At 37.8% G+C, this 72,089-nt stretch overlaps 1 long non-coding RNA gene across 2 annotated transcripts; it reads right to left on the bottom strand.

The window, feature by feature from the left end:
- Positions 1–27,241: 27,241 nt before the first annotated feature.
- LOC130438346 (uncharacterized) lies at positions 27,242–71,621 on the bottom strand. 2 transcript variants are annotated; one of them, XR_008909312.1, is made up of 6 exons: positions 51,893–52,009; positions 49,530–49,582; positions 47,118–47,292; positions 46,860–46,985; positions 45,996–46,071; positions 27,242–27,889 (listed from the first exon to the last, which is right to left on the bottom strand). It is a non-coding gene; the product is annotated as an uncharacterized LOC130438346 (long non-coding RNA). The 2 variants fall into 2 exon arrangements; XR_008909313.1 differs by lacking the exons at positions 49,530–49,582; positions 51,893–52,009 and adding an exon at positions 71,545–71,621.
- Between the last annotated feature and the right edge of the window lie 468 nt (positions 71,622–72,089).

Raw genomic sequence — 72,089 nt, 5'->3', positions numbered from 1 at the left:
TCATTGTTAATTAGTCTCATTGGAATGTCCTGAAAGCAGATCAGGAAATCTCTCTCCGCAGGGCACCGTGGGTGGGGATTGTTAATATCCTGTCATGAGGTTTCGGGAGTCACAGAGCATAACACAAAAAAATCCTCAACATCTTCTTCGGTTATAGAAGATGCTGTGTGCCGAGTATGCAGAGACAACTGTATAAGCATGCTGGAACCTGAATTCCATTTACCGGATGCGGCGCGACACAACACGACATACAGTTTGTTCTAATGGGATTGTCGATTTTTTAAACGAAATTAAAGATAACGTGTTCTAATGCATTCTATTTTCTTTGTCGCGGCATGCATACGGTATAGACACAACTTTTAGATTTACATTGAAATGTATTAAAAACATGTTCAAATATGGTGGTAACTTCAAATCACATTCTTGTGCATCTCTGTGAAAGTGCTTGCGACTACTAACTGTAGTGTGAGACGTGACAGAATCAAGATTTAAATATGCCATTATTTTGAGTCCCATGTAGCATGAAAGCATTGGTGACACTTTACTTGAAGCATGTTTGAATAATGCATTATAAAAGAAGTTGAAAAGCACCTTTTAATGCATTGTAATGTCTTATAAATAATTGTTATTAAAGTTAATACATTATAAGACTTAGCAATTCATTGTTACACTACACATTTAATTGGTTATAATTCTTTACAACTACATATAACGCATTACAACACACATTATGAAGAATTATAATGCATTTTACACTTTAATAACTCTTTATAATGCATTATACATGCATGCTTCAAGTGATAGAAGGTAGTCATATACTGTACATCTGGAATGGCATGAAGATGGGTGGGACTTCTTGATCGTCTGACCAATGCCAGATTGAGGGAGTATTTGAGAAACCGGTGTTTAAAAAAAATGAATGTGGGCAAAACATAAAAAAATATTACCTTAATGTCAACAATTGACATTCTTTAAAAAAAAACACTTTAAAGAAAAAAACTAAGATAGAATTGATATTGATCTATGTTGATCAAACACCCATATGATGTTGACTCCAAACAGACACCTCACTCTCCCAGGAATCACAGCAGAGGGTCCCAGCTGGACATGATTGCCTGTGTCAGGTTCACAATCTCAGTCAGACAGAAAGAGAAAACATCCAGCTGCGATTGGAGAGTCTGCGCGGTTTGGGGTGCGAGGAGAACCACAGGACTCTTCGTAGACCTCACCCCTGGAAGAAAGATTTGCCACATGGGCTCAGAGCTGTGATCTGAATGGTTGAATCCACAACACAATCTCGAGCTTTGTGTCTCAAGAGTTTTTCGGCAAATATTAAAATAGAGGAAATCAAACATGTTCTCTTTGCACATCTACAAGTAAAAGCTACCCTGGTGTCTTGCTGCTGATCCTAAAATGCCTGATGGGGGAAATAAAAAACTAAACAAAACAGGGTGATAAGGATCCGAAGGACAAAAGTTCTGCGAAAGACTAGCTGACTACAGGTGATCTAAGTTAACACTGCATACATCCTAAATTTATAGATGAAATATTGGTTTAAACTAGAATGCTGTTTAGTTATGTGAGAAAAATGTATAGTAACGGCAAAACTATTTACAATCTTTGCTCCCTCAGGATAAATGAAACCATGAAAATATGAGGTGTATGGTACTGGACAAAGCAATAAACAATGTTTCATTCTTCCTATTTATATGTATTTAGTGGACAAAATTATTTGGCAAACCACAGCATATTAGGGAATATGGGTTTTTATTCAAAAATACAAAAATAATGTGTATAAAAACTTAGAACCTCACGGGAAATAAAGCATACTGTCCCATGGCTATAATTTAATCTGCTATTATTATTTGTTGATCCTCTTTTGTGGTTATATTATCTCTTTATTCAAACTTTGCACATGTGTTGTGTGGTATTTTTTGTCAAGCCTACTTACATTCTTGACCTCTCCTTAAATACAGCTACGTATTTATAGTTGTTTCACAGGTACAATTGATCACATTATACAATTTAGCTCATATATACTTCTGACTAATCAGAAGTATTTCAGAGATAAACCAAGAATGCGCAATTTGTCACTTTTGGGGACCACTGTACATAAAACTAGAATGTAAAGCAGAAAGTCAAATACATGAGACCATTTATCTCATTAACAAAATTATATACATTCTTAAGAGTGAATTTTTCAAAATTGAAATTTGGCATCACATGAAAGCTGAACAAATAAGCTTCTCATTGATCAATGTTGTGTTATGATAGAAAGATATTTGGCCGAGGGACAACTTTTTGAAAATCTGGAATCTGAGGGTGCAAAAAATCTAAATATTGAGAAAGTTGCCTTTTTAAAGTTGTCCAAATGAATTCCTTAGTATAGCATATTCCTCACAAAAAAAGGTTTTTATATATTTACGGCAGGAAATTTACAAAATATCTTCCTGGAACATGATCCGTACTTAATATCCTAATGATTTCTGGCATAAAAGAAAAATCAATCATTTTGACCCATACAATGTATCTAAAATGTTCCCGTGCTACTTAAGACTGGTTTTTGGTCCAGGGTCCCCATTGTGCAGAGAAACCCACAACTAGCCAATCAGAATCAAGTGATCCAGAGATAAACCAAAAATGAGCAATCTGCCATAACCACACGAAAGACTAGTGGCATGACACGAAAAACCCCAAGTTATGCTTACATCACAAAAAAAGGATCATTTTCAAGAGGTCTTCTTGAATCTGAGCATCTAGTCAGAATCCATCATTGTCACTCTGGGCTTGCAACACAAGCCACACTTATCCGCAAAATCCACTCTTGAGTGCAAACCAAGCACTCTGGTCCTCTAAATGCTAATGAACTGCCTGGAAAATCTGCATACCTTTGAGCGTGTACATGTACGTGTATGTTACTCACCCCATGAGACCACAACGGGTTGCTACTGTTGCTACCCCTCAATACCCCGAACCCACAGAAGATTAGATAATGCCGTAGAACAGCTGCCACATCTATAATGTGTGCGAGGCCACCGACGCGGATGTTTAATTAGCTTTTAGCAATAACCGTGCAAAGCATCAAACAGTCTTTCAAGGTTAAAACGGTATAAATTGGGAGCAACTCTCGTAAGTAGATAAACGCTACGGTGCTCGCGGGGTGATAAAGCCTCAATTGCAAATGATCTGCACGAAGCAAATTGCAATCTGTTTGGGGTCCCGCGTTCGACTGAGTATGTTTTCAGTTAGTCATGCTATGTTTTCTTTTAAACACAGAGATGTTGTCTAGGAACATCTGCCGTCGAGTGTGATCGCGTCCTTTGAGGCCTAAATTATTTGATGGATTCATAACAAGGTTTCTTAATTCGGTTATCATTCACTTCTGTCCTCCGGTATACCAGCATAAAGCTGTTTCCTTGACAGTTTTTACTTGTTATACACAGCTGCTGCATTCGTCCAAAGCCTGAAGATCTCTCATTTTCTTGCGTTTTACCCATGGCACGGGTCCCAGCAGGTAAACACAATGCTTCCAGTGACATGCAACTCATTTCTCCAAATGCTGTGACAACATCAAAGCAAAGCCGCCTTTGTTTGCTCTGTTCTCGGCTGTTTTGCTTGCCCAGATGCACAGAGGGCCATATATCTCTTAGACTCAATACACACAAGTTATTATCCCCTTCTTATCGCAAAGCTTTAACTCTCTCCGCTGTGCAGGAAGCGGTTTGCTCTCGACACTCACCCACATGGTGCTGGAATCACTTAACCCGTCCCGCGTGGTTGAACCCGGTACCACTGTTGGCCTCGAGAGCTGTTGGAAAAGACATGCAGTTGGTTATGCAGTGTATTTATTTTACGTTTGAGAGTCAATGGGATCATTTTTAATTCATGACTGCTTGCCCAATTTATACGGACACTGGTATTTTTAGATGTCTTTCAAGTATTTGTCATATAAATGATTTCCTTTTTATTAATGAGACTTGAAAAGGATGATTCATTTTATTGAACAATTTAGACAAACTAATGTCGCCGAGTATTTGTACACGACCTTATGTAATTGCAATTCATCACAGTGAACGGACATTCTTTTTCTGTTGTTTGTAAGATCAATCTTTGGCACGGTCAAACGCACATTTAATTCACTTTTGTCAGCAATCATAAACCTTTGATGATAAATTATCGCCCGGTGAAGAGTTGTGGAGGGAGAGCTTAAGAAGTGCTTCCTTGTGAAAACACATTTCCATGTAAATACGTTTAGATTTGCTCTGAAGGAATTTATATCGTGATGCCAAGAGTCACCCTGAATCATTATTCACTAAAACGGAGCTGAATTACCATCCTCCAAAAGATTGACCTGCCCTATAGAGGAAGCTAAAGTTATGTGTGAAACCTTTGAAAGTAGACATTTCAAACCAAGTCACCGTCACTCTCCTGTCAACCCTAAAACCTGTAACCTGTCCCACAGGAAACCAAAGTTACCCGTGAAACCTGCAAACGCCCACAGAGCCTGAACCATAAAACGCCACCGAACGAATCCGCTTGTCATTCATTCTGAGCTCCATTATTAAAAGCGTTCTGAGGGCAATGCCCCAGTTTTGAGGAAAATATTTATTCCCTCTGACAGAAGATCTCATTACAGCTTGATTAGGAATGAAACCCATCCCTGAGGGAACGTTCAGAGGAAGATATTCGAGGTCTCTCGCACTTCAAAAGCAGTTTTGATTTGACCTTGAGAGGTTTGAAAGAGAATGGCACTCATCCGTGCCGGGAGAAATGGCTTGTGAGAGGATTCAGGCTTTCAGAATGTGTGTATTAGCATCTCTCTCTCTCTTTCTCTCTTTCTCTATTTCCCTCTTTCTCTCTGTATAATGAAGCACCTTCACATCTCCTATGTGAGAGATAAATGAAACCTGTCTGCGCATGTGGGCATTCACTATCCTCTCAAGTGCATGTAGGCTTCCAACCGGTGAACTCTGACTGAAATTAAAATGTATGAGGGAAGTTTTAATAAGGGGAGAGGTAATTTGAAAAGTCTTTGGAAGTGTTTGGAAATTTATCAATAAGAGCCAGCTAGGATTTCATGCATGAAGGCGTTTGTTGTAATTGCCTGTACCTCTCTGATAGAGGTTCGACTTGAAGTAACAAAAAAACACAACAGTTCTAAACCAGAGCAACTACTGTCCGTAATACTCGCTAAACAATCTGACCTATTGTGTGTATTCAGACTACTCATATGTTTTCTGTTATCAGGACATCTTAAATGATTCAGGGACAACAATGCTATCTGACATTTAAAGGTTCAGTTTAAAACACTGAAAGTGAAAGGTTTTTAGAAAGATAATACGTGCATTAATGTGGGTTTCAAATAGGGGACACAATATAACGTGATATTAACCATATAGTACTTATTTCATACAAATATGATAAATAATTTAGCACCCGTTTTTGCCATAAGAGACGCACTGTTGGAAACTCCTCCTTCCTATACTTGTATTTTGACTTGTTGAAAAAAAAGAAAAAAAAAAACGTTTTACTGATTTTTTCTGAATAGATGTTGCAGTAATCTTGTTATCACAATTTTTGGCCATGATAACCGTGTAGAAAAAGTGTAATTTTGTGACAGCCATAGTAAATAAACTGTAAATGAATTATAATTAACAATATTATTTATTAATTTATTTTTATATTTTTCATTTATTTCTATATTTTAATCTTTAAATAGCTCAAAGAGTCAAAACTACCAAAAGACCAAAATATTTGTCAAGGTATAAAAACTTTCTGTAGTGAATATCAAGCTTTTTGGGGTTTACTCCATTTATCCTGACATAAATAAATATAAAAAAATAAGCAAAAGGATTCTCTGATTGATGATTTTCAAGTCAAATGGCTACAACATGTCTACCTGCATATTGCTGACAACTCACTTGCCAGCATTTTAAAAAATTATTAAACATTATTAACTTCTACAGTCAGTTACAACAAGTAGATTTATTTCTGGCTTCAAACTTCACAAAAATAAAGAATTGTTAAATCCCATCATTGTCCCCTATGCAAAATGCCTTTAAGTCTGCACGGCTAGTCGCATGCGAGTGGGAACAGAAATAAACCAGATTACATACACGCTGTAATTGGCTAGCTGAGCCATGAAGTATAGTGCAAAGCATCTTATACAAAAAAGGTGTGACATTTAGAGGAGACACCATTATTTGCCATGCAACATTTTCAGCTGGAAAATGGACTCTGTGAAGTGGGAACAACAGATGTAATATTGAATCCAGACGGTAATGTGATGCCTCAGTCGTGAGAGGTCTTTAATGCGGCAGAGAACAGGAGTAATGCCAGCACGCAACACAACGCTGATTAAAGTCAAAGTGTCCATCCATGACTTCAAAGACAGAGGGAAAAAGAGAACAAGAGAAACACTGGGAGACACAGATAAAGGTTGGGTAGAGAATGATGGGCATGCAACTTCTTACAGCTACCGTACGTCAGTCACGTTTACACTAATGGCTCCAAGACTCCCAGTCATTTGGCGTCAAGAAAAAAACACAGTCTGGATTTTTATACAATTAATGCATAGCAGAGCTTTATATAGAATCTTAACGGGGCCAGCGTGGCTGCGAACGAGACAACCAGAGTGAAAGATGTAGGGATGGCGAAATGGAAAGCCTGTTGAAAGCCTCTCACGCTGGGGTGAATAAACACTCTCCCCTGTGCTCAGAGCTCTAAAGAGTCTGGCCCTATGAATAACCCATCTTGCTTCTTAGCTGCTCTGAAATTGCCTGAGATGAGCTGGTAGCATGTGTCTGTTTGTCCCGGCTCAGGTTTTTCTATTTTGTCTTCTCCCAAAGGCAACGCGATGATCACGGCCGAAGAGACACATCAAAAGTTCCACCGTCTCACACAGGGCTGAAGGCGGCAGGAGTCTTTTCCCCTTAGAAATCCCTCGACCTGCAGCACACTTATAAGTGCAGGAGATGAAATGAAACGGACCCGCCCGAGAAACATTGTGTGGATGATGTTCAGGTAATATTCATAGACCTGCTGCGCATTGAGCATAGAGCACTTTAATGAAAAGGTTGGCTGTTTTCCAAAACCTAGTGAGCTGCCCACATAAGCAGTATTTAAAGTCATTGTTCAAAAGGTTAGCGGTGTGATTATTTGAGGACGAATTGTATAGGAGCATTAAAGGGATAGTTCACTCAAAAACGAACATTTGTTCATTGATTCTTTCTAATGAAAACACAAAAGAAGATATTTTTAACAATGTTGTGAACCGAACAACATTTGCCCTCATTGACTTTAATTGCATGGACACAAAACCACTTAGACGTTTCGCAAAATATCGTCTTTTGATGACTACATTTTGGGGTGAACTATCCCTTTAACACATTATTTTGGATCATGGATACCATACGAACTAAGCAGAAAATGGAATCCCACAATGCACGGCGACAAGCTCATTGCTCAAGCATTAATCGTCCTAAAATAAAATCATAAAAATCTATTTTACCCAATTACATTAATTCATTCTTATTATATCATAATGTCATTGGCTTATCTACAACATACTCCCCAAACCAATTTTGTCATCAATATTTGAGTTGTTGCCTAAGTAGAGCACTCAAAATCACTTCAAAGGTTTAATGATGGTTGGGATACATCCACCTTCTTTGGCTCCCCGTTTAGCCAGCAGAAACCTCGCCAGCACACTAGGATTTGGAAAAACTCAATGTAATATCTTAGCTTGCAGCCATTTTGATTTTCCCATCAGTAACAGCTTCCTCTTCCTCTGCGGACCTGACTTCATCCCTCTGTCTCACTCTACAGCCTGACAGCAAACCGATAACCCCCCTGTGAGACATGTCCCGGTAATTTGGCTCCGAGATAAATTTGCGCCTCTCCTAGAGAGGGCAAATATTGGACGAATACTTAAACTAACGAAATTAAGGTCTGGACCAGAGCGCACTTTAATGAATACAGTCCAACCTGCTTTCATTAACCCCATGCCCCGTTTCATCTTATCCAGACGGCCAATGGACATCCGGCAAATCTGACTGTCGAGAAAAGCAGATCCCAGGAATAATTTGTAGCTGTGAGCTTCAATGACACAGAGCTTGTCTCAAAATGAAGAGATAAGCTTTGTCACTGTGCATCTTGCCAACAGGCCCTGCCAAGGACACCCTTGCCGAGAAAAGACAGCTGCCAACATCGCATTTCTGTTGACCTTCCGTACACAATTTTTATTTGTTTTCGTGCCTCAGCAAAAGGGGCGTACAAACTCCCCCGGACAGGCCCCTCGGTGCGTGTTACAACCGCGATTCGGGTGGTTTAGGTGAACAGAGAAAATCATTTATAGGACATGACATGACATCTAAAATGCAGATTGAAATTCATACCGTGCCACAGACGCCACCAACAAAGGGGCCAGCAGCCCGACACACCTCACCATCTCAAAATTCATGCCCTGGGCTGATATTTACTCCGAAGAAGAAAGGCTGTGCACGGCTGCTTTAAAAACCTCAAGTCACTAAACAGATTACAGTATATAGCCTAAATCATTCAAAGTGAATGCTATACTGCCAAAAGGTTCTCACGGTAAGTCGCTGCTGGGAATAGGGATGTCCTGTTCTCGGGTTAACTTTGAATGAGTAATGTTATGTAGTGCCGACTGCATTGATTATTAAATCCTCACGTCTAGACTACTGGAGGGAGTGTATTATTTAATAAGGAGCACTGGTGCGCTGAGGTCCACAAACAGGATCATGTTCGTTAAAAGTTCCCAAAGCTTTTTGTTTGCAAGTTCAAGCACTCAAAGTGCTGTTAAGGTTATGACACATTGGGAACTTTAAGGGTAAGCAGACGACCAATTTTTCCCATCTGCCAGACGGGAGTGCTATATTGATGGGTACTTCTGTATACGAGTACTTTCAGCCTCAAAAGGATACCAAAGACATGAATGCCATTTTCACACATGGCAACATACACAAGTGCTCCATGTCATACTTGGGAGCCTGATGCTATTTTAAAATAAAACTAATTATAATCTCCACACCTGATCCTGACCCCTACATAGAGCAAATTCTACTTTTAAAATCTCATCTAGGCCCACTTATGAAGTCGACACAGACCAATAGCTAGGTCTGCACGACGTATTCACACATACCGAAATAAATGTTTCCTGTTGAGCTTAACAGAACTGTATATATTTTTATAGCATAACCTGATCACACATACTGTATGTAATTGACTTATCTGCAGGTGCATTTGAAATGATGGAATGCAGCACGCACACTGACATTAATGATGAATAACAGGGTCATGTAATCGTCTTCCTGATGAAAACTGACAAGAGCTTTATGAAATGACACAGACGGTGTGCTGTGAAAATAGTATGTCTTTCTTTAAATGATAGAACCACACTAAACGATTTGAGATCACAACACTCATAAGAGTATGACAATAGATACAATAATTGTTGCTTTCTGCCATAATGTTGTATGTATATAAATGTATATAAATACTTAGTGTGATATAAAGTACACTATATATACATATATGTGTGTGTGTGTGGACCTGGTAAAACATATAGTGTGGGGACATTTTGATAGTAACACCAGTCATTTTTTCCCTCAAAGGGACATTTTTGGAAAGATTTTGGGTTAGGTATATGGGTCGGGCAGGGGCATACTGGCCCCGTGGCGTTACGCAGCATTGGGGAAAAAAATCAATCGATGGGTTATATTAACCCAGATTTTTTTTTATTTAACCCGATAATGGATTATAAAAACACAGCATTTTGAGTTTAAACAACCCAGCATGGGTTAATTTACAAAACAACAGGTCCCTTTTGTTAACAAATGCTCAGTTGATATTAACCCAGGATTTATTCGAGTGTGGGATGTAACCATAATCTCGTCTCAAAATTTGACAAAATGCACAATACTTTGTTCTTAATATGTTAGTGTCACAATATTTTGACCAACATTAAAGCGAATCTCTGAATGCATGCATGATGTACTGTAGGTCATATGTTGGCAGATCAACCAGCAAGATTAAAGAGATGTCATACTGTAAAAATAAAATCGCTGTTCTAAAATACATACTGTATCATATTATGTTTTTGCATTGCGTTATATAATATATTACGCTATCAGGTGCATGTGTCTTGCCCGAAGTTCCGAACATCTGGTCAGTGTTTGTTTATTGATCTATATAATATAACAATTTATATGATACTTAATGTGTAAAGATATTTAATTTTACATTAATAATAATTAAATAATCTATTATACAGGGAGTTTTACTGATTCTTTACGGCGGTCTTCCGGAAATTAAGTTCTGGTCACACAACGTTTGTTGGCGCTGAAACCATCAAAATGGTCAAACCTCTAATATATACATTTACACTCATACATATCGACAGACTGGCAAAAAGAGAGATTTTGTTAGTTCCAAGACTGTACAGCATGTGTCCACAATTGCATCATCTTTAAAAAAAGTCATGGAAACGAAGGTCACACAGAATGAATCAAGTGCTGCCTGTTTAAATGTGAAATAATATTTCAGTGGACAGATCTGGAAAGATCAGAGGATATTCTGCGGCACAGTTCGCTCTACCTGTCTGATTATATACTGTCAGTGTGCGGGCCATTACCTCAGTATCAGATCACCTGTAGGAACACACTCTGAATTGTTCATAATTACGGTTTTGCCTACCGAGACGCTAATGCAAAATAAGGGTTTGAGATGGTAAGGTTTCATCTGCAAGAAAATTGTTGGCATGATAACATTTTGTCATCAGAAGGCCTGCTGCAATTCGCTGGGATAACAATTTGAAAGAACGTGATTTAACAATTGTTACATATATAGATATTTTTAATTCCGAGCACAAACGTATGTAATCCATACAGGATCTAATCAGCATCCAACCTCACCGTGACGTCTTCCTCAAACACATTTTTGAGAATTTAAATCACACAGACGAATTATCAGGCGATTTAAAGAAGTCCCTTCACGTGAACATTATCTGGAAAAAAATCAAAAACGATGAGACAGAAAGAAAGCAATGCCTTTAGAAAACAAATTCAACACCGAGTTAATTTTAATCTTCATAGTGACCTTGCAGTGAAAAGAAGCGAACCTGCACCAATTGCCACTATAGTCAGAACTTCACCTCAAAGCCGGACTGTCATTGATAGAGAACATTCATTTTCAAATGTCAGCCCTCTAAAAGTGTTCACAAAGATCACCCTGAATGAGAGACGCCATTCAAAAGCCAAACCCCTACGCCATTAGATTAGCATAGGAGATTTAAAAGCCCCATGTCTTCCCTCAGTGCCATATGTTACTGGACATTCTGCTCTTCCCACAATGTGCCAAGCATTTGAACTAAGGACGGACTATTTTTCAGGCAATAAAGAATCCCACCTCTCTTTAAAAACCTTTAAAACCTTGCACCAGAGCTTGATAGATTTAAATCACACAGCCCGTGATTTATAATCAAACCCTATCTGAACTTGAAATTTATGACCCATTAATGTTGTCACTGAGCTGGTATTACATTACATTTCACTATTCATCTGGACAGGGTTTGAATGGCCACTACTGATGTGCTGTAAGAAATATGTGTTTTGAGGTCACATTACAAAGAAGAGTGAACAGAGGTAAACAATGATCATGTCACTGGGTGATCTGAAGTTCAGGGCTATTGTGTGCTACTGAGATTTTCAAGTCACGGCTGACTCTCACATCGCTTTCCCTTAGGATTCGCTTCAGTTACCTCAAAGGTCTGAATACATGTTCAAAACCTTGATTCAGAACTTAAACGTTTGTTTAAGGATTTGGGTAAAACACATGATGTTAAATGAAACACAAAGGAACAGTATGATGCTAAATGAAATGGAAATATTAAAGATTCTGGAGGATATTGTCCCAGAAAATTGTACTCACCCTCTTGTCATTTCAATCCTGTATGGCTTTCTTTCTCCTGCAGAACACAAAAGAAGATATTTTGAATGGACACAAATCAAATGCAAGTGAATGCCTGCCATCCCTGTTCAGTCAACAAAATTTTCAAAATATCATCTTTTGAGTTCTGCGGAAGAAAGAAACTCATACAGGTTTGACATGACAATCTTTGGGTGTACTATCACTTAAATAAACTAAAAAAGTAGTTTTAGTACTTCTGTTCATAGTGTCTCAAAATAACACAGCTGAGTACACTTAGAAATCCAAAAAAGGTTAAAATACTGTACACATTTTTTGTAAATTGAAGTGGTAGTTCACCACAAAATAAAACTTATGTCATCATTAACTCACCCTCATGTAATTTCAAACCTGTTTGACTTTATTTTGCAAAAAACAAAAGAGGATACTTTGAAGAATGTTTTCGACTGGCATCTATTGACTTGCATTGGTTTTGTGTAAATGGGAAGAAGTTAAGGGGTACCACTGTTGATCGGTTACCAACTTTCTTCAAAATAGATATGTTTTCTGTGTTCTGCAGAAGAAAGAAAGTCACACAGGTTTGAAATGACAGGAGGATAAGTATATGATGAAATACTTTTTGGGTAAACTATCACGTTTAGCACAAAAGGAGTGTGTGAAAATCAAGCACTTCAAATTCATTTAATTGTATTTTAGTCACTTTTTCACCTGGGGTACTTCGCTATCTAAAGAAGTCTGTGGTATTGAACAAACTCTTTTGTGAAAAATGTATGATGTTCCTGTATTCACTGAAGTATACAATATGCACTTTGGAACATTCTCAAAAGCATGCTGGGATAACAATGGGTCTGTGCCAGCTTGCCAGTCTTTAAAGCAAAAGAAGTGAACTGCAAGTATACTTCAATATCTTGCATTCAAATTATGCAATCCTTATCAAAAGTGACATTTAAACACATGTTAGGAATAATATTAGGGAATGCACAAGCTGTACTCCAAATGAAGTATCAGTCTAAAGTCTTTAGCGATGTGTCAGTAAATATGTTAATACTTTTTGAAACTATACTTAGTATGAAAGCAATATATTTTAAATTTATTGCTTTTAGGGAATATCTCATAACAAAAAATATAATAAATTAATAAAATGCAAAACACGAGCACTTTTACAAGGGTAACATACAGAACAACTTTTTTCACGTAAGTACACCTATTCCTTCAATCCCTGTTTATTTATATTCGAAGTTCAAGTGCAATAAAACATATTAAACAAGCTTTATACAAGTTTGCTCCATGTGATCTTTGTCCCTTGAGACCGAGATCTCCGTGCGCTTACAGATGCTAAAAAAAACTCATTAGTTCCCTGAGAATAACGGTGGAAATTTTCAGATGTAGTCATGAAGTCGGCCGTGGGTGAACAGAAAAGTGAAGCATCAGCCGGAATACTTTGAGCCGTGGAATAAGAATACGGTGTGATTTGTTCATGCGCTCCATGATTAGAAGGTCATCAGACACATCCAAGCTGCTGCAACTCAACACGGAGATCACGGCCGTCGCTTCAAAGCTTCAGTTTGATGAAGGCCATGCCAGGCTGTGGATGCATCCGAGTTCCTGTCTCTTTTCTTTTGTTTTCGATAAAACATGCATGACGTCTCGGCTTTAAAGTCAGACTGATGTGCGTGTGTAACACACATAATAAAAGAATCCCAGATTCACTTTACCCACTAGAGTAAACTCGGCACCATTGATGTCGGCGTTGACAATCCTCCAACTCCAATTTAAAAGGGTTTCAAAGCTAACAAAGGAAGCCTTTTTTGCGTTGCGAAATTGCGGAAGTAACAATGATAATTGTAATCATCACTTTTCAATGCTAATATACTGCTTAGCTTGCCTGGGGCAGCTCTTTTCATTAGACTGCTTTTGTATAAGCTTACGTCGCTGAGAGATTTGTTGACATGCTGTATTATTAAAATAATTTGTGTATGGCGGTTCGTTTCATAAGGCAATTTCAGACCGGTTTCTTTTATATTTTAGTGACAATAATTGAAGTGACTCATTTTAACGCTGCGATGGTTTTGCTCAACATCAGCAGCGCCGTTGTGTTTGAAGACTGAAAGATAAGGTAAATGAGATGAAATTCACACTATGATTCACAATAAAGAGCTGCTTTCTGACATCTGGAATAGTTCCACTCCCGAAAGTTCAAATACTGGTTACAATTTTTGGATCATTTGAATAAAAAGTTTCTCATGATCTTAAAAATCTGATCATCTGAAGGCGTATGCTTCAGTGTTTGAAATTACTTTGACAAAATATAACTGCGCCAACATATTTCATTTCTTTAATTAGAAACTAGATCTTAATTCAAAAAATTCTTTTGAAATGGATTTCTTAGACCCAAAATGAATAAAAAGCAATAATTCAGCACAGATGCAAATTCTTTCAATACTCTTTCCCAGTTGAGACCTCAAGAAGCTGGATTATAAAATGCCAAGTGTAAGACTTCGCAAATTCTAGGCAAGAGGAGACTGCTTTAAAGATGCTAAAATATAAAAGAGAATTCATTTTATTTGTATGCTTTTAGTAACAGTTACAATTGTGTTACTTAATGGTTCTGAAGGGTTTACTATTATTCTAAAATGTGGGAAAAATATAAATAAAGAATGAAAAAGTGATCCTAAATGAATTTACAATAATGTACTGACATTATGCTGTTTTAAACAAATTTCATATTTTATGTAAATTGTCTCAACGAATCCCCATTTTACTCAAATCCAGATTCAACATCCTTTTTGTCATCAAAACATTGGTTCTTGTTCTATTCAGTAATATAATCTATTTATTTTGGCTGCCGTCACTACTGTATGAACTATTAAAATAACATTGTGTGTTATATGAAATGATAACATTTTAATTTCAGGGGAATCTTTAAAACCAACAATATGAACATTGGCATGAGACAGATTCTGCAAGTTCACTCCAGGTTTTGGAACGAAATGACTTCTGCTCAGGACCACTGCACAGATGCATCACTTCCTCCCCAGACATTATGATGAACAACATGGAAGGCTCTTCACAGAAATTCAGAACGGCCTCACAAACCTCTTTCTCTCTCTTCCGTCCTCTCTCTATTACTTCTGACGCTCCCTCTCCCCACTCTCTCTCTCTCCCCAATGGCGGTCCTTCCAGGGTGAACTTATTTATGAACCTGTGTTTCTGTGCGTGAACGACAGGCAGACACAGCAAGAAATTATTATCTGAGGAAAGTATTACTGGATTGCTGTGGGTGGACAGGGCTCTCAAAAGGTCGTACTCCAGCCTCAGACTGAAAAGACATCCGGTGAGTCACATACCAATCTGACAGCCTCCTTTCTCGTTTTTTTCCACACCTCCCAGCCGGCCTTGACAAAGAACCATTTGGCTCAGCTGTCCACGAGCCAAGCTCAGCTCCACATCCCCCTGCTGATGACTTTGCATAATTAGTCGACAGAAAATCACATCGTGCAGTAAAATGGCAGATCCAGCCCTACTTGTTTTTAAGGGAAGCAAAGGGGAAAAAAGAAGCGTACCGATTTATATGATAGGACCGTGTCCCTAGTACCAACTAAATGTTCTTCTGATCAGTAATGCAAGTTGTGATTTTTGTGTCTCTTTTCATTTTTAACAAAAATAACATTATTTTCCCTAAACACGTATTACATTTACTATGGATGCTGTTTAAAAACATGTCAATTGTCTACAGATGGTTTCTACAACAACACAAACAAATGTTTTGTGGCTGTAAACCTCTGCAAAGAGTAGTTTGCAATTTAATACGATTAAATACAATTCAATTAATAATTGTTATACTACCACCAAACTTTGTTCATTTCGGGCCGGGCGTATGCGTCGGATGAAACTGTCTATACAGAACATTTTTTTAAATGCTTCTTTACGGCTTCAATTTGTAACGTTTGCCTCAATACTGCCATCTCTGTTCAAAACATAAGACTGCAGTGTACTTTATGTATTTGCGTGGGCTGAAATTTAAATGACGTAAAACTGACACTTCCGTGAAATTACCTGACAGCTAAAATTATAAATCATTCTGAGAAGCTTACCGCTGTGAATGAGGGAAAGGTATACAACCTTGCACACAGTTTTTCCAAGAATCTATCCACAAGTTTCCTACGCCTCATGAACTTGTACGAAAGATGGACGAAACTTCCGATTCAATGTAAACAAACGTGTTTATATAACATCCTCTCAACGTTTTGATAAAATAGACGATAAGTGGAAGAAATACCTACTGTTCACCAAGCATATCAGATGAGAATTGTAGGGCCAAGTCCACATCGCTAGATGTGATATTTTCCAAAAGATTTTGACAACACATCGGTAAAATACAGTAAAGAATCCTTGTAAATCCAGTCTTCAGTTTACAGTCTTGCGTTTTTAGTGAAGACCATACTGTTTTGATAATTAAATTAAATCTACTTGAACTCACTTTTAAAACTATGAACTCTCTTTTTAAACTATATGAGCATATTCAGTATGTGATGAAGTGATGTTTAATGTTCATTATCTATTTGTTTTGAGACAAGTGGTCCACATTTTAAAGTTTGTCTTTTGAAAAATTGTACAGTCCCTCATAGGAGCAGTCCGTCTTAACTTTAGGTCTTAACTTTTGTGTGAAGCGTTCTTTTTTAAGATGTGAAATAACTTCGCCTGGTTGTGAGTGCAGCCGCAAACAGCAGGTGTTGCTCATCAGTTTCGAAATTATTTTTTTAATAGATTCCCACATAAAACAAACAGTATTACAATTCAAAATATGAATCACAGATGCATTTTCTGTCTTTAGAATAAGCTGCAATTCACTTCTTCCGCTGCTGGAAACTTGTGGATATGATTTTCTTCATATTTTCCACTTCAATTCTTATTGAACTCGACTACTCTTTAAATCAGAGAAATGTCACCATATTTCCTAGTTTATGCAAGTAAATGGGTACAAACAGTGCAAATCCTGCATATTTATACACAACAATATGTCAGTATGGTATGTGCATAAAACACTGAATTGGACATATATATCTATAAATACTCCTAAACGAGATCAACCGATCACTTATAATAGGCAATTTCACACCAGTGAAGCTTGATTCATTTTAGAAAGTCCCGACCACAGCTTCCGTACACCCATATTGAAGCCCTTGCAAAGAGACACAGGAGACACGGGGAATGTATATCAGGTAACTCAAGTTCAACATTTCTGCTGATGCTAATCATTTTTCTGCTCAGAAAAATAAAAGTGAATATTAGGCGGCTCTAAATTTAAATTAGCGAAGCCAAACTGTACATTTCCCCTGTTACTAGGGCTCACTCGTTCTGAATAACAATACAGAAACATCAGAATTTATCTGGAACGTGCAGGTGCATAAGTTACATCTCGCTTTTGACGCTCAGGCACACTGTGGCTATAAGCTGTTGACATTTCTTTTTCTGGAGCAATCACAGTTTAATCCATTTATTTGCATAAATACATTTTTGTACCCCAAAGTACTTTTTGCATGTGGATGACATGTAAATTAGCCAAATTTGGACATGCGCTTTTCGCGCACTTTCATCCAAAGGATCGTCGCTGCCCGTGCACGGCCTTCTAGTCATGCTGAAAGGTTACTGTAGCCTTCCAATTGGATTCATGTAGGGAAATTAATTATTTCTGGGAAACAGCTACACTGTAAAATTAGTTTTGGGCAGCTGTGGGCTACGGTTTTTGCCAGAGCCGAATCTCTTCATCATGAGCTGACTGTTAATTAAGGGAACCTTTCAAGGCGTTGGTGAAAGTATCACGCCTCCATCTGTGCATCACTCAACCACTTTTCATTGGACGCCGTCGTAATTTCCCTCCACTACAAAGAGTGATGCGATAATTAATGTGCACTCATACAGCTGTATACCGTGATAGATGTGTCATGAGAGTTTGCCAGCCAACTAGAATGTGACGGCCACACAAAGAGGGCAAATGGTCTCTGTGTGAGTCAATATTGCAGTCAGGAAAGTTAAGAACAACAACAGGGAGCCAAGTAGCTGGAGAGAAGTGTCATACCACAAAAAAGTGTTTTGATCAGTATAATCAAATGTAAAAATGTACGTATTATTCATCTAAAATGTAAACAGATGCAACTTAAACATGTTAAATGAGTGACAGCAATTATGTCAAAATAATGCAATGCAATTATAATTCATGTCTCAATAGTAACATTTTCTTTATAAGGAATTTTGTTCCATAAAACTAATTTAAAGCTTCAATACTGTATATTCATGATACAGTATTGCAAATCCACAGTCAAGCCAGAGAAATAAAATTGGAGATAAAAAGCAAGTTATGTAAGATAGTATCCTGTGAAACCAGACAGAGTCTATTGAATGAAATGTTGAATGAAATGGAATGCAGGCCAAAATAAATTAAATATTGATTATTACCATCACTTTTCGTATTGTCTATTTAATTAAAAGTCTTTAACCTTGCACAAAAGGTTTTGTAACATTTTTATTAATGTTACATTTTCATCATTTATGATCTTCATTAAGGGCATTTTCTTAACAAATATGTATGTAATCCATTGCGATTTTGCAATTAATTGTTTTGATATTATGTAAAGAATTTCATTGACAATTGAGTGATAGTTCTAGCTATCTCAACCACATGAAGGTTGAGGAAAAAAAATGCTTGAATAGCAATAAGTGTCTGAAAAAAAGTTTAAAAGAAAAACTCTCTCAATTTGTCATTTCTTTTAGTTCTTTTTAGTTCAGGAGTTTCTCATGGTCAGTGCACAATTCCAGCCGCAACAAACTATGATTATTTTAAGTCATTACCATGAAAATGCAGGCAGTGCAGTTTATAGAGAATGACAGGATGTAACAAAATTCAATCTGAAAAATGAGGAAAGTCACTTACTTTAGCGAGACGCGACGCACAAATGTTCCCTCTCCAACCCTCTCTTTTGACCTTAATTTGTTTTCTGTCTTGTTGCAAAATGTATTTTACTTCAGACATTATTTAACCTCTTGCTGACATATACTGATGTCATAGCCAAAGTATGAATCATAATTTCGTGTTTGCCTCTATGAACGCCTGTTATGTATGAAGTGAAATGCAAAATGCACATACCTCGTATGTTTCCAGTGGGACAAGTTTCCCCCAAAATCAAAATTCATTATTTAAAGACCTCATTCTGTTTCCAATCTGTGTGCTGTTATTTTTTTGTCAAACACAAAAGTAAAATATTTTTGAATAATTATGCAATTTTACATTCAATAACAGTTAATAGTGGCCAAAAAATGACAAAAATGACAGGAAGCAGATAAGTTATCGCAAGTCTTATATTCTGAACTCTTATGATAGTTTTGAGTGATGGAAAAGTTATTTAGATGCTTATGTACTGATCGTCTGAATTCACATTCCAAAATACAGCCAAACACAGAATGTCAGCTTTAACTGCTATGCAGCACTCTTATAAGGCCTTTTTTAGTTCATAGTAGCCAAAAGTGTTGTCTGGGAGCCATTTAAGAGGCAAAAGAGACATAATGGGTGCTTTAGATGTTTTTTAAATAATATGATAATTACAACTCAAAAATTTGTGCAGAATATATACAGTAAATTAGTTATTTACAATAAAGAAGTCTATTACATTTTTGGTGATGTCTCTTTAAAAATGTAAATGCTTGATATTGTTTACAGCTTGTTTAGTGCATCTAAAGGTAGCATGGGCAAAAAATAAATGCAGTCCCAACTTGGAAATACTCATTTTTGGGGGGTGGTTTTCTGTCTCCCACTATTTCTCTCTCTTTGAACTGTATTTATCCAATTCTATTGTGTGACAACCTGAGAACACATATTTAATAGGGCTGTTCTTATATTTTCTCTATTTCAATCAGATACTGATGGGTGAGTTTGTGTTAATAGCCTCTGCCAACAAGTGTAAATAGACATTCTGATAATATATTCATAATTGTTTTAAACAACATTTTTATGTTTAGAAAACTATTTTAAAATCAATAAAATACAACTATTGTAACATCTGGTCCCCCAGCCCCCCAAAAAAACATCTCATGGTGGGGACCCCCATAAGACATAATTCCATGCTAAAACTGTATATGATTAACCCTTATAAAGTTTTTTTAAGTCACATGCTAAAGGCTTGATGGTTGCATTTAAAACTGTAGTTATTATAGCTCTTATCACGATTATACTTTTTGACATTGACGTGGCATTTTATATACTGTATAGTACAATCCAGGTTTGCTATACAAAAAATGCACAGTTTCATTAAAACGCTTACGGGTCCCAAAGATAAGAGGCCGTTTTCATTTTGTAGATTGTGAAGTGCCATTATTATCTGCTTAATTATTGTGTGTGATTAGTGCTTCTAATGAATGGAGCGTCTGCATAATGTCACTCGTTCGGTGTCATTAAATGATGTGTAAATCCGCTCCGGCTAACAGAACTTCCCATTGCTGTACTTCTAAATAGAAAAGCACAGTGTATTTACACCTCCTGCTGACTAATGAATATTTGATTTCCTTTTTAACAGAAACAGTCAAAATCCACTCTTCCCATCTAAAATGTAATCATATAATAAAAAAAAATGTAAATGTAAAAAGAAATTGGCAAGTTGTGAAAAACACGTCATGAGTTAGATGGGAAAAAATTTGACACTTCAGTTTTTTACCTTTGTTATATAAAACAGAAGGTAATATTTAAAACTTCAAAAATCTAAATAAATAAACACATTTGCCTCCTCAGGCCATCTGGGGGGGGGGGGGCAGGCCAGATGGAGGGCATGATGGGAAATGTGAGAGCATGACCATGAATAAGGATCAAACAAGGTCCTCGCACATAGCCTGTGATCCTCGTGTGATAGATCTCTGTCTGTAAAGAGAACTCAAATGGATTGCGGTCCACACAATTTGGCCACCCAGAGTTCAGGATGCAGAATAACAGCTGAGACTTTATTGAAGTGAAAGCACTTTTCTTTACTGGTTTACATTCTGACCCGATGGAGTATGAAGATCGCAGCCAAAGACAATAATAATAATACCTTAACTTTCCTTTAAAGACAACATGAATCAAAATGTACTCCATCTTAATACGATATTTGAAAGTTAACAATATTTGTAATTTACATTTGGCAAATATTTTTATCCAAAGCAAATTGCAATGCATTACAAGGTGTGATTTATCAACATGTGTTTTCTCTGCAACGGAACTCATGACGCTATTAATATTAGCGCTATACCAATTACGCTACAGGAAATCAACCAAATGCTGGAATATACTATGAGATCAGAACAGTTTTTTTTAGACATCTTAGACTAGCAGAATATTTGAAAGTCTCAGATAGAAACACAATAACTAGTCAAATCTGCAGGCTGGCACAGATTTCTGCAACAAGTCCAGACTAAAAATCTGGGCAAGATCTGAGCCAAAGTCTTGTGGTGTATTATGGCCTTAAAACTAATCTTTATAGAAGAGTATAAACGGCAAATAACAATTTTGAATAAAGCCATATCGATACATACTAAAATATAGACATGACCTTGAGGTCTGTGTCCACAGAGGCTTTACTGCTGGCATGATTTTTCAATTGTTTCCGCATGCTCAGCGCCGACGCTCTGCGTTTTTTCCACGCTTAATGTATCATAGTAACCAATGCACCTAAGCTGAAAAAAGCAACATCCAAGTGTCTGCAGCCGGTGTTTTTAGCAAGCGTCTGCCGTTTTCAGCCACCTAAAATGCCTCGGTGGGTCTGAAGCCTTAAGCGCCAAAAGCAATGTTTTATAAAGAATAGCAGTTCACCAACTACAACAAAGTAGAAACCAAAGGAAACTAAATTGATAGAACATCTCTGCTTGAAAAATTGTCAAATGATGATAGTAAAATGGGTTGCGAATATCACGCTCCCTAAGTACTCAGCTTGAGTAGATTTTCTTTTCAAACCCTACATTTAAAAGCTGTCTTTTCATGCTGCTTCATTTAAGCATTACCTACTAATCCACAGCTCAGATTTTATTACTCCTGAAACACAAATACTCTGAGGAGGCGTACACAGCCTTTCAGCTAACAACATTTATTAATGTTCCATTTATTGACTTACCCTGTTTTCTGCTAATTGTGTAGTTTCGTACTCCTCTCAAGAAACCTATGTACTCATAATTTTACACAGACAAGCACGCTACTATAAACAACTGTGTACTTTCTCTACTCGGCTGTATGCAATAAAATTTTATGATGCATGTGATTTGAGAGGGGGTATTTGGCTTTCGGACATGAAATGGCCGTGCAAACGTTCATGTGTACACGCGTTTGCATTTAGGTTCGGTTGTCGTCAGAATAAAGCCTGAAGAGCGTTAATGACATATGGAGCACAGCTGGATGTGCACTTCGTCAAGGTCATTTCTGGATTAAAGGGTAATTGGATAATAAAATAGCCTACTGGGTTTTCCCTATAATAAAATGAATGTCCACACATTACTGAGAGATATAATTCTTTACAACCCTGGGGTCTTTCCTTACATCGCTCTATATATTAGTCTAGTCTAGGTTACAATTTGTTTGAAGGAATTGTTCTCTTAACAAATTCTTTTTTGTCATTATTTACTCTAGGTTCATGTTTTAAAGCAACAATATAGAACGTTTGCTCACGGGTTCCCACATGTGGTTGCTAAGCGCAATTGTCTGTTACCAGTGATGTAAATAATGTCGCTGTATAAGCTTCCCTGTGGGCAGCGCAATACACATGAATTTGTTGACTAAGCTGATGGAACCGGCAAACGTAGAAGTGTTGATTAGATACCATGTCTCTTGAAGGCAGGGATGGGCGGGGCTATGTATAGCGACCCAAAGACAGAACTTACAGGGTCTGGTTGTCGCTATAGCGGGAGAATTTGTCCGGTTAAGAGTAGTTCTACCACTGAACTAATTCTATAGATATGATTTTGAGGTCTAAACATTACTGACTGTTGCTTTAAAATGTTTGGTTTTAATGCAATAAAAGCAAGGGCTGGATCTAACAAACTTTACTGTTAAAAAAAGTATTTTAAACAACTTTTATTAGGATTTAAATTTTTAACAGACATTTCCGTTAACCCTAAAACACAAAATCAAAAAAAGGGTGGTAAAAATAACAATACTGAAAGTTCCTTATATTAACATACTACATTGTGTCCTATTTTTACAGATAATCCCTGAATTAAAACGGCAGACATGACAGACATGTCACGGTTTCAGTTTCCAGGTTCGGTACAACAGAAGCTTGAGTAAATAATGACATTTTTCATTTTTTGGATGAATTATTCTTTGAAGTCTCTTTTCATATTTCCCTGAACCTATAGCGACCACCTGTCCCCACATCTTCTAAACATGGAAGGAATATGACAGACTCTATTTGTGTGGTGAAAGCTGGGGAAATGATGTGGCAATGTTACCTCGGTTACCACAGCCTGTGCATCTCCGGACAGGGATTCACAGATGCGACAATCTGAGATGTCAGAATATGCTCTGTGAAAAAAACAAACAACACCAGATGCTTCTGATGTTATTACCTATGCTAATCTTTTCACGCAAATCATAGCTTTTAGGCACAAATTGTCTATCACTTAAAGCGGTTAAAAGTATGCGGCCACTGCCGGGGCTCTAACGAGTGGATCAAAGCCAGAAACCCACACACAGACTCTCTCCTCATTTGGCTGGCTGGACGTGGCGAGGGTTACCATGGAGAATGGAGGTGGCACGACTCCCATTTCATATTCAGAGACCTGGATGGCGAACCCTCCACCGAGCTTCACCCTGTTCGCCAGAAAGAATAATCATGTGCCCTAACTGTGCTAAATTAGCTCATCGGGGCCAAGCATATAAAGCTACTTAGTTGAAATAGTGAAAAGGGAAGAAATGGAAGCGAGGGAGAGAGAGAGACAGAGAGAAAAAAGCAACGTCCGTGAGCCCTCAGGCAGGATTCTGACTAACAGCTCTATATCTTTAACCTGCTGCTCTGCGGAGACAACGTTCTGCTTGCTGTCTAGCCTACGCTAAGACACGCTCTGTCCGCCTTCCCTCCGGGGAGCCTTTCTGAACCGGCTCTACCTCCGAGCACCCTCCCTTTTGTTTTAATTATCCATCGCCTAACAAGGAGAAATTTATGCCTTATCTTCACTCGCCGCCTCCCGCTGGGCTCGCACATTTCGCCACCAATGTCATCATTACCTGCTGCCCCTACTGCCTTAACATTTAAGTTTGAAATTTAAATTTGCAATTTACATAATCAGAATTTTCGCATTTTCTTCCCTTTGCCCGTTTCAAGTTTTTTAAAGATCATGATCTGTTGCTTTTTTCTCACAACCGCATTAGTCATTACCCCCCACCGTGTGAAAAATGATGACTTCAACGCTAGCTGTTGCCTTCTTGAGTTAGCATGATCGACATCTAACACGCTGGCAGGACGCTTTTCTAGTTGTAGTTTTTCTGTTGGCTAATTTCTCTTTCGTTGCCTGACACACTTAATAGGGTCCGCTGGAGACTGTGGAGAAATGTCAACTGTATTTTTGTGTCTTTGGGGTGGGATCGGTGCTCTAAGCAAACCATCTGTTTCTCTACCTGACCTTTCCTTTAATTGCCCAAATTGGAATGAAATGAAACTCTGCCTCCAAAGTAACGCTTGTCTAGCGCCGGCCCTGAATGAACAAAAGATTAAATGTGCAATGACAAAATAGCAATGTTGCAAGACTTGACTAAAAATACAGACAGTGCTAACCCAACTACATTTTTCAATCCTGTGACAGTAGTGGTTTCAAAATAGTGTAATTGAATACTATCTGACAATTATATAACATGAAGAGGATGAACAGTTTTAGAACTTACAGATGCTTTTGTGTTCGTATAGTAGCTTCCTTTTTCTAAAGGGCAGCTTGACTGTAGTTAAACTACTTTGAAACTGTATGTTGCCATATATACTGACAATATAAACTGGCATTACAAAAAACTGAAGAAAAATGAAAAAGGAGACAGACATGAAGTAAGCCTCAGCTGCTTCCCACCTGCCCCGTTCGACAAGTGAACACCTGCTCCATCAGGTTCACCACAGATGGCTGAGGTGAGTCCTTTGTCTTTTAGTCTAAACCCTTGTCTCACCCAGTCTCTGTCTCTGTCTCTTACTCTCTGCCGTTCTTTTCAGAATAGCATACCATCCACTCCTTGTATTTCTGCAAAAGAATTGCAAAAAAAAATGGATGAAATTCATAAAATGTATGTTTTTTATTAATGAACAAGCAATATAGTAAGGTCACGTGACACCAATGTAGCATACTGTTTACTCTATAGCCCTATACAGTCTTTGCTGTAGAGAGGAAACATTGTCTCACGAAAAGTATAGAAATAGAAAATTGTTCTTTCTTTCTAATTCTTTTCTAATCAAGTGTTGATAAAGGTCTTTCTAAACCTTTTTATTGGTTTAATATTTGCAAAACCTTAAGATGAAGGATGAGAAATAGTAATGATTAACAAAAAAACTTGTAACACTTTCCTTGAAGCATGCATGTGTAATGCATTATAAAGAGTTATTAAAGTGTAAAACGCATTATAATTCTTCATAGTGTGTTTTTTAATGCATTATATGTACTTGTAAAGAAGTATAACCAATTTAAAAAGTGTAGTGTAACAAAAAGTTTCTAAGTGTTATAATGTTTTAACTGTAACAACAAGCTCAATGCATTAAAAGGTGCATTACAATGCTTTAAACCTACTTTTTTACATGCTTCAAGGAAAGTGTTACCCAAAATGTTATTGATAGAAAACAGAGATTTACTGAGGTGGCTTATTCGTATTAATTTGTACATGAGAATCATACAAAACGTACTCTAACTAGAAAAAATCAATACTGAAGCCCAACCCCCTAACCCTAATGTAACTAGTGCGAAAGCAAATCATACTAAAATGTATAAATGAGATCGTATGAATTCACATGAGATGTGTATAGCCTACGCATAATAGGCCTAGTAGCATTACATACCTAACATAGCTTGTTCATGTACATAACCAAGGCACTTGACTGAGCACCAGATGCAGTATTGCATCCTAAAAGTGCTTCTTTTGTTAAACAAGTGCATGTTATTCACAGACACCTGCTTGCAACCAGCTACAATATATATAGTCACATCACATTCAGCAAACCATTTCTAATGCATCCACAGAGGGCACATTAAAAATGAGACAGGGCTATGTAATGGCACGATGTGCGTTCATGCATGAAATATAACAATATATAAACTCTTCATGCATATATTATTTCAAATGAACATTTTATCGCTCTGTCTGTCTTTTACATTCTATCATGCATGTCTCTTTTCTTGTAACATTTAAAATATACGCTTCATAAGCCAGATGGAGGAAGTAAAAATGGGGTAAAGAGTGTTTCTTGGGTGTGAAGTCTTCATTCCTGTAATGTTTCCACGCTCGACACTTTTAATTAACATGTTTATCCACGAACATTAATACAGTGCTAATTGCGAGATGTTTATTTCACAGCATTCAATTAACACACTCTGTATCTAACAGAAGAAATTACTCATCCATACCGATCATTACGGAGCTGAAATCTTTCTTTCTGCGTCTAACAAACACAACTGTGCGACCAGTAACACTTTGTCCCTGCGCTTCGTTTGTGCGAGATTCGTCCATGTGCAGTATTCAAGTACTTGTGAAATAACACGTTTCAATATAGGCTCTGATTGGAAATCCAACACTCCCGCAGAGACTGAACAAAGATTCATTTGGATCCTTTGAACGTGAAACCAAATCTCTATATCAACATTTATATAGTATATTTTTTAAACCTACGCTTGGAAGGCAAAAGTCTTTGTTAAACAGCAAAGCATTCATTTCACAACGTAAAATCTGTAGTTCTTTCATTTAGGTTCAATAAAGCCTTGTGTGAATCATAACATTAAGTCCTCTGGTTTTTATTTCAGATGTTGTAATTGTAGTCATTTCCATAAAGATTCATTCACATCATGCAAATTATGTATTTTCAATTCTCCAAGAAAGATTTCTTTTAACACTTTAACATAAACATACACATACATTGTCAGGTAATTATTTTCACACTGTATGCCTTATGAGTCACAGCATTAGACAAGAAAATTGTCACAAATTATAAGGGTTTATATGACATTTTTGTCAAAATTGAGTCACTTACATATTCTTATTCAGTGTCAATTTATTTACATTATGTGATGTTTTTAAAGTTGCTAAAAGTGTACATTTTGGGACGTTTTAAGAAAACAAAAAAGTTTTATCTACAAAGTCAAATGGAATGCAAAACCATTGAAGCTCAACATCTCAAAACAAAATGAATGCTGACAAATCCTTGTTATTCCAGCGCAAAAATAGTGGCATCTGCAAACTTGGTTTAATATTTTGTTCACTACATTACAATACAACAGTATGTACAAACATAAGTGACAGATTCTTCAAAATATTTTTTTGTGTTTTGTAGAAGAAAGAGAGTCAAACAGGTTTGAAATGACAAGAGGGTGAGTAAATAATGACATAATCTTAACTTTTGGGTTGTAGAAAAACTTATTTTCCAAAAGTCTTTCACCAACTCACTCCTGACATCTCCAAAAGAGGAAAACTGTCACTTTGTTTTCATCTTAATTACGTACGTCTGCGGTCACGTTGTTAAGACTGAATTACAATAGAAAAGGAGTCACCCACCCGTGCAAGAATCTATATGTCTATAAAATTAGAGGCTGGCAGGATCAACTGGGGTAGGGCGGGAGTTTGCACAGGGTTTGCCGGGGTCAGGGTAGGTTTGCTGTGTTGAGAGTTGCTGAGGGCGGCTGGCGTTAGGGTCACAGGCCTGCAGATAGCTGGGTAATGAAGCGTTCCACACAGCTGGTGCTTTCCCAGGCATCCCTGGAGTAACACCATTGAAAGAGGAAAGGTCAGCATTAGAAAGCAAAAAGAGCAAAAGACAGAAAGAGACATGGAAATACAGAGCGAGAGAAGTGTGTGTGTGTGGGCTTAGATAAGCAAATTAATCTAATAAAAAAGAAGGGCCTGGGAAAGAACAAATAATAAAGATGGATGTGAGCTAGCAAAAAGTCAAGTTAAATACGCATTTCACAAGCTAAATGTGCAGTACAAATAATGACTCCGAAATAAACTAAAAAGTATTAATAAGAAATTGGAAGGAAGTGGGTGTACAGGCATGCAGAACAGAGCTCATCTCTTCTAGTACTGTACAGCTGTCATACAATGAGTAGTGAAGGCGAGTCGGAGAGAATCGATAACCTGAACGACCAATCTGTTCCAGGTACTTTATGATGTGACTGTAGTAATTATGACCTGATCAATAAAAGGGTTTGTTGTGTAGAATGGTGTGTTTTGAGGTGCTGTGATTGGTTTTTCCTGATCAGAAGGTTTTATGTATAGCCTATATTTTACAAGCATCTTGCTTTCTACGACAGATCGCTAAAATCCTAATGCATGAGTTCAATTTATTATTCCCAGGCCTGTGTGGCCTCTTATGATAAAGCGTACTCAAATCTTCAGACGAAATGCAAACATTAAAAAGGCAGAAAAATAAAGTAGGAGTGACAAAATACATTGCCCAGGTGGACTTGTAATTTTTATTCGCTGCTACTGTAATCGACTTCTTGAAAAGTTCATTTTTAAAAAGTTAACAAAACTGACTAAACCTTATGTTGCGGATGTCGAAGAAACAAGCTATGCATATTAAATCCGTGAATGTTAAATCAACAGTGAGTTTCTTGAATATTTCATAAGAAATTGGAGCTGCTCTCAGGGTTTAGCCACAGAACGAGTTCATCCTCGCCGCTTCGTTTGATGATTCAGAAGAAAATGAAGTTCACACTCGGTGTTCAAATATTTTCAATAATAGGAACTCGTAGGAGAAATCAGAAACAGGGATGAAACAGATTTCTCCCGTGTCTAAAAAAATACTAAACTAACATTCGCTCAGTTGCCATGGGAATCCCACGCACCTCTGATTGTGTCACTCAGGTCATCCAGACTCCCAAAATGCCCCACCTTGTCACAAGAAGCAATTTATCCATTCTGAGCTCTGAGGACAACTACGATTTTCTCTTGCTTGTTTGTATACTTGTGTGTCAAAGGTGGATGTCGGGCACATGGTGTCAATGCTAATGGGTGAATACAAACAGTTGCGTCACATTTGCACACAATATTTCACCATGAAATCCTACATCATATACACAATCCGCTTTTAAACTGTCCTGCTCTGTATTTAAATCACTGGTAAATTTAACAGTGTTTACAGTATTTACAATGCAGACACGCCTCGTAAATGAGTAAATACGGCTCATTATAGATACAAAAGTCTGATGTATGATGGCATGAAGGCAGTGATGTTTATGTATTATTTGTTGATGATTGTGAAGAACATCATTAACAGGCATAGAGTAAATCCAGACGTGCAAATATTTGAAAAACCATAGACAAACGCTATAAGTTATATATTATTAAAATATTAAGTCTTAAGTAGCACGAGTATATTTGTGGCAAAGCCAACAAAACATTGTTTGGGAAAAAATTATTGTTTTTTTTTTAATGGCAAAAATCATTAGGATATTAAGTAAAGATTATGTTCCATGAAGATACTTTGTACATTTCCTCCCGTAAATATTTCAAAACTTTATTTTTGTGAGTGGATGCAGTAAAATCGCAAACAAAAATGGGCAGAAACCCACCTACAAACTTCATTCGCTGCTGCCCGCTCTTTAGGGATTTCCTCAAAAGTTTGGAAATTTCTGCTTTCAGGTGCATCTACTCTCCACAAAATCATTACAGCGGTAAGCCCATAGAGGGCGCTAAAACAAACTTCTTTCTTCTTAGCAACGGCCTGCTACAGCGTCTCTGATTAACAACTTTACAGGCGAAATTCTCAATATTTAGATTTCTTGCACCCTCAGATTCTGATCTCTATAATCTCCTATCCTTACAAACAATACATCAATGGAACGTTTATATATTAAGGTTTCAGATGATGTATTAATCACAATTTCAAAAAAATGTACCCATAAAACTGGTTTTGTTTTCCAGGGTCACATTTTTGAAGAATAAAACCCCTAAATATGGAGATACGAGGTTTCTGCCCTGAAAGTGCAGAAAAAAAGGGCAGAGTTGAAATGAGATAAGATGGCAGGTAACACCACACAATACTCTGTTTTGTAAAGTCCATTCACTTTTCACCTCCGAGTTCACCCCACCCATCACAGACTCATCTAAACGGCCCTCCCTTTCCATCCTCACTCCAGCAGTTCACAACGAAGGTCATTCTTTATGAATCGACTGAGAAAAGGCCTTTTTTTTCTTCGTGCATAATTAAAACTCAGCCAGTGGACATTGGCAAGACTGTTTCCTCATGATTCAACAAACGACAGAGATAAATCATCTCAACACCACAGCGGCAGGAGGCAACAGAGCATAATAACACAAAAAAACCTCAATGCACACATGGATGAAAGCAACCTGTGCACAACACAGAAATCAAACGAATGGAGACGTCGGGTCACTCCAAAGATACTTGGTTGTTTCAACCCATGAGTGGATAAGATATCAGCAAACCCAACCGCTGGTTTAAATGAACCTAGAAAATGACCAAATTGAATCGAGTGTAAATTAAGTCAAACCCCTTGTTTGAGATGTCATGCAATGAGAATGAGATGTGATCAGGGCTAATTCCCGTCTTAAAACGGAGGAGCGTTTATTATCCGTGCCGATTTAGAACAATGCCAAGATCACCTCTCCGCTCTGGTGCCTCCCAACCCGCTTCTGATGTCACTGCAGATTACTGGAGGTCTGCAACACAAGGTCTTTATAAATGAGTCCTCTACATTGCTAATATGTGAAATGCTTGTTTCTAATAGAAATTAAAATGTTCATTTTACAAGTTATTATAATAACTACAGTAATTAGAAGCAGCTCCACAAATTAATTCTGTGATAAGTAGTTAATCAGTATTACTCGCCCTTTACTTGCATTATATCATGAATATGGTAATGTGCCACGTGACCAATTTGGCTATCGATACATGTTATTGTTAAATTGAAGTGAATTATAGAGGACAGAGGGTTTTTTTGCACACCGCAGTTTATCGGGATACTTTATATTCCGATCAACCACCTTCATTAAATGTTTTGCTCTGAGATTTCTAATCTAAAAGGACGTGGCTCATTTGTTGCCCGATTAGATGAAATAAGGCCAGATAGGGTTGCTCGCAGAAATGCTAATCGCTAATTTAAACATGCAGCCCTCGGAATCACAAGCGTATTTTCATCAGTGCAAATACGGCTCCAAATCTGCACCGAGAATTCATTTCAAGCATTAGCACAGAAACGTCATACCAATTAATTGCATTTATCAGGTGTTTTAATATCCATGCCAGAGCTGAAAAGACAAAGTGCGCAGACAAAGTCGTCGCCTCCCGCCATCCATCATGAGACGGTATTAACTTCCCCGCCCCCTCGATCTAAATAATTACCTTTAAATTCCAAATTGTTGATTTTATTCCCACGTCCCATTAATCACTTCGCAATGTACAAACTTTCTGCATCGCAAGTTCACATACTTAGTTTTTTCTTCTTCTGGTTTTTAGTTTTTGTACCTTATCCTCGCCCACCATCTCTCTTTATTTGCTTTCCGCTCGATCCTTTCAACTTCCTGCCTAATGCTGCTGCTATATTTTGAATCTACTTCAGAACATCACACCATAATTACACTTAGTCAATAAAAGTAAGTCATTACAAAATGAGATCTCGGGCTAAAATCCTCCCAATATCGATTGGTGTTTCAGCTTGAAAGATGCCATATTAAAAAATGTGCAGTCACAGAAATGATTTCAGCCTTTAGGCTTTGACAAACATACATATAAATATTGTATGTATTTACAGAATTCTGAGAATACATAAAAACATTGAAATATCAAGATATTTCAAAAAAACATATCAGAAAGATACATTATTACAAAATAAATGAGGTTCGGCACAGATGTTTTGAGCCCTAAACTACCAGATTAATCTCATTACAACTATGTATGAAGACAGATCTACAAATTTACATCAATTTGCTACATGGTGACATGCTTTTAGTCATCAGTATATTTTTAAATGCACTTTCAGCATCCATTATACATAACACCGACTATAAGGTTCATGACATGTCTACAGACTGAACTCCAGGACTGGCTCACATTTTGCTTACTACCTGCAGTCCGGGTGTGAAATAAAGCCAAGCTCGTCCATTTTCCCTCCTCCCTTTTCAGGACCTGGCAACCTTTCCACGCTGCACCAGAATAAATTATTTTGAAATGGCCAAAGTTGACAACTCTGTAAAAAGAAATGCTATGTTTTCTCTATTTCTCAACCTCGCGTTGTCCAGGCAAGACTAGAAGACTATACATTGCTTGAACCAGTCACATCCGCCGAGAGTCACAAATCTCAAGTCTGCTTAAACATCCGTGACCCTGTCTGGGCAGGTGGCCGATGGGTGATGAGACAGAATCGGACCTACAGAACCTCTGTTGCGGTCTAGGTCTTTTGTCCTGCGTGTGAAATGGGACAGGCTTTCAAGCTCGCTGGCAGAGCACACCGGACACGGGAGACACTTCCAGTACCAGCACATGCCTGCGGAAGCCGGCGCTTAATCCGCAGTGTGCTGACAAACTGGAAGGAAGTCGAGAATCCTTACATTCTCATTCCCTTCTGTTGGGAAATGGGAAAGTGGATCCAATTTGATAATGACATTCGTGCAGTGAGAGCGTCTGTGATGATTCTCTCACACTACTGCACATCAGTTCCTGTTACAGACCTGGAGTCAAGGCAGATAGGACGGCTCTTGCTCGAAAGCGAGGAGATAAGTCAGAAAAGTGTCAAATGCAGTTGAGCCATATTCATTTAATGAGGGAAAGTGCGGTCCAAGGGGAACGAACTGATTTGCACAAATCTACTGGAATTCACAACAACGGAGCGTAATGTAAATTGCGAACGTATGATAAGATATTATATTGCATATCATTGCGAGACTTTTATATGCTTAATAACAGCTTTTTATAACCTTCACTCACATCAATAAAATCAAATAGGATGTAGATGATAAATAAATTAGATACACTGGAAACATTAATGTCTCTGTTGATGTTTAATAGAGTAAACATGCTCTTAGCTTATGCATGGAGCTCATTTGTACGACACTACGGGTCAAGGCAAATTAAAAGTGCACTACTCATTATCTTGCCGGCCCAAAAACAACCAACAGTAAATGCCCGATTGCTCAAGTGATGTATTTTAATTGCTTCGAAAGTACATCCTTGACCAAAAAAGAGAATCTGTTGAACAAATGTGTTTTTGGTCAAGGGATAACAGGAGGCAAGACAGCCTTACTGGCAAATTCTGCAAACTTCACAGTGGAAAATAAGCAACATATGTACAGCCGCCGAAAAAGTGAAAGAGACTATTCCAAATTTTTATTTAATCAGGATTCCTAGATGTATTGTGGCCATTTCAGTCCAGTCTGTGTTGAATTTCAACAAAATCAAACCTCAGCAGTGACAAAGTCATTCAAAAGCAATGTGAAAGATTGACAGCGTGACAAGACACATGAAAACTGTAAAGAAAACGTTTCTAATATTTCCTAAACAAATGTACAAATAGTACTGTTGCATTGTTTAAAAGAGCATATAAACATACAAGGCATCTTTTCTGTTATTTTAACGTGATCTCCAGTTTTCATTTTCTGCAAATAAATGCAAATAGAAACAATATTTTCGATTTACATTTTTTATTTTAGTTGAAATTTGGGAGAAATTTTGTTAGTAGTTCACAGAAGGAAACAAAAATATCATTTTACCTAAACACTTACCTATAAATAGTCAATTCAGAAAATGTGAAAATAATATGAAGAGTTTCACTCCAAAATGACATTTTCAAAAATCATGTTTTTTATTATATGATCATGTTTTGTTGTGTTCTTTTGTGTAAGCTAGCTGCTAGCTGGCTGTTTTTTAGTTATTATGGCTTAAATAGAAACCAACCAACTGCAGTTTGTTATTAATTTTAATGCACAGTAAAGAAACATGATTTTTGTACTTTGAAGAATTGAGTAATCTCATTTAGGAACCAACTCTTCATTTTGAAATGATTTTTTTTTCGCTGCTATATATACATTAAAGAGGACTCATAGTGTCATATATTTATAATATTTTGACTAGGCCAGTAAGAATCCACCTAGTGATGACATCTAGCCACACAACCCACTAACAGTGTTCCTGTAGCTCAGTTGGTAGAGCACTGCATTTACAGGCCAAAGGTTCTGGGTTCGATTCCCAAGGAACATACAGACTGATGAAAAATGTATACCTTGAATGCATAAAAAGCATCTGTCAAATGCACACAGTAAATGTTAAAAACTTTACCTTTAAGTAACCACATAGCAAGGCCCTGGCAACCACAAGCACCATCCTTTCACTGTGGAAATAACTTGAAATAAATAAAATTTGAAACTCTATTTTTATCTTAAAATGCAACTCGCAAATTAAATAGGATTTCAATGCGATAGTCACACAGGCAGCCATTCATCGGAAATGCTTAACCAGGCTTCACACAGTATTGAATGGGATAAAAAAGATCCTATGACAGTTTCTTTCACTTGGATCAAAATAAAACAGCTAAGCCGCAGTTGCTCGAGTCCCTGAGGCAAACACTGACACACTAACCAAATATTCAGCTAGCATTCCCTCCCGCTCTGTTCAGAAACACATTACGCATTATACTCTGAAAATATCTTTCTGCTTTTGCCATTTAAGATTAAGTTCACAGACTGGTGATTAGACACAAAGACCGTGTCGGAGTCTTCCCTTATCACAGTTACCAAAAAAGGCTCGCTGATGCCCCTTGCCAGCAAAATGCCATCGCATAATTTCTCTAAGCTGCTTGGCACCCGCTCTGCAACTTGGCTCCGTTCTAAAGAGGTGAGTTTAGCTAACGAGCTCATTAGAAGCAGGTGTTAGATACCTGTCCATCTGCCGACCAGGGTCACTTTCAACGGAGGACCCTGCGGCCAACACAGCGACCCGATCCGCAAATACAAAGACCCGAGCTGCCCCCCGCTCCGCTTCCAACATTTACCGAGATTAAACTTGTGATCCCCCCAATTTACCAAGATTAAGCCCCGGAAAACCCTCGCTGGAAGCCTGTTCAACAATAAAAAAGAGTGAAGTCGTACAGCTGTTAAATGTGGAGCGATCAGAGGTTTTACGAGATCCAAGTGTGGTCTGGCATGTACTTTAAACAACCCTGTTTCAGCAAACATCAGCAAAAAAATCCTTCAACAAGACATAAATGCTTACTTTAAACACTCAAAGAACGTCAGAACATTACAAATACACCCTAAGAGACTTCACGTACTACTCAACTTCACGTACTACAGGCCACAATGACACGTTCACTTTGTCATGTGCCAACCGCAATTATTCCCGGGGAGTAAGGAAGGTCCCAAAGTAAACAAAGACTTTTTGTGACGCATCCTTAGAATTGCATTGGGCTGTGTGCCCTACATCTGTTTGTTCACACGTAGCATTTGATTGGTCGGATCACCCGGTCCCCTTTGAGTCTGCACAGACCGTAGGCTTGAAGGAAAATTCTGTCATTATTTACTCACGCTCATGTCGCTCCAAACTGGTATGGTTTTGTTTTTTCTGTGAAGTATAAAAAGATAAGTTTATATATATATATGTAACCACAGATTTAACTTTGAAGATAGCCCGATCATCATTTACTTTCATTGTATGGAGAAAGAGCGAAGACACAAACACCTCCTTTGGCGGTTTATAGAGCAATGAGTAATGGTTGTGAGTAAATGGTTTTTGGCTGAACTATTCCTTTAATCACCGATTTAGTCACACAAATGCATAGCAATGGCTTTAAGCATCTTTCTGAGAATGTCACATCTTCAACGTATAAGGATGTTGTCAATTTTGAGTCACAAGATTCTTTACCAGGCTATCAAAGACCTCTCTCTGTACTAGATGACATAAAAGCCGTCATTTAGGGGCCGACACAAATGTTACAGTTTATTGTCTATTATTGTATTTAACAGTTTTAATGTTTTGAGACTGTAGAGACATCTTATGTGGGATGATGTTTCATTGTGTTTTTGTCTGTGACAGAAGAGCAGAATATTCAAGACAGCTCAAAATGAAAATAACACACGTTCAACACATTCAGAAGAAAAGACTGCTGTCAGATCCTTCAGTGGAGGAAAGAAAACATTTCGGAGCTGAGAAATGCACAGAAATGTAACTCTGAAAACTGTCATTTACATTTGGAATGAATTGTGCAGTTTTTTCTTGCAATGCCTGCGCTTGTTCGCGCTGTTTTGGCACAAACAGCATCTGTGGCGATCACAACCTGCATGATGCAATTCAATGAGCTCAGAATAGTTAAATTGTTAAAATGGTTAAATAAACCATGATGCGTTTGGGTCACAAACATTTATTTTCGCACAAAATGCACGGAAACGAAATCCATAAATATATACAGTATGTTAGAAAAATGAATGGACTATTGGCTTAGTTTTTTTTTTTCATTTATGGTTTTTGAAAAATAATGTCAAGACCAGCACACAAATCCACAAACGGAGTATTTACTGCATTGCATAAACATAAAATACGAAACTCCACATTTAGCTGTAAATCATATTCTATTTATTTTGTCATATTCAACTAATTCAAACCCATACAATTCGTGTTTTTTGTCGGTTGATTCTTAACCACAAAGTCTAGTCAAGCCTTCCGTGTCCGGGAGCTGCCCACATGGCATAATTTCCACACCAGGAGGGTTCGCGGTCGCCCGCACACCCCTTCCGCGTGCAATCGAATTCTTGGGACAGTGCAGACGAAGGACGCAACAACCTACCGTAAACAAAACTGAAATGCCCGCCAAAGATTTACCACTGAGAAATAAAGCCCTGAACTACCTCTTTAAAATCTGCATTGGTTTACATCATACGTATGGATATATAGCCTGTTTAAATGCTGTACTTCATCATGTGATCATTTTATGATGAATTACTGCAGAGATAAGATTAGAAAACACAGGTGTTTACATTAAAAGCCGCCTGACCGCCCTCCCTATTTATCTTGCTCTTTCGAAAACATGCTTGTGTCGGACCACCGGGCTTTGCCAAACCCACTCGTAGGTCAGCGATGAACCGAGCAGGTCTGCTTTCTAATCATCCACCTATGGCATGCCACCAAGATGGGATGATGGATCATTGGCTCTGGTTCTTATCGTGTGTACTGGTGTGGACACTCACCGCATGCTTTATTGATGTCAATAAATCAAAGTCTGCTTAAATAACCCTGGAAAAGACCCCGCAGACTAGATCATTTTAATTACTAGTCATTAATTTCATTAGTAGTGAGTTATGAATTGGCGAGGGGGCGAGATGAAAAGGCTTGTTCATAAAGGGAAGGTTTGTTTCGGTGCTCTATGTTGATGTTGAGGTTGGTGGGTGGTTAAACAGAGAAGGTTAGAGGGGACAAAGAGAGATAGAGTGGGAGAGAGAAATGATGTGCAGAACATTTATAGGCTGTACACAGCAGTACCAGTGGACATGCGTCGGGCAAATGTGAGCTGCTCCGTTCCATTATATCTGCACTCCTCGACAGGCCTGAGGGTCCGCCTGCAGACTATAGACTCTGGCTGGACCTTCAGAAGAGATTCTATACCTAAGTATTGTATATGCCAGACCGCTGGAGAATAAACCGGACTTGTGCTTCCTGCTCGGACTCTTCTCTGGAGCTCTGCCTCTAGCTGTAGTGTAGACAGTACACAGAGTATGTGTCCCTAATTATGAGAATCACAAGAGTAGGATTCTTCTCAGCGTTCTCTCTCCTTCGCTGTCCTTCTCTCCAAACCATCTCTCCAGTAAACCGAGCACCTTTTAGGTTACTGGGTCATCATGCATCGCAATTAATTATAGGGCACGGAACCTACTTATGAAGGGATGAGATGATTATTGTCTTAGGGGAGCATGTATGAAATTCCCAATTTATTGAGGTTTCTGTTCAAATGTGGCAATGTGGCTTCCATTTTATTCACCTTTGAAATATTGTGTTTTTCTAACAAGATAAAACGTCACGGCAATCTTATTGAAATAGCTGCATGCAAAAAAGTTTCCACGGTTTATTACAAGCTCAGATATTTATGAGCAATTTGTCTTCTCGCATCTTTAAAACCCGGTGTGCTATAATGGGACTTTATGAACTAACTCATCTTATTCTAAAATAAGAAGCACGAACATATTGACTAACGCTCTTTCCTGTGCTGTGCCATATGGTAAAATACGCAGTCATTTAGCCGTTAACTGAGATGTATAAAGTGTTCCATCTTTACAGGAACTTAACTTTTCCCTGCTGTCATAATCATTTCACGAGTCCTCTTGTTTCACCTTGTCTTCATATATTAGCTTTATTAACATCAACAATGACAGTTACGTGCCGATCACCCCTTAGCATTGCTTATTAATATATAAGGCTTTTAACATTCATTTACATTCTTTGACATGTTACATTGCTCACTGTAATCTAATTCAAAGAGGAAATCAATAATATTATGATGAATTAAATCATTTGTAGTCGAGGGTGGGAGGCTTTCTGACAACAAAAGGAAAGTCCTGTCAAACTTTTTAAGTGGGTTTTTCCACCTGACAAGGTGATTGAACATGATTTGTTTGATCAGTTCTGGCATTTTTTGTGTTCTTACACTTAATCCCTAGAGTGGAGATGTTGTCAACTCGATTACGGCTCGCGCTGTGAGTGACTACTCTTGGCGCAGCAGCGTTTCTGAGATAAATATCGGTTCATAGAGAGAGACAGATTTGAGCCACAAGGCTTCAGGAGATTAACTGTGTGTTTTAAAAATTCAAAAAATTGTGGTTTTAGTGGGAAAAAAGAGTTCCCACAAAGACAGAAATGCATTTGCACACAAGAAATGATGTAATTGGTTTGAAGAAAGTCATTTAGTGTCCAAAGGGCTTTTTTATAGATCAAATAATGCTCTCAAAGCATAAATGGATACTATGATCAGAACTTAGTCACATTTTAGCCTACTTATCTTGTTCCTCTTGTGTCTATTAGTCTTTGTATTTATTATTAATTACAGAATACTTTAATTGACTTGTAGATTCTTGTGTCTGGGACAAAACTACAGACTGTAAATAGAAAAAAAAAGAAATAAAAGGATACAACTCTGTTTACAAAAGGCAGAGGGACAAAAAGTGTACATTGTACACTGTACATTTTCTTATTGTCTTTCTTTCCTTAGAATAACATCCACACTCTTACATACTGGAAAAGCCTTCTTTTTATAAATAGAAGAAATCAAAAAGAAAATAGAGAGAGATTGAAATCCATTGGAGTGTCAACACAGTCAGCAAATCTTATGGTCCTGACATTTAATAAATATCTAATTATAATAATAAATTAATTAATGTAATATTTGAATATACTTTATGTGTGTGTGTATACTGTATGCACACAGACTCGCTACACAATTACGATTGCTTGTCTTCTAAAATCATTAACTCTGATGCTCTCTTATGTGTCTCACAAATCAAAAATGAAATAATTGTTAGTATCATTTTTGCTAAAATAAAGATTTTCAACAATAATTTTTATAACTGATTACTTGACACAAGAAGGTCTCCGGTTATTAAATGTTTGTAACCAGCAGAGCATCCACATTTCTCAGGTTAATGAATATTTTACTTGTGCTGAGTCACGGTGTCAAAATAAGGGAAGCGTCCGTGGCTGACGTGAGCTCGGGGCGTTTAGACCCGATTACAGTTGTTTGCTAATGTTTGTATACATGAATCACGAAAACGATCAGCGGCCTCCTTAGTACGACCGGCTCTTATGGAATAAAAAAACACAGGCTTATATCTGCGCTAGTGTCTGGATTGCAGTGCTGTGCACCTTGAAATCTGTGCCAGGGCCAAAGCTCTCGAATGTAAAAAGGATGATGAAATAGTCTCGAGCTGTAACACATTAGCAGCTGCCCACCCGATTGGCAGGAGCACTACTATGTTTGGCTGAACACCCACATGCCCTGAAAATCCAGGCGAGGCTGTGTGGATTCTAAACCTGAGCAGGAACCATTTGTATGTTAAAAACGTTGGCAGCAAACAGGTCAATCGCTGACACACCTTTGTGTGTATGCATGAGAGAAAAATGGAGAGAGATTAAGAAAACGAAAAACAAAATGGAGAGACCAGGTGAACACAAACAGAAAACTGAGTGCTGGAGAATGAGGAAGACTGAGCGATGCAGACCTGCTCAAAAGTGCTACAGCACCACCCAAAGACCGACAGTCACACTGCAGTCTATTGATCTGATTAGTCATGTATGAAGCATTCATGCCTTTCCCCAGCTCACTGCATCTCAGCAGGAAAACGCCACCGTAAAGATTAATCCTCTTGCACTATAGACGTGGTGCGACGGCGACAGAACAAGAGCCGCTAACTGAACCTGTGCCGTGCGGGGGTGTTAGCAGCACGCGCCGTCGCAGTACTACAATTTTAAAATCCATCAACGCATTGATTGCTGGCTGGCAGACTCATTTCAAACACTTAGCATGTAGCACGCGCTGCCTTGATCCTTGTTCGTTCTTTAAACAAGGTTTTGTTAATGCTGACGCCGTATAGAATGGGTTGCATCAGTCTCTGGTAGTGTTTGACCTTGTACACCCTGTCTGTCTGCAGCATGGAGGAGCCTGCGGACACAATATCAGAAATCAAAAGTGCTCCAGAGCTCTTACCTGAGGTTTTCCATGCATTAGTAATGTTAAACGTGGAGGGAAAATATCCATGTACAAGACCTGCAACCTTTCCAATAACAATAGTTGTTAATGATCATGATCATTACCATATTTGCCATTATAGTTTAATTGAAGTAGGCGCAATTAAAACAAGCTTCTGATGATTAAAATCATCTTGTGAAAACATTTAGGGGTAATTCACAAAGAATGAATTGCGCCCACAGCATATTTATATGCATGTGTAAGAACTCGATTTACGCCAAAAAATATGCAAACGATGCAAACATTGTCAAAGAAATGAATGCGGAATGTAATTTATGCCGTAGTTACCCATTATGCACTAAAGCCACAGAAAAAAACTACTTTAAAATCAGTTTTCTGATTTCAAAATGTACACTGTAACCCTTTTTTTTACGTTTTTCCAGTAACTTACTGTAGATTTAATTTACAATTTAGTTTTAAGCACTCCATCCAGGGTGTATCCTGCCTTGATGCCCGATGACTCCTGAGATAGGCGCAGGCTCCCCGTGACCCGAGGTAGTTCGGATAAGCGGTAGAAAATGGATGGATGGATTTAGTTTTAAGCATAAACTTACCTAGTTTTTATATTTTCCGTTTAGAAAACAAGACTAAATATCTCAGGTCACTTTTCTTGTAATGTAATTATATCGTAAGTTAAGACATTTTCAATATTATTACTAGAAAACAAGACAAAACTGCTTAGGAAGAATGTCATTTATTTGCCCTTTTGTCTCTTCTTGCTCATTATGAATCTCAAAAGTTAAAGTGATTGGATTTTGATCACAGTAATTGAAAGCTGTTCAAATAGGAAAGTAGTATTAAGTAGTAAGTCAATCTACAGTAAAATGCAAACTTGATGCAAAAGTACAGCAAAGTTTTACAGTGTACTTTTTATAGTGTTTAGGTTAAAAAAAAATCATTCTGTGAACTACTAACTTTATTTCTCCCACATTTTAAATAAAAATATTGTTTCCATATGCATTTATTTACAGAAAATGAAGACTGGAGAAACAGGTCAAAACAAGTTTGTATTCACATTTAGGCAATACAACAGTACTATCTGTAGGCCTACATGTATTTAGGAAAAGTTATATTTTAAAATATTCTAAATTATTTTTTATATGATAACCTGTTCATATGTCTCTGCATGCTGTCTTTCAATAGCAGTTGGATGACTTTATTTCACTCCTGAGGTTTGATTTTGTTGAAATTTAACCGACACTGGACTGGAATGACCACCATACTGTACATCTTTGCAGTTAAATTAACATTTGGAATGGTATCTTTATTTTTTCCACGGCTTCAGGTTATGGTCATGACTGACGTTTGAAACGAATACTTTCCATACTGAAAATTCCCTCGACTAAAATGTCCGTTAACAATCTCCTCCATCATCACATGTTCAGAAGAGAACTTCTGCATAAAACTCTAGGGACGTCTCTTGGTAAACTCAAGATTAATCGCGTGCCTTCCAAATGCTTTAACGTTATCCTAAAACCTTTGATTCGGAACGTCTGCATCTCTTCATTGCTTCAAAACATATCTATCAAGGGAAGAGGCAGACAGCAACGCCGGAACATAAAGCACCCAAGAGGGAAATCATGACAGACGATGACAACAAACTAGACTTAGCAGAAACTTTTTCTTTAGACCAATAATGTCAGAGGCTGGTTAGAATTGCTTGCACACGCACTTCGACTGAAACATGCCAAATTACCTCAAACTACCAGAAGTTTCGGGAAAGCCGCACCTACACATTATACCAGGCGCAGTACGCGGCAGGACGTTTTTATTGCCTCAATTTCTATTGGCATCTCCCTTATGACTTAATTTGTAACTTTGGCTTCCTGCTGAAGTAATCAACACAACACAGCACAATACGAACGCTATTGCTTGTCATTTTCGTAAGAAACCTTCTGCCAAGAAAACACGAAATTCATGCCGGTTTGGAGCACATAAAGGAACAATCAGTGTAGCCAACCTTATTTACCGCTTAAAACAATGTCCTGGTACCTGATTATTTGACGTCTAATATGTACGAGAGAAATACAGCTCGCTTAGCTCTCTGCGAATCCTGCTAGCAAAACATTCAGAAGAGTGAAAAACAAGAAAGGCATTAGACATGAAAGCCTCATTCTAAATGCAGACAGACAGAGAAAGACGCCGCGCTTTCAAAGTGATACCAGCCGAGAATCTTTGTTTTGAATGCGAAGACTTGAAGGCTCAACTGCGAATTGGCTCCGTTGTTTGCATGTGAATAGGAATGCATTTACATTTGTTTTCCATGAAGCAAAAATGTTAACATGTTTATTATTTTTGTCATACAGCAACCGTTTGAGGTGTCTATAACATAAAAGTAATACAGGTACAAACTAAAATCTCTCAGCTCACTCACTGTTCCAATAACTATAAGTAATGGTTTTCAAAGTCTTAAAAGTATATTAAAGTGATTTTTCGCCCAAAAATGAAAGTTCTGACATCATTTACTCACCCACTTGTCATTTCAAACATTATGATTTTCTTCCTAATGCAGAACACAAAAGAAGATATTTTTTAATCGGACCCCACTGATTCGCATTGGTTTTGTGTCCATGTACTAGAATTGAATGGGTGCCAGCGCCGTTCGGTTACTAAATTTCTTCTAAATTTCCTTTTTTGAACTGACATGAGCCTGAGAAGCCTAAACTATTTTCATTTTTGGGTGAACTATCCCTTAAAAAGTGCACAGCTACCATGACTAAAATCATCAACACTGTATACAGTATAAACAGCAATGCAAAAATGTGTTAAATTTCTCTTTTTTACTCTATGAAGAAAATTAAAGCACACAGGTTAGAAATGACATGATGAGTAAATAACGTCAATATTTTCAAACTGGGTGAACCGTTCCATTAATGCCAGCTGTTCCATCTAAAATCAACTTTTCCATATGGATAGGCGGAAACCGGGCTCAGTGAAATGAATCCTGAATCTGTCATTCTGAATATATAGACACCCTTTAGTAAATCTACTGGGATATTCCACAGGTTTACAGCTGTGTTCCCAAGATACCATGCAGACTAATGTGACATTTGGAGTTCCTGTGGGCTGATACGCTGTTGACATACATCTGTTGCCAACATGTTTATAACGTAATAATAATAAAAAAAAACTTTGATTTAGGCAGAGAAGATTAGATAGAGAATGAATAATTCTGTAACACTCTTAGGACCAGAAGCTCCTGCCTAGAGTCCTTTCTGACATTTGTTTCAGCGCTTTTTGCCTGTTTTCCTGTCTATTAAAACATGGCATTTGGTTTACCAAGTTGGAGCAGTGTCGTGCTGTCGCTCGGCATACAAATCCAAGCTGATCTTTATACGGATGGGCTGAGACGGACGGCCATACAAGGGGTGATACAAATAAAATTATTCTTTGTGGTCTTGACCTCATTCAGAGACAAAGCGTAAAAATATTCAAAGGAATCCAAAAGCAAGCACTTTCCATGTTGTGGTCTCAGTCTCCCAGGAAATTTAGAGAAAACCTTTTATCTTCTGCAAGGTAAGCGACTACGTATGCCTTCAAAAAAAGGGGCGTATATCAAAAAAGTTCAAAAACCTTATGGCAGAGCTAAAAACGATGAAAATCAATTGATTCAACAAGGAAGTTCAGTACAAGAAAGTTATGCGATCAGACCTTCTATCTTTACGCACCGTAGCTAAGAATTATAGGTAATGGCCTTGAATGGATTTAGGGCCATGACTGACATTTAAATTACCCATATAAAACCAAAAACTTCCAGACGCGCAATGCACTCCCTCACATGATAAAGTCATTGGTGGTGGAGCTGGCGTTTATTGATCAACTATTGACTAGCAAATGCATTTCCTTGGGAATGAAAAAATCAGGTCTGAATGGCATGCATTCATTCATACGTGCAAAGAGCCTGCTTATAAGCAATAAAAATCACAGTGGACGATCGTATAGAATGCACATATTCCCATGCAAAAGCCCCAGGGTTCTCCATTTACATTTTAACTGCCGGAATTATCAATTCAGAAAAATATCACCAGAATTGTATTGTCAATATCTGTTTACTCTTTTTTCAATGTCAACAAAGATGAACACAAATGTAAAAGCCATTTTTTGTTGTTGCCTATATCACATAGAATTAGATTCATATAGGGTGCTTGAAAACGAGCTTGAAGATAAAATTTTTTACTGCAGCATCCTACAGTACTACCGGTTTTGATCTGGTATCCGCAGGTCTGTGATATGGCTTGTTTTTTGGAAGCGCACCGCTAAGACTAAATTTTGGAAGAATGACATTAAAGATGAGAGATGAACGGATGACTGCGTGTTGCGTAAGACAATAAAATCAAGGCCGTTCAAGAAGCGAGATAGATTGATGAGCTCGTTGAGAGGAAATGGCAGGCAGCCAGTTATCTGAGAGGTCAACACGGAAGGATACCTTTACAAAGAAATCATGCTTTTAGAAGGGCCAAGGATGCTTGGGCCAAGTTTACTGTTGGGAAATCAGAAGGGAAGAGAGTGGGAGAGAGAGAAAGAGAAAAGAGAGAAAAAGCAACCTAAAATGAAAGACAGGAGATGCATGTTTAAAAAAACAAGCTATAGAAGAAAGAGCAGGGAGCTGAAAGAACATGTTCGGTTGAACTCCGCTAATTTAGATTAAAAAATTTCCATAATAATGAGACAAATTTAATATCTTGCACGTAACCATTACTGTTCTTTTCTGCGGTTAACCTCTGCTAATTCACGGGTGGCGAGACGCATCTTGGTGCATTTCAATTTAGTTATACCCATTCTCACTGCCAGTATTTATATTATATTAGATTGACGGTCGGATTTTATCAATAAACTTAATTTATACGAAACTGCATCAGGAGGAAAAAATGAATGGAAAGATTTTTCAACAAAAATGAAAGATTCTTGCCATCTGTCTGTTATCATTTGCAGTAACGCAGGCCGTAAGTAGCTACAAACGTTAAGCTGTCTAAATGAGCTGTAGAGAAGAATGCCGCAGTTCAATTCATGCAACCCATATGCTGCAAATACAAACAGGTTTTTGTGAAACCAGCGGGACTGTCAAAATAAACCATTCGGTTTTCCAAAAAGGTCTCTATGTGATGTGAAGCTATTTGTCTTACCTTTCACCTTTCGACTCTCCATCATCCCTCAGGGCTGGAGGTGCAGAGCACACATCATATGGACAAGGTCTTCTTTCTGACATGGCAAACAAAAAATTATGAACAGCATTTTGACTCGAATTGCATTGAATAATGAAAATGAACATCTGCAAAAAACGTGCTTGTAATCATTATTAAGAAAGCTGTTTTTAGCCTCCAAAACTACAAGCTACTCATAACTTAAACAACAGAATGCACTTTTCACAGAAGCACTAAGTTAAGAACATAAATGGATTGAAATTATTGGAAGGGAACAATATCTTTTTACAGTAAATATCAATTAAAGCTGAATTGATAAACCATAAAGCAATACAACGTTTAACCTGACGGCACATACAATCAATAAAACTAGAAAGCAGCTTAAGTTAACAGATCACAGACATGTATTTTTAAGCATTTTTGGAAAATAATTTCTCAACGACACTTTTGTTGTTTATGAACTGCGTTTACATTAAGTTAATCTTGACCCAACCGTTAGATAAAAATATCCATATCCCAACCATGGGTTTAAACAACCCAACGTTTTTAAGATGGAATATACTATAAAATGTGATAAAAAGTGATGCTGCTTATTGGAAAACAGAGCAAGCTGTCACAATATTAAAAAATGTAGTCAAGAAGCATCGCTACTTTTAGATAAATACCCCCCAACACTGTTTACGTTTCCAATGGGGTTTTAACATTTAAAATAAGTGTTGTCTAGGAAATAAGAGGCAAAAAATTAAGCTGCTGTAACAAGTTCATTAGAAAGACGCTATAATGGTCAAATCGGTGACATCAGTGTCAGCGAGAGAAACATGCATGTATGATTGCGCTTTTACTCACAGATAATACACGGTGGCTGTAGTCAGTTTAAAATAAAGGCCTCAAGATAACCCTGAGAGAAGTTCTTCAGCATTATTTTTTCTTCACCATCTGTCAAAAGCTGTGTCTCTCACTCCACTTCACAGCCTGCAGTAAATAAAGGAAGAAGTTTGTCATAAACGCCTATAGAGCTTATTAGGAGCTCAAAATCTTCCGAAGGCTAAGATCAACCAAATGAAGCAAAGGGAATGTTCTGGCGGGCAAGAGATGATGTCATACATATCCAGGTCATTCGAAGGCTTTGGAAGGAAACGTTCAGGCCCCCTGCCGCGCTGCTCTTTGCCCACTGATGGCATTTCCATCCTGTGATTCAGTCTTGGAGTGATGCTTACTCAGATGCTCTCTCGCTCTCTCTTTCTTTCTCTCCACTTTTCTCTAGTGCTCTATACAAAGCCTGCAAGGATACATGTAAGAGAGGACAACTTGTGATAATTTGACATTCTTTTAGCCTCTCTAACTTTGGGTCTGAGTCATATTGAAAATTTATTTTCCCCAAAATGTATAATTAAAAACAAAGTCTTTTCTATACTTCCATGAAACACAAAAGTAATGTGCAGCCATTATTGTGAAGTGAAAGGCTATAGAACTGCCAAGCTCTATAAAGGAGGAAAAGTAGTCAGTGTGACTCACTCGCTGAAGACATTTGATAGCTTTGTGCCGATATTAACGGACCAAAATCACTGTATAAATTTCACTTTTTCTGCGGAAGAAAATCATGCAGAGTAGGAATGGCATGAGGGTGAGCAAATTATGGCAGAATTTTCATGTTTCGGGGAACTAGTCATTCAAATTGTCCTTCATAAACTGATCAAAGCACCTTTTAGAAACAGCTCTCTTGTTCTTTGAAGAACAAGCGCAGTAGCCTTGCTTCACCCTTTAGAAGAATTAATTTTGCAAAACTGTAGACCCTGTTGGCACATGAAGCCTGATGAATAATATAAATTGATTTCACAAAGAGCCTATAAAAACCCTGCCGTTCAAGCCCGGCCAATGCAGCATGCTAAACGTCGGGAGTTTTCGCTTTAACACACTCATAAATGAACACTCATGCAGAATAAAATAAATAAAAATAAGCGAATAAATTAAGCACCACCTCCTAAAGATTTATCTGGACGTGAATCAATCTGTCAAGTCTACCGAGCCGGGAGTTCCTTATCTAAAGCTCCGCCATGTCTCCGACTCAAACACGTCTCTTTGTTGAAGGATGAGACATCCCATCAATATTTAATCTTCATAAAGTCGTGCATGTAGTGAACGGGGTCTGGGAACTCTCTAGATCATTATTGCTTAACTGAGATTTCAGCCCAGCGGTCATGGCTTTAATTCTAGTGTATCTTTCCCACAAGCTGTTCGACAGCTAAAAAAATCAAAACGCGCGACTCTTGGGTCAAACGTGGGCTTACTGGAATAGGTCAAATGTTGACAACTGTGCAAACCTTTGCTAGTGACTTAAAGATTTTTTTGAAAACGTAGGTGCAGATTGGAGAGTTTAACAGCACTCGGGGGAAAGAAAATACTAATAAACAAATTGCATGCTGTAGTTTCGGAGAAAGAGAGACCCCACTCTGAGAAAATGATAGCAAGACAACTTTGCTCTCAGTCACCTGTACAGGCAAACAGTGTTTGAAAACTACATCATAACATAGTCTTTATCATTTTTTGAAAAGGTTAAAAAATAAATCAATAAAATTAACGTGTAGCAATGCGAACATTCAAAGCACCGTTTTAGAACTCGCGACCATTTACCAACCATATACTCTAGACTAGACGTCTAAAAAAAGCAAAAGCTTTATCTTAACAGCCAACTTGGTGTGAAACATTTCTGTTTTATTCACCTCTAAACATAGTTTAAACTGAAGGCACGTCACTGACAGTGACACTTAATGTCTAAGGTGAACAAAGCCACAACGTGACTTATGTCAACCAATCAAAACTGCAGTTCTTCTTTATATGACTTGGCCTCTGGATGACACTAAAGTTTACACACTCTCTTTTATCGTAAAACTGTGTGTTGACTTCAGATAAATGAACAGTAATGCTATAAAGTTGCATTATTTGCATAAAAGAATAATATGTGCATTAACCATCCAGACGAAAAAGCGGAAAAAAACGATTTGCTTTGAAGCAAGATATGAACTCCGAGTGCATTGCATAAATCAAATATGAAAAAGAAATGCAGTATGTTTACAATAACACAGTAATACGTATATTGGCTAAAGCAAGCTGGAAGCATGTGACTATATCATTCAAAGAACCTCCGAAAAACGTCTAGAAAGAAGAAGAAGAAGAAGAACTTAATTAGGTCTGTAATACCACAAAAATATGATCTTTCATCTCGGATGAGTTTTCAACATGTCTTCCCGTGACATTCTTTCAAGCCTCTTTAATTAAAAACTACACTACACGAGGGGTTATCCTGCTTATTCACATCTGTTATGAGCACATAAAAAATGCATAATGGTTCGGCATGAAAGAAAAACGTTCATGTAAAACCATGACATGCACTCTTTTTAGAGGTTACATTTAATCTCCAAATCACAACGAATTACTGAGTGCACTGTAGATTTACATTCCCAGTGTGTTTCTATGTGTCCCTAAGGAAAGGTAGAATTGATGGTGACCCTAGCTTACCCACGAAAGAGGCAAGCAGCCCTTTCCGGCTTTCTTCTCGCTTCTAATGTATTCTGAGGAAAAAAAACATTGGAAAAGCTTTAGTGTGGAGAAGGAACACAAGTTAGTGCCATTACAAGTCTCCCATGGTTCACCGTGATAATGCCAAAGCTGTTTTAATGTGCAAAAGATGTGCTGTAAGTGTTGGCACAGATGTGAAACAAACATGTCGGCTGTTGTAAATATTTTACTCTAGTTCGAACATGAGTACGGACACGGATGAGTTTTGAAAATTAAAAGGAAAACAATCCTCTCCCTGCACAAAGACGTTTGTTTTGACGCTAGTTGGTATAGAGTAAAAGTAAATAGTGTTGGATCTGTTCCAGTGGATGGGAATATCAGTGATCTTTGAGCCATGAAAGACAAAAAGACAGCATTGGGATTATTTCATTATAAATTTAAATATATAAATTGAATAAGTTTAAAAGAGAGTCAAGACAGCGTAAACTGATTATTTAAGCAGACCGTAAATATAAAAATGCATTTATACGTGTTGTGTAATCTGAAAACGTACAGTACACAGATGCTTCAGGTGATGTGAAAATTGAATTCAAGCTCACAGTTACACTGTACACCCCCAGGAAGCTGACAGAGGCAGATTTCTGTGTGCTTAAAACAGACTATGCAAAGCACATTCTACATGGCTGTCATCTAATATGAGCCAAAATATCAAAGACAGACAGCTGCCTTCTCCGTCCTCAGCACTCAAACGTGCTCTCCCCCGATGCCAAATAAAAAAGCTTTTGATCTAAAACAACTTGAAGCTGCTGTATTCTCAGATGTGAATTAATATTGCATAGAACAACGTTGCGAGCCATTTCTCTGTGTTTCGAACCCTCAGCAACGATTCTGCAATGGAGTCTGCGGTCGATTTGACATTCAGATCCATCACACAAACACCAGAACTGCGCACGTGCCGTATTCCCCATGTTGATGATTAGTCTGTGTTAGTTTGGGCAAATTATTGACGACAGCTGTTAGTGTTTCTGTGCAACAGAGATTCTGTGTAATTCCATCACTTGACAATCACGTTTTTCCCAACTGGGGATATTTTTAGCTGTTATACTACAAACTGCATCATCTTATCTGTCCGAGGCTGGTTGATGATCAAAGAACACTACAAAAGCATTGATTATGTAACAAGAAGGTGATTTCTTAATAAAGCAACAACATGGGAGTGACACATCGCCTCTATCAAGTTGTAATCTCCAGTCTCTAGACAATTCTGTTTAAATCTTTCCTTCTTAAAGGTGCCGTGTTTAATATTTGGAGGATCTGTTGACAGAAATCCAACAGTTATCCCATGAGACGAGATACGAGACTGAGTTCACGAGAACAAGATGAGATTTTTTGACTTTTTTAAAGAAATCCTCAACGATGAAATATAGGGATAATATAAAGATTTATTCAATCTATATATTGAATAAAAATGCAAAAAATGTTGGCATTATAAAATCAACTTGCACTTTAGCAAACACATTAAACATCTATTTATTAAATTATATTATGCAGTAATAAGCAATATGTAAAAAAAATTGTCACAAACTCAAATGACAAAATTTATGCTCTGATTTCTGAACAGGGGTTGTTTCTCCATTCCATCATGCCAATTGCGTAAGAAAATCTTGCGAGATCTCGTGCCGAGAGATGTTGTCACAACTATATCTGAGGAGTTTAAAGACCATACATAATGCAGTGTTATGTTTTTATTAATGTAAAGGTATTCTGTAAGCATATGCAAAGCTTTTTTCTCCATTAAAGTAGTCATATAATAGTAACTGTACCATTCAGACAACAGATCAACAGTGAATAGGAAAAATGTAATTATATTTTTTATATTGGAGTCATTGGGCAAATTTTTGGGGGTGTGTGAGATAGATTTGTGTTTTTTCTGTCTGTTCTGTCTTCAGAGCACATTGATCTGCATATGCAAGTTAGATTTCTGCTTCTGCTTATTCTCTCTTTATCTATAATCTCAATTATTCTCTCCATTTACTTGCAAAAATAAATAATATACAACTGTATGCAACTGTAAATAGTTTGACTGTACTGTACGAAATATAGTGTGTAGCTGCAGTGCATCATTAATTGAATCACCTCTCATTCTTATCTTGCTCTCGTTCTATAATAAAAATGGTTTGTGACCGCATTTAAATCCCATCTGTACATACACCGATAGAGTAAAGCATATGCAAAAACAGCTCTGTAAATATTGACAAATGGTTAAACTGCCCTGCACTGGCATTTTCCAAAATGGCAGGAAATTATTTTCATCAGCGTTTCATTAGGTTTGCTCTTAAACCTCGTGCACATCCCCCCGATACCTGGAGAAATGAAAGGCACTTAATATTCCTGATGAAGACAGCAGCTGGTGGCATCTTCAGAGTCCCTTTATTCAGAACGTCTGCTTTTTATAACATAAATGTGTTGTCGGTGAATCTAAAAACAAAAGATAAGTAAAAAATAATGTGCGTCAAGAAAATCAAGTTTCTTTGAAAATTTTGCGTTTGTTTTTTTGTAATTCAATTATTCTTAAATTCTATTACAGTTTTGCAGTTACAATGGTCATCAATTATTATAACACAAATAAAAATAAATCAGCATTAGTCAAATATATACATATATAAAACCTTTTTGATAATAATAGGCCTAATAAATGAATAGTAATAAAATAACATAATAATAAATAGTAATAGTAATATATCCTATAAATAAATTAAATTACAACTTTTATGCATAGGAAATAATACATTTTTAGGAAAGTTAAAATTGGGGAAAACTGTCCTAGTCACAATGCTAAAAATAACTTTTTTGCTGAATTATGACCCAAGACATGTTCTTGAGAAGATTATGGAAGATTCATCCAATTTTGCCTAATGGATTCAAACCTGCATTTCCCCCAAGATTAACATGCCCAATTTAAGCATCTCATACATTGTTTACTGCAGGGTTGACTGCAAAAATAAGGTACAATATAAGACATTTCTGAATTTTAAAAACCTGTCTTCAAGACCAGTGAAGCAAACACCACAAAGATACATCAAAAAAGATAAAAAAATAACCATTCTAAAAAAGCTCATTAATGAATGCACACTCCATTAGGAGGAGAAGAATAACTAACATGTTTTCAGGACTGTGTGCCACATAAAAGCCATGAAAAACGAAAATTTCTGCATGTTTTCATTTGTCCCATTTTGTAAAGCAGAGCAAGCAAGATGTACAAATATGACGCATGAACGAGTGAGAAAGAGCTGTGAGAAAAGAGGAGCAGTGATTACAGGATAAGATATCCAAGATTTTAGAGTTTCAAAGAAACTTTTTGGTTTAGCTAGCACGATTTTTATACATTTATTTGCATCCACATGACAAATGCACATGAAACTTGGACGGAAGGATCGACTATGTCCACATTCTTTATTAATGAGAACTGATGTTGTTCATAGCCAACTCGTCTTTTTTACTTCACAGTTCTCCCTTCTTTCTGAACCTAACAAGGTAGTTATTTTACCACACTTTCTGCTTTCAAATGTAGTTACGTCCACAGAATGATGAAGTGCCAAATGCACCCAGGGAAGGCAATTTTGAGGATGAGACTGTCAGTGTCTAGGGGATCAAAGCAATTTGCAAAGAGCACACACACAACAAACATCCCGGTATAATGTGTTACCTAGCAACCCCAGACCAGGTGTCTTGGCTCAGATGGAAAAAAAATCAAATCCATGTTATACATAAGTTTATAAAACTCGATAAGTGAGCAGAATACAACTGAAATGACAGTACACTGCTCCCTCCCCACTGCCATTCGATTTTATGTAGCGTGGCTCTTAATAAGGCAGCCAGGCAATCCTTCATGCAGATTGCCAGTTGCCTCCCTCCTACTTGGGCACACATGCTTGGATTCTCACTAGAGACAAAACCACACTGGGAGAGCGTGATGTTCGCCAGCAGACGTCAACGCCTTGAGTGGCCCGTTTCCAGGGAATGGTTCCATCTTGGCCAAGCTGGCCAACAGTATGCGATGAGGCTCAAAGGGGTTCCATACGGCCGAAGGGGGGTGACGCCGGTGGGCCGACAAGGCGCAGACCAACCCATCGCCCCACAACCGTCACATTACGGGCAATTAGTGCCGCACGTTCCCTTCTGACAGAAACAGCCTGGAGAAGATCTGTCTGTTCCACCCTTACACTCCCTGTTTGTCCTCATGTTCAGACAGGCAAAGTGGGGTAATCCACTTAACATTTTCTCTGTCTCAGATTCAAAGAGACGCCGCTTGATTGCAAGAGAGTCCGTCGATAACAGCGGGGCCTCGGTTCAGGCGACGTCGGTTCTTTTCAGAGAATTCTCAGCCGGAGGGAGGCAAATGAGGAACTGTAAATGTCTGAGCCTGGAGAGGAGATGTTCCTATGGCTCACGGGGACACTTAAGTCAGCCAGCAAGAAGATTGATGTGACATCGTGTTCCTGGGCTGTCTGTCTTGCACAGCAGAAACAGGTGTAAAGTAAGTGGTTGATGAATGCTCGCTCTAATGTCTTTGACTGATCCACTCCTCGACTCTGACAGCTCTGAGAAACAATGCCAAAGGAAGGACGCCTGATATCAGAGGTTACGCTGAGAAAGTGTTAGGAATTTAAGACGGAGTAGCGCGTTGAGCTTTTAAGTCAATGGAAGTGAGAGATCTGAGAAATGTCAACCGATAAAGTGGTGCGATCTGGAGAGAGCCAAAGAGAGGTCTGTTTGCATCAGTTTCGAGTAAAAAAAATTTTACTTCTGCCCGACAAAAAAACGAATGTGTTGGCAGCGACGCAATATTGCAAAAACAACGGCAAGTGTTTGGACAGACAGCAGAGAGATCATTCTGAAAGGCATGTCATGAGCATTCAGAACAACAAGAATTATATGCATGGCTACTTGGATCTTAAACCACCGAAACTGTTTTGCAAAATGGAAAGTGATGTTTTGGCAAACATTTAACATGCCAGGCCCAGCAGATGTCTTGTTATGTAACAGCAGGATTCCACATCAGAAAAATAAGAGCTGCTAGTGATTAACAAAAATACAAGATTTGTCAAAAGAAATAACATGAATAGGCCATGAGGCAAAGATGTAAAACACAACCGAAACCAGGCATGTGATCAGCCAAGGACATAAAAGGAAGAAAGACTCCACGCACCCTCGCCCAACCCCAATCCCCCTCAAAAATAGTCCTTAATATTACTTATTAAATGTAACATGATTAAAAACAGGCAACTGTTTACGAAAACTAGATATTTTCACTTAGCAACACAAAACGATTATAATTACCCAATTCTGATGGGCAATTTTGAAAAAAATATCAGTTCAAATTTAAGTTAGTTTAATAGTCACCTAAACCACGTTTAAAAGAATAGGTTGATGCTTCGACCAAATATCTTATACTGATGTCAAAAAAGATGGGATCAACAAATGGCACCCCTTGATTGGTTTATATGAGGCCTACTTTTCATTAAACAATAATTGAAAACGAAAAGTAAAGAATACTGTGGCCACCAGTCAGCGAATTTACAGCATTCATACAGTGTTGGTCCTCATGAATCCACATGTGATATAGGTATTTGCAAACACTGCATGTTGTGGTTTAAGTTCAGTCAAATGCATGCATTCAGTAGACACTTCAATGCGTTTATGTTAGACAGTGACTAGATCGGCCATTCATATAGTTGAAAAGCCATTAAAAACACGGAATGGCCTATTTAAGTCTCTGTATAGATATATTGTTATGATGATGTTAACCATATCATATAGACGTCTCAACATCCGGACTCAGGATTTTCTGTATATGTTTAAAAATGCTGTTGAATTCCTCACTTAGATAAAAATGACACCACACGCTTTTTTGAGTATCAGAACAGGCATCTATTTTTCACGGACTCTCTGGATACTATTACGTCTCAGACGTATATATATATATATATGTTGGTGTACATATATTATTTGAATGAATATTGTGTTATTGAATATTGAATTACTCATTGTTGCATTTGCTGCTGTGTGTCTCTCTCTCTGCCACTCTCTCCCTTTAATTAAAAGGACAAATTCAGGCCAGCAAAAGAGAGAGAGAGAGATATCATTTTGTGTGAACTTGTGTGAAGTTACACTGACGTTGTAGTGTTTCAAAGATTGACTTAATACGGTGTTGCGGAATCATATTATTTAACAAAGAAACCAAAGTGTTCCGGTATTTGTAGGGAATGGGCTCCTTTTCCTTTTCTTTAGATATTTTCATCTGTTTGACCACAGAGAGGGATTTTTTGCCAAAGGCATCTTTTCTTTGAAAGGTAGGCCAGCGTCTACATAAAAAGAACCAAGTCTTTTGTTTGTTGTTTTTTTGGGCCCGCTCCTGAGGTAATTGTAAATTTTGCTTTTGATTCATTTATTTTATCGTTTCCAGGCGGTTCTCAGGAACACGAACACTTATGACACTTGTAATAAACTGGCGTCACCAAAACTCCTGAAACTAGAAATCTGTTGTCAAGATGAAGTTGTTTTAAATTTTATCTCAGTTATTGTACCTCATACTTCAAGACTTAAAACTGGGGACGTAACAATACATAGAATTATGTTCTGAATGAAGCGGTAGCTCTTCATTTATAACAACCGTGTGGATGACATAGTGAGCGTAGAAAGGTTCCTGTTGGCCGGCTGTATGATGACGATGATGACGACGTGCACATCCACAAACCACCACCCCACAATCCCATCAAAAAATTAAAATAAATCAAATTTAAGCTACTTAGGTGGGTGATCCCAGCGCGGCTAAAAAATATTAAAATCCGTATTCATACAGAAAAATCACATCCCTGATAAGCCTTCTGACTCTCAATAAAGTTTATTTTTATCACAGTGAAAGCATCCACAAGGGAAGCCTAAAGAACAAAGACACTACTGACCACCATTTCATTCTGTATGAAACTTGACCAACTCCTCCGGAAGAGAAAGACTAACAGAAAAATTCACATACCCACTATAATCAATACAACAACAGCTGCAATTTGAATCCAGCATATTTCAACAATCTGCCACCAACAAGATTGACGTGTGTCTCTTTCCAACGGCCTGTTAACAGAGAATAGAGTAGGAATGTGACTGAGGTCCTTCCCTGTGAAACCAATTATTTTCTCCATCCTGGGCAGCACTTAAATCTTACAATATGTCACCTTTTATCCAAAGTGTTAACTGGAGTGCCAAAGCCTGGAGGTCAAACCGCATCCACTTGGATCAAGCTCATTGCAAAGAAGTCATGATGTCATCAGTGCTTCGCTGTTGCGTGATTTAATTATTCAACAACAGATTAGCTGGAAATGGTTGTATACATTTTCAGGCCATTCGCCTGGATGTTTTGGAGGTCAGAGCAATAATAATACAGAGAATGGAGTTTCCAACTATTTTTGTTAGAGATCTTGTCAATTCTGCACATGATTCTCAGAAAAACCGAGGAGCCTTTTCGAGTCACGCAAGGTGAATCTCCACTGAAACTGCCACATGCTTTATTCAGAAGAGAACATAACTCTCTTGAAGTCCATGTTTTAGAAGAAGTAGTCCATGTTTTTAGGAGAAGAATAAACTATGTAAACAAGCTGATATTTCCTTCAAACCATCCGTCCGAGATTCTCCCGAAATGACCTTTCGTCGTCTATTGACAGTTCGGTTAAAACGCTCGTCCGTTCCCCCAGACCGTCCACTGCTGGGTCAAAGACGAAATAAACATCTCTGCTTTTGAGTAGGACTGTGCAAAACTATCATACGATGGCAACTGCCATCCATGCATTATTCAACGCCGAGTAAACAAGAGAGGAAAGAAGGTAGAGACATGCTTTGGCTCTCTACCAACTGTCTCATTAGTCTCATTCTGTTCTTGAAAAACAAACGCTCACCAGTCCTACTGAAACACAGCCAGGTCTCACGTGGATGTGTTGCATTCAGTCAAACAACACAGAATGTTTCAGCTTGTACTGTACTCATATAAGAATCAACACAGAACGCTTCACCCTAAACATCAGGGGCCTTATAGAGTGACCGTGACGTGTGTATTCAAATATGTATTCATCGACCGACCGGTTTGCTAATGAAGGCTTTATGAAGCATCTGGTAGTAGCTTCAAGTCTGTCATTTCTGGGTTGGCACCAAAATTTGCCCAAGCAACGAGGCAACGCTTGACTGCTCCTATTGTGTTTAACAGAGGCAAATTGAGCAAAACCAGCAAGCGGTAAATCAACTAATAAAAATGTACCAAAATTGTATTATATTGTTGGGCTTGAGTTAATTTCATGAGAACACAGAGTTGTAACATAAAATAATCTTTATAGATTCTAAATCGGACAGCCCAAGTTCAAATCATGTTTGTAACGTTTCCCAGTCCTGTTTCTTCTTTCTCTATCCCAATCATTTTGTGTCCTCGCTCTACTTCCTCCAAAATCAAAGTGACAAAAGGCAAGAAATAAAAATTGTGTGTGGCGCTAGCTTTTACAAAAATTGATGACAGAGTGTTGGAATTTCTCTTTGTGTGCCGCCCTAAATTTGAAAAACCCATGCACCTCACATGTTTATGGTCCACTGGGGCAATCAAACACCTCACGTGAGGTCTCACGTTCATGTCTCTGTCACATTCTGCTGACTACACAACACATGTCTAGCTCCAGGAATTAAGGCATGTCCACAACAATACGATAATCGCGCGTGTTAAATGCCAACGTTTGACGCCTTGTGACTAAACAATATGCGGCAATGCGAGTGTGCATATCAACGAGCAAAACACCAGGAGTAAAAGTGTAACTTTTTTTCGCCTCTGGCTCATTTCTTTGGTTTGACGCGTCACGTTCTAACTGGCCGACCAATGAGATTAGTTCTTTTGTTCAAGTATCTGAAGCTGCTGAAGCTACAGTAATACAGGGTCTTACAGAGCACACATTGATACCAACGACGGAGAGGAAGTAAGCAAGATGTAAGGCTGTGTCCGAAATCTATTGGTCAACCTACAGTACATGTTGTCTAGCGGTTTTGCAAAAATGTAAGCAATACGAAGTATTAAATAGAGCTTGTCAACTTTGACAACACAGTGTTTAATTGACAGCGTGTATTTTACATGACCAATAAAGTGTCAGTTTTGGAGATTTTGGAGACAATATTTGATTTATATTAAACAGTCTTAAATTTGTGGAAACAGTGAAAATTAACAATGAAAAACCCAAAACCATGAATTCACAACACACAAATTTCTATAAAAGTACTTGAAAAGCTATTCTTAAAAACTCAGATTAGCAGCTCACATATATAGTCAACTACATTTGCACCCGCAATTTATTTTCAAGAACAATGATTTATGTTTGATAGATCAAGAGTTTATACCACAGGACAGCCCTCTTGATATATCATCTGGACATCAGCACTGGACAGGTGAACGCCTCCCTCTCATTGTTCACCTAGAAAAAAATAACAACAAACCTCACAATCTAATCCTCATTCATGTCCACAGCATTTTTCTAGCACAGTTGGTCCTCAGTTTTTCTTTTAAATCCCTAAATATAAGTAACATGATAAAAAATGCCTGTGTTAGCAACCTGGATGTAGAAAAAGGCTGGCTTTGAACTTGCAACCCACGATGGTTCTTATGTGGCAGTACCACATGCACCGCTCTGCCTCTGTGACGGAATTTTTCTCTGTGATTTAAAGGTTTTTTTCAAATTCAGATTTGACACGGAGAGGATTTGCCCGCATCCACTGTCACCATATGCTCAGGTAGCTGCAGAGGTGCCCATTATAAAAGCAGATCAGGCAGCACTGAACAGGGTGAGATTGGGTGAAAACACCCTGACACCAATCACAAACATCTCTTCCGAGGTTAATAATCAATGAACCTTGTACAACTGAGATGTGCCTACAACACATGGCTGTGTCTCTGTGCCTAGAAGGAGACCAGTATGGCCAAACAGAATTGATTTTATCTGTGAATTGCACTGTGCTCCTTTTATTCTTCTCTGCGATTCACACCATCTGCTGACTACAAAGCAGAACTTTCTCTGTTTGTTCTTAAAGAAAAAAAAGAAATGTTTGCGATCGTGAATAATATCAACGGTCTACATCTTTAAAGGTGAATTGTGTAATATGTCTAAAATGCTTTTGCCTATTGCAGTTTAATATGCAGAGATAATTTTAAGTCATTTGTTGGTTGGCCTTGTGAAGTGCGTAAAGCCTGTGACGGCTGCATATTCAAACCAGAATAAAATTGTCCAACGATTGCTCTATAGATCAGATTAAGTTCACAGATGTGTTTCATTCAAATATAAACTTTGCATAATTGCATAATAATGCATAAATAATGCAACTGTTGAAATACATGGTGTTTGAATTGTATAAACTGTTTCATTGGACACACATGCCTGGACCAAAGTTAACGTCCAGTCTCTATTTGTTGATCGGTCTTGCAAGTGGCATATAATTTAACTATTTATATTTTTATTTATTTGTGTTCATTTATATTAACGTTTAATTGTATAATAATTGTATTAAACAATCAGTTGAATTTTATTGGCTGTCAATTTTATTAAATAAACCATTTGTTGAATGGATCGTGTAACTGTCGCTATAAGTTTAACCAAGTAATGGTTCATCCACTGGTAACCCAAAATAGTGGCTAGACATACTTTTATCTGGCTAGCTAATTTAATTTACTTGTTATTTCTTTTGCTTGTTATTATAAATAATCTGCAGGGACTCTTTGCGGATGTATGCGCAGTAACATTTGTTTACGTTGTTGCCTTGAAACCAATATGTAAACTGTAAAAGTAAAAGAATCTGGATTTGGGTAAATATGATAAGAACTGTTTAAGTTCATATTAAAATATTCAATTATACTGGCGCTTGTTCCCAGACTTTGCAAATCTGTGCTTGGTTTTTGACATTATTGAGATCTGAAATTCTAATAGGAGACATTTAAGATATCTTACAAGGTTTCTCTTGCTCTTTTTTATCTCATTAATTATCTAGGAGAAATAAATGAAATATTCAAGATCTGGCTCCACCAACAGTTTTACATGGGACTGAAATAATAAGAAGGTATTACTTCTGTAAAGACCTAAAACCTTACACATTTCCCCATTTTTATAAACTTCTGCCATATTGGTCTATCATGATTGCATTAACTTTTTTATATAAACCAGCCAATAAAAAAACACACAAGCTTTGACTGAGCTTTACATGTGCGGAAGACAAATCCTTTCTGTGTAGTCATCTGTAAGCTAAAATGAGCTGCAATGTACTCCAGACTTTGAAACCAGACTTTTATGTTAATCAAAAGCCTGGCTATGGGAGACTAGAAGCTTTTCTGTGTCTGTGATGATTCATGGCTGATTATGAATGTCTGTTGAGATCTAGCGTAGTGCGTAATTCACCTGTGCTCCCAGAGGTAAAAATGAAACTTGATGATCTCTGACGGTGTGTTTACATTTCTTGAAATTAATAATCCTCAATAAACATTGAGGATGCCACCGAACGCTCACCTTGTTTGTTCTCACTGAAGCATTTACACCGTCATCTTCATTTATCACTGAAAGCATGTTGGCATGTTGTCATATAACACACGATTCTCCTCCGGTGATAATGCATGACAACAATACTGTCAACTTTATCGGCTCTCCGGGAAGGAAAGAATATTCCAAACAATGATCCATATCAAATTGCGTCCTAATATAGTCATGACCTTGACTGAGACGAAGCCTGGGATAAGGGATATTTCTCCGGTAATTTAAATAAGGAAGGAACTGTGAAATGAGTGAAAGGATGAAGTCAAGTAATCTGATCAAATGTAATTTTTGCTATTGTGCATCAATCACAAATTTCTCAATATATTATATGAGATTTTTGCAAATAATGGCTGGAATACACTACAAGACATTTGAAATCGGAACAGATTTTTTTTATACTAGTCATCGCTTGCAGACTTTTTGAAAGTTTCAGATAGAAACACACTAACCGATCAAATCTGCAGACTGGCAGAGACTTTGTTCAACAAGTCAGGACTGAAAATCTGGGCAAAATCTGAGCAAAAGTCTTGTAATGTATTTTAGCCTTAACCAATTTTTTATGTAAGAGCTTAGTATAATTCCAATGTCAATGATCTGCGACTATGTAAAGTATTGAAAAAGTATTTTAAAATGCTTATATACAATATGTGCTTTGAGTCTAAATGTGTATGGGGTGACAATCGAAAATTGTTTTTCTAAATGTAATATTTACAGTATAGGTATGTGTTCAGGTAAATTATCATTTTTTTTCAGTCTGTGAACTACCACTAATACCTCTCCCAAATTTTAAATAAAATATTGTTTCTATTCGCATTTATGTGCAAAAAAATGTAATCAGGTAAAAAGAGACGCTCTGTATATTTCAGACCTCAGATACTGCAAAGAAAACAAGTTCATATTCACTTTTAAGCTGTTCAACAGTAATATTTGAACATGCATTTAGGCATATTTTTTATGTTATAACCAAAATTTTTATTACATTTTTCATGTGTCTTGTCATGCTGTCAGCCTGGACTGGAATTGCCCAAATACTGCAGATATGAAATGAACATTTTTAATGGTCTCTTAATTTTTTCCACGGCATTATTTGTTGCTTTATCTACGATTTTAATTCATTGCAATTCTCAATGATTTGCAAAACCCATAAAGCAAAAATAATAGAGAAACATTATCATAGACCTTCTATAATGCACCAATATTTCCTCTTCTTCCCCTCTAAGCATGAAAACAATGCTTGACTTTTGTCAGCTGAACAACAGACCAGATCGATCAATCATTTTCCCGGAAAATAATGTGAAGACTGAAAGGCCGAGATCAAACGTGGACGGACCCATATAAGTGTATCAGTCTCAGCAGCGTGCCTTGCACTTCCACACTCCGCAGGCGCCCTGATGGGGTCTTATCTCTCTCCCCCTGCCTGTGCTGATTACGGGCATGCCAGAGCTGTGTGTCCTGCTCTAATAGTGCTGCCCACTCACTCACAATTAGCTGTGATCATTACCTCCCCGCTCGAAGGAGATTAACTCAGCCCTCATTTGTTTAGGGTTTGCAAAGCTTCTCTCTCGCACAGAAGTGAGTCATAGCAGGAGAATGTTCTAAAGAGACGATGTTGCCATCTGTCGGAAGCACGTCGCAGCTCCTGGAGTAGTGCTGGAGGAAGAGGAAGATAAGAGGAAAGTGGAAGTGTAGGTATGAGTGATGGTATGATAATGAAAGAGGAAAAGATTTGTTAAATGTGGCATTGAGCGGTCGAATATTCTTAACTCTTATCTGTATATTTGAGAATTGTTAATGATCCGACTTTTTACACCAACAGGAGATAGCAACAAGTAACTGGTAGGAAAAACAAGAGCTGAAAGAGTACAATGATGTTAGCTATTATGTACAAAATGAACTTATAGTTTTGATTATTACATTGTTTTAGTCTTGATGCATGACCACATAACACATGAAATAAAAATTCTATGAAAACTAACGCATAAATTAGCATGACATAATAGGGAAGGAGTTTTTGCTTATGTGTTTGGTCATTCTACATCCAGGCAACCCCAAACCATATCCATTACCCTCAATGTTATAATGATATTCTTTCAGACGTTGATACCTGTTTTATCACACCTGTTTGCATGCGATGAGTGCCGCAGCAGACCTTGGAACACGGACACTTCTGGAATGCATAAATCATCCGCTTGACATTTGAATGCTTCTGAGCAAGGCATGTTAATGGAATAAGTTCAGAATACAAATGACTGCAATGAGCAAAATGGGCAGTGTTACCAATGGAAAGGCCCAAAAAAAGAACACAAATCTGACATTGCTATTAGAAATGCATACAATCTTGCACCACGGTGGAAATCTTCACTACGTGTTCCCTGTCACCTTATTTCTTGTAAGACATTTCTGTGCACCTCTGTACCTTCAAGCAAGCTGTCCATTTGTGGTATTATTATACAGAAGCTTGTGTCAGGTGCGAGTGGAGCTGTGGCCGGGTTTCTCCCTATATGCGAGTGGTTTACAGAGCCTCTGTGCTGTAAATAGCACATTCATTGCTATCTCACCTTCTCCTGCCAACCCTGTGCAGATACACCTTGACGTTCTGTGTGATTAGGAGCTCTAAAGGTGGACCAGCTAGACTTGACTGAGTTGTTTTTTTAGAAGCTTCATTTAGCCTTCCTGCACTTAAAGGGACAGTGCTTTTAAAAACAACAAGCCTGTCACAATTTACTCACCCTCAGATTCCAATCTATTAAAAAAATGTCTTTGAACAATTCACATGGTAGGAATTCATTCAAAATTTACATTACATTTTCCCATGAGATCAGGCTGGCGCAAAGGTGGAGTAAATTAAATGTAGTAAATTTCATCTAGTGTTGAGGTTGCGATTTTCAACCATGGTTCACTCCAACGCTCACCCCTCCCTTTCGAAACTCTACGGTGACAAGACCTTTTCAAGATTACAAGGCATTTGTTAGAAGGCTACTGTAGAAACATCATAAACATGGTAAATTCAATAGAAGGGAAACCCATGGTGTTTGTAGAAATGGCTTTCATGACATTACATTATGTAAGGTCTTCATACACCTCTGAACACATAGTTATGTATATTATATGTTCCTGTCAATAGATCCTCCAAAACTTTACACATTGGACCTTTAACACTTCGGCACCTATGTATGATCTATAAATGAATTATTCTTTATGAATTATGTTCTTTTTGATGAATCAAATGATCAGGTGATCAGTCTGAATGATTCATTCACAGATCACCTCAACTGACTTGGACACCTCAAAAGATGGGGTAACACAAGCAGTTTCTGCCAATCTCATATTAATCTTGAGTATCTGTACAGTAGTATTGCATACATCTTCTCTTTGAAGAGTATTAAGTTTGATAAAATTTATGAAAGAGAGATATAGCTGTACAATTATTTCTGGAATAAGATGAGCTCTTGGAGGCAGGCAGGGGGGGACGAAACTACAGCACGAGCACACAATACATCATTGGATTATCCCTTCGGGTTGTTTACATTAAACACGTACACACCGATTGCCAACAAAACACAGACATATGACTTAGTTTGACATACCACGTGCAGTTCATGTCTGCATCTTTCAGCACTGGGACTGCACCATCTATCAGTTTCAAACGATCTCGAAATCCAGCGTCATATCCACCGTTTATATAACATCCATCACTGAAATGCCGTGAACAAACAAACAGACCTCAACTTTTCTCACTATCACAAGAGTAAAGAGCTGCAGCTGTTGGCCCTACAGCGCAGCCAATCTTGATAAGCAGGTTTTCCTATTGCTCGTCGGATGGTGCAGGTAAACTATTTCTTTCGCCTTGCTGTGGGCTTGCCCAATGGAAGTAATAGGATCCCTGTTACGAAACAGGTATCCAGACTTATTAAAAACTTGAAAATTGCTTGAAATAGCATGTTACCCCATCTTTAATGATCCGGTTACAGCAGTCATTGTTACAAATTTTCAGATTTTTCTCACACTAGGCTATTCCCTGGCTTCAGAAGATTTGAAGTGTTATGCCACTTTATTATACTTAGAGGATTGTATGAAAAAAATGAACGATATAGTCAGAATTTCCCCTTTCACAGAATAACTAGAGTACATTACTAAAAAGGGCTGCACAATAAATTGTTATTTAACTGCAGACGATTCGGCAATCTATGGGGGTGTCCACGACTAAGAATTTACATAGTCGAATCAGAATTGTCACGTCTTGCCTACAGTCGACCGATGGTCGAATCAGACGTGTGCGACTGTGCGTGTATGTTTTCTGTGTGTGGGCGCCTGTATGGACGACGCCAGGAGGTTAAGAGAACAGTGAAACATTGATGCACCAAAAAACAATCAAACATTAATTTACAGAATTTGTTTAGATCAGAAAAAACCTTTATAATAGATAAAAGAAAAAAGGCAGAATAAAGTCACAACATTGGGGTTTCAGTACCCAACCCTAAAAATGACCCATTTCAATAGGGTGCATGCACGTCTGTTACGCGACTGCCCATATAACCAAAATGACATGATCCCCATTGCATAACACCTCTGCGAAGATTCTACTGTGTGATTGGTAGTCGAATCAGGCACCTCCGATCGAAGCATCGAATCGTCGAGGATTGGGGGTCACCCAGACCACAAACCCGGCTCTCGCGCAGAAACTCCAAGTAAGCGGTGCAGAAGAAGTACAAGGCCACACGTGGTTCCAGAAAATGCTAATGGGATCTTTCTATCACTGTTTTTCAAGCCTTCACAGTATTTTCATGATAATAAAGTATTTTCATAATGATGTTTGACGGGTGTTGCATTTTTCAAATGCACGTTATATGCGACCCAAACTCAGAGATTTCATATGGGGCAGCACTTCATATTAATCAGAGAGCCGTGCTACACAGAAAAGCTGCGCATAAACACATAATCATCTCTGTGATATCATAATCGCTCTTAACGGGGCTGGAATATTTAGCAAAAATCTTGCAGACATATTACTAAATGATGATGTTTTTTCTTAAGAAATTCCAACCTTCCCCTGGTAACCCAAATTTTGGAAAAGCATTCGTCTACTGGAATTCATTTTCTATATCTCTCCACTCTTAGATACCACTCACATTTCAGCTTGGACAGCTCGTCCAATCAGATCTCTTCCCCGCCATTTCATTGATCAGCTGACACTCAGACAAGGTTAAAGTGAATGAGTAGTACTAGTTTATATTAAATCAGATTCATGAAGTATATATCTGCGCTTAGAAAGCCGCTTGATCTTATTAAAGTAAAGCACATATTATTTAGTACTGGCAGACAATTGGACCTCAGCCTAAAAAGGCCGGCACAAACATCCAGTCCCTGTCCCAGTAAATTAGATTTATGATAAACAGCTCTTAAGCACTCAGATTCTTTATTGTTTTGCTGTAGAAAGTGCTTAAATGCAAGACAACACCTGAAATGCATTATTTATTTGATTTAATGTAGCGTTTGTCAGGAGGCTCTTAATATGCTTAACCATGCCCTTACAAATCACAGCCCTTCTAGTGGATAGTTTTCATTCGCCGCACTAACTGATTCAACGGAAATGATCACTATGGGTAAAATGCAAATGACTGATAAGCTCGATGTGTCGGGTTAGTTGCATTAACCTGTGAGGGATATATTATTACTTTCAGGTGTGTGTGGCAGGCGTAGGCTGTTGATGCTATCGTCTACGTGTAGGGATTAAACATCGAAAAGATCCTGGGTGATAAACACTGCTTTTCGCAGATGCTCTCTAATTGATTTTTCTCTTTCTTGCTTTTAAAAAAGATGGAGCATCAAAAGAGATCAATGTTTTCAAATTTATCAGTTTAAAAAATACATGTACAGCATGTAATTTACTGTGAAAAGACCACTTCAAAACAGTTCTAAATGTACTATTATAGACACGGGTTTAAGTAAAAATATGATTTTTGTATTCATCTGTAGATGTGGTTAATCTTTCAGGTTCTATAGAAATTCCTGCATCCCTCAACTAAGTTTGGATAAAACCGAACATACATACACCCGGAGCAGTGGGCAGCTATCACTGCAGCGCCCGGGGAGCAAGTAGGGGTAAAATGCCTTGCTCAAGGGCACCTCAATCGTTACCTGCCGGCCCCGAGTATCGAACTGGCAACCTTCTGGTCACGAGTCCGACTCTCTAACCATCAGGCCACGATTGTGTAATTCTCACATTTGCAATGCTTTGGTCATTGAATAAGAGTACTTTGTGTAGTTTAATATTATGTATTTGAATGACTTAAATAAGCCGTTTCATGTCCATCCTTAAATTACTTAAGTAATCAAGGTTGATATAGGATTTAGAAAGTAATTAGTAATAAAGTAACTAAATGCTTTTTGAAGAGAGTAATTTGTACAATAATCTAATAACACTATTGAATATGTAATTAGTAACTAGTAATTAATTACTTTTTCAGAGTAACTTATCCAACACTGGTGACAACATACTGTATCTCCAAAATTCCAAATGAATAATTGTTTTTGTCTGCCTGCATTAAAGAATCCAGATGCTTGGGAATCACTGTTGCTATGCTCCTAATACAATTCTGCGCACCTATCTGAATCCGAGAAAACCACAAAAAAATAGATACAAAAGAGCACTCTAGTCGCAACAGCAAATGTGGCCACCGCACCACATTTAAAGTGTTTCGACACCATTTTCCCTCTCAAAGTGTTGCTTTATTTGGAGTCATAATGCCCTGCCCTGAGGAACCTGATTGAATAAAAACTTGCAGTACAGACAGGGTGAGAGAGGGAAACGAAAGGGAGTAAAATTTCTCCTTTTTAAATGAATGCAGCATGCCACTTTTCCTCTCATCACTTATTCATTCAGAGCAAATGTTTCTCTCGGTTACCGTGCTGCGGTTTCCTGTATGCTCTGTTAGTATGACATGTCGAAGCAGTGCAGGTGCTTTAGATTTCCACAAAAACACTTGCTGCCCTGTCTCTCCCTGTACATACAACCAGGCATTTCACAGGGAAAAACACATGCTCTTTGGGATGAACAGGCCGAAACGGATGCGGATATGGTGGGTGGAACGCAGGTCTGCCAGGTTCCTTTAACAACAGAGTTGGATATTGGTGTTAGATTGCTGTCTATTGCTGCAATACAGTGCAATTGTTGTATCTCAAGTGTATGGTCTGATTAGTTGAATTAAGGTTTGAAGGTAATTAATTCTTAAAAACGCACGAGCCAATAATATTCCTGTCTAAAGAAATGGTTCTCTGAGGCAATGCAAGGTGTAAATTCAGTTGCTGAACACATCCTAAGAAAAAACAAATAAGAATAATCTAAATTAGTTAAATAAATTATATGGCCCAAATTTACCCAACTGTAACATTAATGTCCTTCGTCCACTAGCTGCCTATTTATGTTATAAACTACACATATATTTTTGTGTATATTTTTTCGAATATAACAGACGTTTTATACTTGTGCTACAACTGTGCTACAACAGTGCTACGTGCAAAAAAAGTTAACATACAGCCCTGTCAAATTTATTGACGACATGTCTCTTTAATTGTTTGAGAAAGATTGAGTAAGTGTTTAATGCAGGGGACAAGATAGCAGTCTAATTCATATGATACATTGCTCAAAACTTTTAACCACCTTCTCAAACTGAAGCATGTATTTTTATGTTTGTTGGCAGACACTGCTATTTGTCAAATGGTCATAATCTAAGTGCAAACAAAAATAATACCGCTGCCTTGGTAACACAAGAGACTGAGTGTAACGATTGGTAGAGTAAGGCTGAGAAGCTGATCCAAATGCAATATTTTAATGAAAACCAGAAGACAAAACAAACTCATGTAATCCACAGAATGAAGGAGGTACAAAACAGAGCATGAAACAAAGACCTAACCAAACAAAAGAAACCCTGGGGTTTAAAAACACTGGGATAACAAGCGGGCAAAAAGAAACACCTGACATTAATTATCACAAACTACAAACATGGCACATGTCCAAAATTTCAAGGGAACACAGACTAGGATCGTGACACTGAGCTATAACGCCTCTGCGTACATTAATAAGCCACGTTAGACAACCGTGCCAAATATTCCGAGCCGAGAACAGTTTGTAATCGTGCCGTGTCGAACCAGGCTCACGTGGAAACATAAATGTAACCGTTTCACACTGTGATTAGAACGGTTTGGAGCATTTGTGGGAAGCGCTCTTTGGCTCAAGAGTTAAAAGTTTGGTTTAATGATGAAAAACGTACCAACAAGCAGAATGTTTTCTCTCCATTTCAGATTTCTAACACACACTTACAGTGTTCAGCGTGTCTCACGGCTGTCCGACTAGAAATAAAAAACACTTCTTTCTGTATGTTTATCTGCCACGTTCGTGTTCATATGTAAATTGTGTGCACTTATTTCATCCATTTGATAGAGAGATAACCAAAACAGAGTCTGACCTGCAGACACGTTTAAGTAGGAAAGTTAAGTCGTCTTTTGAAGGGGTGCTACAACGATATGTCATTCATTCTGACTTCCATTACACTGTTAAACTTGCTGTCTTCTCATGCTTAACATGGTCAACTTGTCAAAAAACAAGTTTGGCGTATTACATACACAGTCAAAATAATACAGCCCTCGATACAAAAACCCTGTATATAGATCTGGAATCAATATTAAACTTGCTTTTTAAGAGAGAGCTGTAAATATGCATTGTTAGTATACGGGTGAATAGAGGAGAGAGAATTATGCTGAAACCTTTTGCCTCTATACACAGAGCTATCGGGCCTAGTACCCATGAAAAATCTGATCGGAGACAGATGCAAAAAGGTCAGGAAAGAAGTAAAATGAGGTGCCGTGACACTTCCTCGCTCATGCAGATCGTAATGACGCACATATTCCAGCTGTCAATCACACCTTGACGCAAAAGATAAGATTGAGAGCTATGATGCAAAAACAAGCTCGCTCAGATGGCTGAAATTTACCGGAGGTCAACGGAGAAGATCAACGCCAGAGCGCGTGCTTGTTAGCAGTAGGTTGTTAGTTCAAACAGACAACGATAGCTTTAGCAACAACAACAACAACAAAACAAGGAAACAAATAAGACAGATAAATACACTTAGTTCTGACAAACAGCTTTGTGTCTCTTTCGAAACCATCTCATCTACCGTGTCGTGACCAGGCTGCACTACAAAGACTTTTGGGCTTTAGCAAGTTTCAAACAGAAACGCGAGGTCTTTTATCATGATGAGTCTGTACAAAGACGACAATAAAACCGAGGAGCTTCAAAAGCACACATCACAGGGACAGACACAAGTCTCTTGTAGAACCTCACAGGGTGAAGTACAGACTCCTATGATGATGTTCAACAGATGAATGTCAATTACCATCCAACTACTCCTCACAGAGAGGATGCTGAGCTTGGGAACAGGCAGACACGGCCACTTAACAGATTGTTATCATAATGGCCAAACTAGCAACTGCTAGCAGCATCAAGGCCATTCAAACATTCCCCCTCGGAATGTCTGAACCAAGTGGATTTTCAATGAGTCTTCCAAAAAAATGAGATTATTGAAGGCAAAATGGTGTTTCTATGAAAATATAATCCTTGCAATTCTATCATTTAGGCGATTGATTTTTTTTTCTTAAAAATGTCGAAATGCTTTCCAAACAAACGAAAGTGAATTTTGATCACTGACTATCAAGCGTAGTTGCAAATGTGTGAACAGACAGCAGAAGTGGATGACACACAATGTCAAGTGGTGTAGTCTCTAATTTAAGTTAAGGTCAGGGATGCATTGGAAGCCAGTAAAGCAATGCAATAACAAAATAAAAACTGTATCTATTTCTGGTTACAGTCAGGGGCCGTGCATTCTGAACCAACTGGAAGCACTGCAGAGATGACAAGGAAACTCACACAGATTATATTAAAATCAGTAAAATCATCTACAACATCCTTCCAATGATAAAACACATTGTTTTCGTTCAGCAATTTAGAAAGTAATTTGTTGTAAGCCCTAAATTTACCACAGAGTTACAGTATTTACTCATTTTTAGGGAGAATCTGATATATATATATATATATATGGTAACAGATTCGGAACTAGAAAATAAACACTGCAATAAAACATGAAAATGTGAAAGGTCACACATGTAAGGAAAATAACACTAAAATACAATAACATAATAACTTAATGTCAACTTTTCCTCATATCTTATGATTTTACTAACTGACTCTAAACTCAAACCACACAACTCAACATCTAAATTATTTAACATGTAAACATTCATGAGAAGATGGACTCTTTTAAACGCTCGGTTTTACTGTCTTAAAATGCGTCAATTTTAACAAATCATTTATCGTTTGTGTCAGGAGTGGGCATGAACACATGCGAAATCAAAGTAAAAAAACATACCTTTATTTAGTGATGGGCGCTCTAAAAACAGGCTTCATGCGGGTTCGAACCCGATATCGATTCTTGATGAAGCGCGTATCAAACTGGCTAAGTCACGTGATTTTTAGCAAACGAGGCTTCGTTACGTCGTTACTGTTTCGAAACATTTCAAAACTCGACGACATTTCACATTTAATCAAATCACTATAGTAAATAATAACAAAAAATTATTTCTTTTTTGAAGAGATATGACGAGATCTTTCATGTACCACGATTAATACTTGTTTTATTGTTTTAAATAATTTTACTTTATTATTATTATAATTATTATTTTTTTCCTTCTTTATTTTTCTTCTTCATGTTCAGATGACTTTGCATGTATTTTTGGTATTTTTTATGTAGTGTATTCAAAGTTGTATTTCATTATTGTTATCTGTATAACAACATTTCGCCACTAGGAGGTGTTGATCTGAAAGTAAACTCATAAACCTGTATATAACTGATTCAACTGTAAATGAAGAAATAAAACAAAACGTGTTTGTAGTGATATATGTACGCTGATGATT

The sequence above is a fragment of the Triplophysa dalaica genome, chromosome 16 (assembly GCF_015846415.1).
Source record: "Triplophysa dalaica isolate WHDGS20190420 chromosome 16, ASM1584641v1, whole genome shotgun sequence".
Lineage (NCBI taxonomy): Eukaryota > Metazoa > Chordata > Actinopteri > Cypriniformes > Nemacheilidae > Triplophysa > Triplophysa dalaica.
Note: the sequence above shows the minus strand (reverse complement) of the source record. Positions and strands in the feature narration are given on the sequence as shown.